Below are 71,533 nucleotides of genomic sequence, written 5' to 3' on the forward strand. Positions count from 1 at the left end.
CCGCAAAGGATAAGTACTCCGTTAGATAAATATATATATATATATATATATTTAACAATACAAGCAATTGTACAGGGTTTAGTACTATCTGGTGAAGGAGAAACATGATTTTAACAATAAATGTTTATGTTGCAAAACTGTAAACTTAAACTGTATATTCAAGTGAAGATCAAACGACTTAGTGGTATTAAGATCAATGTTTTGACATTATAAGTATATGTCATTTTGTTATCAAACAGAATAGTACTATGATAAAATAACATTTTTCTTTAATTGTGTATAGGTAGGTATGATACTTCTGCTAGATTAGGCTCTAGCTTCCTCATTACAAAGTTGGATTGCATCCACACCATGTGTAGCTCTAACTTTTTTCTCGGTGGAGTTCTTACAATTTTGCAGATGGGTGGTACATCCATGCAGGGGTACATTATATATCCTTCATTTTGTTATTAATTTTTAGAGTCTTATAAAAATACCCTCCACTGTCAGAGTATTTTGCAAGGAATCTAATATTATATATAATTCTATATACAGCAGCTGTTTTAAGGGTTAAACAATGGAGATAAGCCTAATTACGTTAGCCAAAAGACAAAGGTGGGATCTATAAACCTAAAATTGAGTCTGGTTTATGGGTAGAATTGTTGAGCTGTATGGAAACGTGAGCTAGAAACTAAAATTGATTCTGGTTTATTTAGCCAAGGGCAGACAAATTGTGTGTTTTGCTACTAATTAAGTTTAAAGACTATAAGTACTTATTTATGAACCCGAAATGCTACGAGCAATCTGAGCCACATGCTAAAAAAAAAAAAAAAAACAAGCAGCAGTGAACAGATAGTTGTTGACATGTGGTGAAGAGTCCAGCGAGCTAGCTACTTAACCTAGTAATTATGCAGCTGGGTGCATGTTATGCACAAACGCGCTAAAGATTAGTTATGATTAATTAAATGAAACACCAGTTCCCTCGATCATAAGAAATTAGGGAAAAAAAAAAGAAGGCAAGTAATTCTCTTTAAAAACATTGTACCGAGATAAAAACATATAAATATTCAGGTGGCAAGAGAAAAGGTTGCATTTGGTTTCTATTGAAGTTTGAGTTTCTATTTGATACTGTTGACTCTTTGCTATTTTCTTAGCATCCTAGCTGCCATTCTAGGTATGAAATGATGAAACATCTAACAAATGATTAAAACTTGTTAGAAACTAAGGGAAAAGGATCATTGTCGTGATCTCACCCATTCATCGTACATCATGCGATCAGAAATTATTTTTAAATTTAAAATTTAAAATTAAATATGAATAATTTTTAATAAAAACTGATTGCACGATATACAATGAACAAATGAGATCACAAGATCCCTAGAAAAAAAATACGGATCCTTTTCCGAAACTAAGAACCATTGCAATGATGGTAAAGTCAATTTGAAATTTAATATACGTTTCGTACTCGAGGCTATTTGTTCGATGTTAATCCTAAGGGTTATATTACTGGATTGAAATCCTCAAAAATAAAATGATGAAATTAGACATAAAAGAAAGATATATAAGGTATACAATTGTTTTTTTTCTTTTTTAATAAAGAAGATATCTCACTACATACATATTGATAGCAAATTAATCGATCATCCTCCCACGCAGTCGCGCTAAACAACATTTTCTTTTTTTAATTGTTGATAAACAGTTTTCAAGCATATACATTAAGATTAATTTGTGTTCCACTTTGGGAATGAGCTCGCTCCACTTTTTGATATAGATCAATCATATATTGACACGTGTGCAATATTTTAAAACGAAAAAAATAGATAGATCCAAATTAGGAGTTTGAGTATGATTAAGAGTTTATTTTTTAAAAAGATAAACATGTGTCAATTTATGATTAGTTTATATCAAATGCACGAACGAGCTCATCCCCAAAAAGGAATTTAAATATTATCGTTACACAATTGCCAAATCACATTGTAATTTACGTGTCAAGTGCACAAATTAGAAAACGTGAGGTAGAATATGTAGAATTATCAAAGAGGCGGGCCAAAGGTCCATTTCCAATACTGTTCCCAACTTTGTAACTACCACATGCCCAATCCATCAGGTCACACGTGGGAGATCCACATATTGGCAACCAAGTGGAGCTAAGGGGACTCACCCTACACGCAAGGTCAAGGGACCCACCATCATTGCGCGAGGCCAAGGGAATCCACCCATACCCATCACGTGGCAATACAGGCTGACTCTCTGGTTCTGATACCATGTAGAATTATCAGAGAGACGGGCCAAATATCCACTTTCAACAACACCGATACGATCCCCGACTTGATAATTACCATCTACCTAATCCGTCAGGTGTAAAGTTTTATTACAAAAGACTTCGGTATTAGTTGGTGTAAAGTTAAGATATGTGGATATTTCAACATAATATACTTTCATAAATCGTGTGCATATCTCAATTACCGCACAAGTTTTTTTTTTTTTTTTTTTTTTTTTTTTGGGCAAACAAAATTTGATGGCTGATTTCGAAACCGTCCCCAATATCAACCCAAAAATAGCTGACTATTCCTATCTACCCAACACATGCATTAGAATTAGTCTTAGCCTAATAATTAGTTAACTATATGTTTTAGTTTCTTGTTTACGATTACTCGTGTACAGTATAACTAAATATATGTATGTATATGTCGGGCCATATATCCTCACTCATCTTGTTAACCGTACTTTCATGCACAACACACCAGTAATATTTTTATTGTTACATGACTAAACCATGCCATTGGGCAAAGAAGATCCTTTTACTTGCATGCTTATATACCACATTATTTGTACTTTTCATTATAATTAAGTCCACTGGTCCATATTGCATATAAGGTTAATTCGTCCAGCTAGATATGTATTATGTAATCCAAAAAAAAATCTAGATTTTTGTTTTGTTGGCTATAATTTTGTCTTGATTATTTATATTTAAATGATATAACTAGATTAGTTTTGTTATCTATATAATATTTCTAAGGCCTGATTGGATAAACGATCCTCTTGGTGATAAAGTAGTCAGAAAATAGCTCATGTGGTAAGAATTCGTATTTAAATCATTATAGTAAAGTCCGTTACGATTTAAACCCAAAAAAGAAACTTCCATTTTTTTCTCCGTTAAATGCATTAGTCATGGCTTCACACTCAACAACCAAACTTCTTCCACTGCCATTGCCAGTTCCGGCCTACGATAGCTTGGAATCAACTTGCTTGTTGCCTCCATGTCTTGCACTTGGGATGCTAATGTCTGAGGACAACACAAGGAAAGAGAATTCATCTCTTTGTACATCTTTACTCTAACACAAGGAAAGAGAATTCATCTCTTTGTACATCTTTACTCTATCTTTGCTATGAAATTCTAACTTTTATTTATAAAAATAAAAAATAAAAAAAGCAAGCAAAAAATCAAATGGATAGAGCAAACATGGAGCCGTGGGATAGGAACTGAGGAGGAACTGAATGGGAAATTCAATGACCCAATAGTGTCTCGATTATATTGAGCAAACAGATTTAGGGCTCGTTTGTTAAGTTATTTTAAATGACTGAAAGTGTTTTTAATGCAAAAGTTTTTAAAACCAGTTCTTAGTAAAAATGCAAATTAATCATGGAAAAGCACTTGAAGTGCTTTCTACAAGTGCTTTTGGAATTCAAAAATATTTTCTCTAAAAACATTTATCATTTAATGCACTTTCCAAAGAGTCCTTATTGTAAATTATTTTAATGTAATATTAGTAGTTGTAGCTGTGAATTTTCCATTCGCAAATTTTTTGAAGTACAACTATCTCCGACTGGAAAATTCACAACTACAACTACAAATATTACATTAAAATAATCTACAAGAATGACTTGTTTGTAAAGACAGTATCTGGATTCAATTCATCTATTTATCAAACAAGGTTTGCTTAATAAAGAAAAATGACAAATTTATCAAAATCAGTGCTCAAAGATTTTGATTCACTGTTGCTCATATAGGATTGTTGAAATTCAAACTTGTTCTTAGTTAGACTGAGCTAGTAACTTTTTACAATATTGATGAGAAACTTGTTGAAAAAGTTGCACTAAATAGTTATCTAAGAAGCTTAACGGAAAATTAACGGAAATTTTGATTTTATGCTTAATTTTCAACAAACTTCACCATAAATATGTTTAAATTCTTTTTTTTTTTTTTTTTACCACAAGGATTATCTTCCAAATAATATATCACCATAAAGACTATTTATATATCCAATTATGCCTATTTCTAATTTCATAGACAGTATTAGTATGCCATCATAGGCTAGGTATGAGCTAAAGCTGAAGATATATGTATTATTTATATATACATACATACAAAAGTATATATGTTATCACCCATCAGTTGATGGATTTTTAGATAAGCTTATTTGAGAGATTACTTATAGGACCCACTTCTTATTGTATTTCGATGATTCAATCGTTTATTTTTTACGTTTTCTCAAAATTATCTGTACTAAAAATCACTCAAAGCCAAAACTATATTATGTTAGATGCAATACATCTGCCAATTTGAAAAATATAATTAACGTGCTACGGAACCTCACTTTGATTTTAGATTTCTAGTATCGTATTGGTCGCTTCGGTGTTAAGTTTTAAGTATCATAATTAAGATTATAACTAGGATAACTTTCGGATCGAAATTCCATTGATATCACAGTTCATCTAGATTTTTTTTTTTTTTTTTTGGTACATCAATATTTTAACACTAGGAGGAAGGGGAGTTCGGCTAAGCCATATGAACAGCCTAATTTGGTATCAAATTCACCATCCACGAGATTCGAACCTTAAGACCTCTCACTTCTAAGCAAAGAGGAAACTATCAGACCGTAGTACTGAGTAGCAGTTCAACTAGAAATATAAGTAGTAGCTGGAAATTACAAGACCAAATACAAAATTGAAGTAATAGTGTCATATAAAAACAGCAAAATTAAACTATCCATAGCTTCTTTGGGCCCAGAAATGATGGATAACCGTGACTTGTCATCAGTTGTCCTCATTAAAAAAAACCAAAAAAAAAAAAAGAGAGAGAGAAAAACTATCCATCGCCATGGTTATGATAATTATGATGAATAGAAACTTGAGGAATTTGAAAAGAAAAAGGAAGGTTATATTTTATTTCTATGTTTAAGGAAAAAAAACAAATTTTATTTATCAATAGGGAGAAGGAGGATGTACAATCAAGATTTAAAGAATATTTTAATTTCCACGGCATTTACACATAAATATGATATTTAAGATATGGTCCTTACATTATTGATTGTACAAAAAAAGTGTACGTAGAACGAAAATTAAGTTTCATTTGATTTGATTTTTATTATTAGTATTTTCTACTCAAGTATACACTAAAAAGGAAAAAGGTTTGAACCAGATTGTAATAAGAATACATTAAACAACAGAGCAATTCACAACTTGTAAATTAAATTAAATTTTTATTTAAAAAAAACTTGTAGTTCAAGTGGCTAAACCATGCATATAAAGTTATAAGTTTTTGTTCAAGTAGTTTATAGTTCAACGGCATCAGCCATAACACATTATCTAGGTGTGCGTTATTCATATTACCATTAGCATCAGCTATAACATATTATCTGGGTGTGCGATATTCATATTACTATTAGCTATCAATAATAAAGATGAGACAAAGAATAACATATTAACATCGTAGTAGTGAACATTTGATAAGGATGGACTTCTTTTGACTTTAATTCACTACATACCGATTGAATGAAGTTGAGATTTTACGTACCATAAAATTAATTAATACGAAGAATAGTCCAACTTTTTATAAATCTTTGCTAAATTTCTTATTTCACTAATTTAGAACTCTTTTACCTTTACATCTTCACACAGTATAGCCATCCTAAAAAAAATAAAATATATATATATTTAATATGGAGCTAATTATGCGGTTGTTAGTGTCATTACATCTGTGGATGCGTATTGAACCAATCAAAAAACATAAAATCAAAGAAATAAGTCATGAGATTTAAGAGATTAATTAACAACAACTGGAGATCAAACTATAATTAAGCTAATCAAACTCTAAATGACAAGACTGGTACGACCACGAGAGGCACAGGGCACCGTTGTTATATGGCTCCTCTGGGTGGTGTGAGAGAAAACCGCGGCTTCATCCCCCTACCACCCCGACACTAAGCGGTTTTCCAAAGCGGTTTCATTTGCATAATGCATGCACGCACGTCACACAGAAAACAATACAACTTTTGACAGCCCACAATATCGGAATGGGGTGGTGAGGTCGTCTCCAAAAACTACTACTGGTTTTCTCTCCCTCTCTCTCTCTCTCTCTAAGTTTTTGTCTTGTTATGGGTTGTTTGTTAGCACCATTCACAGTGGGTAGGGGGTCCAAAGGGGGCGTAGCGGCCAAAGTGCCACAGTGCTAGGTCTGCGTACTCGGCCATTTTCTATAGAATAGTAGTAGGTCGTCATTTTTTCCCTTTTTGGAGACACAAGTTGCTTCCTTGTGTCTATGTGTATAGCCGTATGTGGAAGTGTGTGAGTTGCAAAACTTACCATTATACACATATATAGGTCGCTTCTGTTTCACCTTCTTACATCATCTCTAACTCTTAGGTTATAATATAAAAATTTAGGTTTTAACCAAAAATCAATTTTTCTGCTCCAACCCTTCTAAATTAAATTTTTAGCTCTACATTATTAAAGAATCAATATAGTTTATTTTTTTTTCTAAAAGTAACTTTTAAAAGAAAAAATTATGTAAACTATCCTAATTTAATTCTATGAACATTTTAACCTAATAATATTTAGATTTCGATCAATATTGAAAAATTACTAAACCGACACCATAAAACTCGTGGAACACTATGAAAGAATATGAAACGCATGAAAGATTTTTTCTAAAATTATTTTAGCTTTTGGATTTAAATTTAGACCATTAGATCTTTCTTTTTTTTTTTTTTTTTTTTACCGTTGAATTTGATCATAATATACATAGCCGTTGGAATCAATGAATTTATAAATATAAAACTAAATAAAATACACATATATAGTGGGCTAGCCCACTAACCTGGGGGCAGAGGGTTCTGGCCTAAATTTACCCCAAAAATGAGTTTTGGGTTAAAACTTATATTTTCCCCAAGGGTTGGAGAAAGTTGGTATAAGTGGGATTACTAGTATGAGGTAAGTCTTAGGTGAAAGTCGGCTAGCTAGGATTACTAATTCCGTATTTAGTATGACTAAGAATTAACTTAAATGAAATTAATCCAGACTCACTTGGACTGCTAATCTTAGGCCATCTCCAACCGAAGGGTCCAGATGGCCGAAAATAGCTCGAAAACAGTCTCCAACCGAGGGATAGGCCAGAGAACTCGTGGAATCTGAGAGGGCCCTACGAAATCTGAAAGGGCTAGAGGGTTGGAGGGCTAGCTGCTTGCCCAGGGCTAGCCAGAAAACTGATTAATCCTGTCGGTTATAACTGACAGGAATTCTTAAAAAGAATTTTGAGAATATGAAGGCACCACTCCAGTGACGGTGTTTGGACTCGTTCATCCAAAAAATACTTAGAGTTCTATGAAGGCACCACTCCAGTGACTATTCGAAACCACGAGAGTTGTTCTTCAAGATGGAAGAAACATCTTCAGCCAAGTTTGAACAAATGGCATCAAGCATTGTTAGCAGCCACAAGTAGACATGAAAGCGGCGCTAATTACTACAACGAAGTAGGCGTTTTCACAATTTATTTTAAATATTTAATTATATTACATTTAATTTCATAAATAATTTCCTTTAATTTTTTTCTAGGTACGCCAAGCGGAGGAAGTGTATATGGACAGCAGCTCCAAACCTTTTCAGTTTCTCAGTTGTTGGGAAATTTGTAAAAGGTGGGTGTTATTTGAAGATCCACCACAGAGAGCTCCTACGCCGATGTTCAGAACTACTTCCTCAGCTGCAAATATGGATGAAGATGGATCTCCAAACATTCAACAAACAAGGGCAGAAAATCCGTCTTCAGGTGAAGGGTTCATACCTAAGGCTATGGGATGAAACAAGGCGTGAAGGTTGAAGGAAAAGGGCAAGGCAAATGATGATTACGCTGCTCAACATGAAGTGGCGGCCTCGTTGCGATTATTGGCGGAGTTAAATGCCCTTGAGGCGGAAGAAATGAAGTGTAGGCATGAAGAACGGGCCAAACAAATACAAGAAGAGATGGATGATAAGAATATGGAAAGGAACAATTCAAATTACACTCCAATGAGAAAGGCCTATTTTAATAGGAAACAAAAAAGAAATTATGAGCCGACGGCAGTTGTTTCCTCTAACTATACTCCTACGATGGCGGATGATGAAGATGATGTTGATTATGGATATTAAATTTAAGTTGTTGTAGTTTTTAAATTTAAGTTAATGTTGTTTTCGAATTTAATTTGTAGTTTTTAAATTTAATTTGTCGTTTTTAAATTTTAGTTGTAGTTTTTAAATATAAGTTGTAGTTTTTAAATTTTAGTTGTTGTTGTTTTTAAATTTAAGTTGTTGTAGTTTTTAAATTTAAATAATAAATTATGTTTGGCCCTATGACCCTCGGTCGGAGACGGTTATTTGTGACAGGGCTAAAACGAGCCCTCTGGCCCTTTGGCCCTCGATTGGAGACGGAGGCAAATATGGCCATGTATTGTTCATTAAAATATTAATATCTTTGAGGCTCAGAGGGCTAAAACGAGCCCTCTGGCCAGTCCTCAGTTGGAGATGGCCTTGCTAACGCGTTATCTAATCCCGAGCAACTTATTAGGCGGGAGAGAGGAGGAGGCCGAATCTGTTTCCTTGTGTCTATGTGTATGGCTGTCTGCGATAGTATGTGAGTTACAAAACTTACCATTCCACATAGAAAGGCCCTTTAATGGAAAGGATCCCCTATTTTATTTCAAAATTAGGGATTAGTTGTGGGACACACTCCACATTGAACTTCAATGATCCAAGCTATTTATTTTGTAAGTCTCGATTCATGGATCATCTTTACAAAAATTCAACTCAATCCGAAACCATTTTCCTATTTTATTATCACGATGAAATTTCAATGTTTTCCTAAAACAAAGTGTTCTTCAATTTCTTTGAACTCAATTAGGTGTCTCAAATATTTTCGATTTAGCTAATATTTTGTAAGGATAACCTATGAGGTGCAACTTGAAAAATAGACCGCTTAGATCGTTAAAGTTCGATGTGGCGTTGGCCCTACAACTAATTTCCATTTTTATATATAAAATAAAAAAATAATATATATATATATATATGCCCATGTGAAATTAGAGATTAGTTACTCCTAAGTGTTTGGTGCCCCCAATATCAATATAATCGACACCCTTGCATTATATTTCTTTCTATCACCTAAAAGATATCACTCAAACATGGACCGAACGTCAACAATGTATCATATAAATACAATATTATATAAAAGTGATAATAATCATTGTCCTTATCATTAGTTTTTATGTTTAAGCCTGAATTTATACCCTAAGTTGTGCCCAAAAGAATAGTGAACAATATAATGAGATACGTACTAAAGCTGAGACCACACGGCAAAAAAATAGTGAACAACATAATGAGATTCATAACCACACAGGGTCACTGCTAAAGCTAAGACTACACAAACCGCTAGACGTTACAAACATACACAAAACACAATTAAATCGAAAGAACAAACCCTCGACTTATTTTCACAGCTGACCAATATCATTTATATACAAAGTACTACAAATCGGTACCCGGTTACACGTAACCAATCAGTGCACTTGATATTATCATTATTGCAGTGTAAAAGTTGATGCACTGCAAAAATGAGCTTTTACTTAGATGTTGGGTTGGCCCTATGAAATTTTGTGTACGTTTCCATGGGTGGGAAATCCTTGAGTCCTCCTTCACGAGTCCTTTACGGCCAAGAAAACGAGATGCATGGCAACCCCACCACATATTCATATTTTCAGTCAGATCCTCCGCAGATTCACTGATTCACTCATCATCATCAAAAGGCGTGTCAATTCAAATAATGAAATATCCAGATCTTTCCCTGCCGTCCGGTCACTCGATCTGCTTATGTAATGTTAAATTACATGCATGTACCAATTTGGTTGCTACTTCATTTGATTTTATATATGAAAGTCATACAAAAATCATGAGTGATGCTTCTACGCCTTTCTTTCATATGTCCACACTTCATTCGCTTGTGTGTAAAGTTTGTTTCCTCACAACCCTAGCTAGTCTAATTTATTAATGACATTCTCTTTTGTTTTTTTTTTTTTTTAACTTTCTTTTCTTGGTTAAAAGAACACTATTACATATTAGGTTTTTTTTTTTTTTATCGAAAACTATAGAATTAGATAAAAAGCAGCTTACACAGCCCTTATGACCCACCACAACTGCGACTTAAAAAGTGTCTACATTCTTATTTGTCACCTAGTAAAAATTATTGACGCTGTTGTAAAAAGAGGAAAAATTATTGACCCTGGTACATAATAAAGTTAGTAAATTTCACACCATTCAATAAGAAATTGTTTAAACAGAAAAAAATGATCAAAAAGGAGAAGTAAATTGAACACATCACAATTTTTTACATATAGGAAAGAGAAATTTCGACAGATAAGGAGCTCCTTTATAAATGATGTTAAATGTAACAGTACTGCTAAAGAAAAGTTGTTAGTAAACCATCTCATAACTTTCTGCAAATTTCGTGTTCACGAACTTAATTGTTGGATTTTATATTTTATCATACATGTGCAACACATTTTATATTTTATTCATACTTAACAATTCTTGATATGAAATTTTACATTGATAATTCCAATTATTTTGTAACAAGATGAAATTAAAGTCGTAGATCTTCGCTCATTGTGAACTCATTTATGTGAATTGCATGCTCTTAACTGTTTTAAAAAAATTTGTTTCTCCATCCTACTGAAAAATTTGGATCGTATTAAATTTGGGACGTAGAACCATGTGCATAACCTTTTGTTGAACTCAACAGCTAATCGATGGATTGGTAAATAAAAATTAAACTTTAAAACGTTGAAATTATGAGATGGTGTTACTTTTACAGCACTGGTGCGTCTGATCATTATGCATATTATTCCTGGTTTCTCTTGTTAGGGTTTGGTATGGTTAAATACTAAAATAAAGCATGCAAAGTATACATACTTATTAAATAACATCAATAGAAGTGCACGGAAGCTCATAACAACATGGCAAAGATCGAATGAATTGCAATATTGTCTGGAACAAGCATCTGTTTGTGTAATACTTTAAGAAAATATATGTCAGGACTGTGCTTAATTATTGGAACAAAAACATGAAACCGTGTTGATATCCTCAAAAGAGAATGCTTATAGGAGCAAAAACAATGAAATCTTGTTGAGGGGGACGTTATTGCTAAACATCAAAATATTCACACAGAGTCCATTTTAAAACTTTAATTAATAAGTTTCTTTTTTTTCGCAAATGGTTTGACGTTTAGGCAACTAATCACTACCGTCCTTCACATTTCAAATTGATAAACATCGTCCCCACGCCTATTATTTCGTCGGCAATTTCGTCAAATCCTCGACCCACGACTTGGGTGACCTAATTTGTCAGTCATTTGCCTCTCTTCACCTTCAGTTTGACGTCAAATTGTCCATTTTAAAGGAGAAGAAAAATATTGGGTTGGCGGTTACAACTCTGAAATTTTTCAATCATTGTCAGCCTTTGGTTGAATTCATTGAGGGAAGAGGATGCGATCCAGATCTCTCCCATCAAAAGCTCAGGATTAAGTGATCCAGATCGTTGAAATTTGATTCAACGGTTACAATTATTATAACTTTTAGAGGGTTCCTTGTTTGTAGCCGTTTGATCAAATTTCAACAGTCCGAATCACTTAATCCTGGGCCTCTGATGGGAAGGATCCGGACCAGATCCTTCCTCCTTCATGGAGTTGTTATTACATATGATATTATATTTTGTCAGATTGCGCCGGCCTTTGAGCAAGACTTGAAACAAATTACAGAGCACTCATTTCTCAGGTAGGATATTAAGCGAGCTAGAGTACTAATGTTGAAAGATACATTGTATGGAAGGCGTTTTCAGTCTACGTTTACAAGGGATTAGTTAAACTTAACCCTAGCTATATATATTGGTTATTATAAACATTTAACGGTCAGCTTGAGATGGAAATATATAAGATTGTTTATAAAATAAGCCCACTAGTTAGCAAAAGACACAAACAACATATATATATATTTAAATATGGGCTTGAAACTAGAGTAATATAAATACATAAAACCTGTTCTAGCTAGCTAGGTTAATTAATGGAGTATAAAAGATTGTGTGCAAAGATTTAGTTGTTGAAGTACTTGAACTGAAAATTAAATGCATGGCGACGAATTAAGATATGCTAATCAAATCCCCACTTGTGGCAGCACATCAGATGTCTAGCTATGTTTTTTAAGTTTGAGTTCAACAGATTAGTTGGAAGAGCGAAAATATTTGTCAATGGCGGGGGCAGCTCTAAGGAAAATTAATTGGAAAATTAATTTGTCAATGGCGGGGGCAACTCTAAGCTCTAAGGAAATTTAATTTGTCAATGGCGGGGGCATCTCTGAGGAAAATTTAAAGTCCCGACATATTAATTTGGACGTAAATCCAACTGTCTTCCTTCGACGTATATCAATCTAACATCTATACCCGGTTCCTTCAACATATATCAATCCAACAGCTATACCCGGTTCACAGAAAATAAACCAACACATGTCGACAACAAGATCTCACGCTCACCATTCTTCCCCGAGATACTTTAACGACTCAAATCATTTAGTTAAAGTTTAGGCTCACACTTGTTAGACATATTTTTTAGTGCACATGAATTTTACACATTTTGTTCAAATCTGAAGTAGTGGTTTTGTAGTTTGTGCGCTTGTGCACATGGCAAAGATGCATGAGAAGAAAGCTCATCATAGGATGGTGCGACCTTTTCTTGTGGTGCCAGTTGTGATGGTTTGAGGGGATTCATAACCAGTTTTTTGTCGTTTGTCTTTGTAAGGTCTTCAATTGATGGTATGGTGTTCACTATCATCCTGCTGTTTGGTTGGATGTGGTTATGTGGTGAGATTTTGTATTGACTTTTTATTGTGTCTGTAATTTTGGAACTGTATTCTTTATTGGTTTTTAATAAAAACAATATTCTTACTTTAAACTACACTAAGTGGAGATAGAGAATTTGAACTTAAGACACAATAGATAAAAGAAAAAACCCTAACTACCAAAGCAAATGAGCAATCCACCACTTGCATATTCTTTATTGACGATGTTTCTCGTTTTCTTTCATTAATGGAATGTTCCTTATCTTAAAACCAAAGAAGAAGGAAAAAATAAAAAATAAAAAATAACCACTAATAAAGAAACACAACCCATGCTATATACCAAATTTGAGTGCAGTACAAGGGTTTAACTAGACCTGACATTCGTGTTGTGTAACACCTGTCAAAATAAACGGGTATATTGATCCAATCTGAACTCGAACTATTAATATTAACGGGTAATATGACTCAACCCGTTACTCGTTAAAGAAACTATATTTTAAACCAATACTAATCAAATGAAAAATATGATACTAAATTAGTACGTATATACATGTCACATTGTCACATAAATATTACTTCAAAACATAAAAACACATTTGTCTTCCATTCCATGTATCACATAAATATTAATTAATAAAGAAGTGTGAATGATATAAAATAGGAAAAACTAGGTTCTCATCCCTATTTTTCCTACTCCATTGATTAAAAATCTTATTCCTTTTCAATTTTAGATCAATGCCCCTAGATTTTAATAAACGTCATTAATTATTTCAATAATTAAATATTTTATTTCTAAATATATTCACTTAGTGTTATAAACGTTACATTTGGTATATTTATATTTATGGCTAAAATTTTTTATCATATATTTTTATTTTTAGTTTGTACCTATTTTTAATTTGCGACCCTTTTTTTAATTTGTACCAATTTTCTTTTCAGTTTTAATTTGTACCCATATATTAATTCTTTTTAGTGCCCATATTTTTTGAACTTTTATTTGTATTTGTACCCATATTTTTTAATTTATTTTTGCCCATTTTTAATTTTCCTAAATGTACCCATGCTAATTATATGTATTTATTTTATGTTTAAAATATATCAATAGTTAATTTTTAAAATATGTTAATAATTATGTGATCAATACATTATTATTTTTTTTTTTTTTGCTATAATCTTTGTGAAGAACAATATTACTCTAAATTTGATTTTTAAGTATTTATTATATTTTAAAATATTAATTGAATTTGTTTAAATTTCATAATTTGTGGGACATTAAATGTATAAATTCATGAATTAAATCTCTTAAATGATACTAAGGACCTCAATCAAAATATTTAAACAAACAAGATTTCAGTCTAACAATTAGGTTGATTAGGGACCGGAACCAAAATGACCCTATAAAAAAATTTATATATATAAACGCTCGTATTGACAAGCTTTACAACTTTCACGAAAGGCTCAATTACGAAATTCGTCACTATAATCACATAAACTATAAATCGAAATTTAACCATTGATTATCATTTACATTTACGCTCCATTCTTCTTATCAAATACCAAATTTTGTTTTTCTTCAGATTTTCTTTTTTGAAAGCATGATCTTTTGGAGGATGCAAGAAGATGAACAGTTCAAATTGTTGATATTACATTTAGAGTTTTACCATTAGTGAAATATTGCTCAGAGTTTATAAACTCTCTAAAAACTATATAATATCGACTCATATTTCAATTAATTAACCATAAATATTAGACGTGATATCAACCATTCGAACTGTTTATTTCTTTACATTCACTAAAAGATCATGTATTCAAAAAGCAAAATCTAAAAAATAAAATTCGATGATAAAATAAAGCATAACTGACAATCGACAGTTAATTATAAATAGATAGTTTATAGATTGTGGTGCCGGATTTCAAAGTGATCCTTCATGAACGTTGTAAAACTTGTCATTACGAGTGATTGTATATTTTTTTTTTAATTTTTCACATTTCTACAATAATAATTTTATTAATTTTGTCCTCAAATAAAACACACTATTCATGAGGTTGGAGGTTTTTGAAAATCTAAACAACAACAACAACAATAATAATAATAATAAGAAACTCTCGTAATAAAGGTAAAAAAATATAAAATAAAATAAAAATTTGTCAAACAATAGATTTTGTTAAATTAGATATTAGATTAGTTACCAATAGAGTTTAAACTCACGCCGTCATGCAAGCTTAGTATTAAAAGGCCTGTATGGGTTCTGCAATTCGAGAAGCTCTGGATTTGCAGAAAGGAAGGGTTCAATAACCTGATTGTGGAGTATGATGCACGTGTTATGATTCGCATGGTAAATAAGGAGATTGTCGTCGATGCATCTTTGGAAAGTATCATGCATGATATTTGGTCTATAGTAAACGGTGTGAGGGCTGTTTCGTTCGAGTTTACTCGTCCGTGGGGATGGAAATCGAGTGACATATTCTGTGGCAACGTTCCAAAAAGGTGGGGGGTCGTTTAGCTGGGATTGTATCAGTCTAGAATTTCTTTTTAATATCTTAACTGAAAATGTAAGTATTTCAATTAGAATCTAATTAATAAGCTCTATCTTTAGATTAAAAAAATTAAAAAAATAAAAATAAAATAAAAAAACTAATGAAAATGGCTTGAAAACTTTGAGTTTAATTATGATAAGGACAAAATAAAGAGTTAAGTGAATAGTACCAGAATTGACTTTTTAGTGTGAAAATATGATTTTTCGTTAAAGTGAAAAGTACCGTGGGCCTTTCGTTAAAACTCCCTTAAAAAAAAAAAATGGCCAAACCAAGTTTTCCTAAATATGCCTTGTGTACAGTGCAGAGCATAAAATTAATTAAAACAGTTGGAATGTATTAGAGTTTCTCTAAAAACTTCATACGTTCTTGGTTTTTCTTGACGACTCCTCTCGTACTAACATATAAAATATTTACTAAGCCAGTGAGTCACATCCAGATGGATCATCATCATCGAAGGTGATTAAATATTGATCTGTTAATAAGATCATTCCACATTGACTGTTGACCATAAACTCTGTCCTTGGTGGGTCTCCTTAGCTTAACATGCTTATTGCGTGATTGAGCATTGTCCAGACCAGTATCTTGCTCTAATATTATTGAACACCGTACGTTTTTAATTAATTTTCTTGCTAAGTAAAGTTGGTGTATGCTAATCATACATAATAAGACTAGTTTATGCCCAAACTGCACATATATGAACTAGCTAATAATTATAACGGGATTATTTTCATCCAGTTCTAATTTTCTAAATTAAGCATTAACAATTGCACAACAAAAATTGTCGCGATGATGAAATATTGTGTGGTCCTGGTCCTGGACATGCATGCATATTAAAAATTCGCTAAGGACAATACGATACTGACCAATATCATTATATACATTCATCAATTTACCTATATAATTACCAAATTAAAGGGTCTTCTCTCCATGAACATTACTCCCAAATTGAGCGGTTGTCTGCTGGGTGGTCACACTACACTCAAATCTAATTTGTTTTCTTACAAAGATTGAGAGTGCATTTTATGTTATTAAAGCAGCAAGTGTAAACCCTATTATTTCAAAGTTGTACAGATATATATATATATTTCTTAAAAGAAAATTATAATATATACAGCAACAAAAGGAAACTCTATGCATTATATATAAAGGTATATAAAGTTTTTTTTTTATATATAGTTCTTATAATTTTCTAACTTAGAAACTAATCTACTATAATTAATAACTATAGCAGTCCTCACGTTTTGACAATACCAGCCGGTTGGCTAGCTGCTGTTCACCTGAGGACTGCACTCATCTTCCTTCCTTCTTACAACAAGCGCTTCACACAGCTAAGGTTAGGTTTATGGTTCCTTAAGGGACATGTCGCGGCGCCGACTCTGCATTTTAACTCAATCAAGGATAATTCTTGCAGAAAGTGGGTTAAATGGAAAATCACTGAGCCATTTATGTCAAGTAAATAGATAAATATAGTTTTGTGGCTGGATTTTTATGAAGTTATCATTAAATGGGGACTTGAAAAATAAACGGCTCAAATGATTCAACTATAATTATTGGAAATGAGACTCCACAATGTGCGAATCTCTTGAGTTCTGTATTTTCAACAGAAGAGGGATAACTCAGCTCTATCTTCATTAAGAAATAACAACTGGAGACATGATGAGTTTGAAAATCCATAAGAAATATTAGAAAAACAAAATATTTGAAAACTGGCATTTATGAATTCATTCCCAGTGATATTCTCATTGAACCATATTTTGTCTCTTATATGTATTTCAAGCATCTTAGAGCAGTGTTTAGCAACCTATCATCAGTCAAATTATAAGGTGTGGCCTACCAAAATAAATAAATCCTTAATCAAGATTATTGGTTGATTAAGGATCCACTTTGATATTGATTAAGATTAGAAATTTGACATAATTAAACATATGTAACCCAACTTGGTCATTTTACTGAATACATGAAGAAAAATTGCTACGCGTTGAATTAAACTTGCATTGCCAAAAAATCATTTTGCCTAAGCTAGAAACATACGTAATTAAACTATTAGCTGTCTAAGAATGATATAGAAGTGGTAACCCAATTATTTGGGAAATTTTAATCATAGTAGATGACTTAGTCGTTGAATTTATATATTAGGGTCACGGGCTTTGTTTTGTCGTATTTTTTGCAATCTCTAATTCTCTATAAATGCCTCTACTTTGGAGGAGGGAGGGTTTGAATGCAGTAGGTTGATAATGAATGGTAAGAATCAAGACAATCCATTACTTGCAAAGTAAGAGTTAATTGGTTACAAGCATATAGTCTGTTGTGTTGATAAACATAAACGCATAATTAACTTGGTTTTATTTGAGTTTTAATGGAGATCATCAAATTAAAAATTCATATGTTGTCCACTTCGTTCCATTTCAGAATCAGAATACAAGGTAATAGGTTATTACACAAAATAAGACATTTGGCAAACTAAACCTCTGCTTTTTAAAATATACACACAATTGTCCCAAAATGCTTTAGATTTGAGAGTGGGCTGGGCACCTTACCAAAACCGTTGGGGTTCAAAACTTTCTCTAAAGTCCAATATTCAACGTTGCAGAGCGTCGGACCTCGATTTGAAATAAAGCCCACCTGTTAGCATAATAATTTTTCGGCTCATTTTCCAAACATAAAAATTGTTTTCAAACAAAACTTTCTTCCCTACCGCTCAAACCCCTCGTATAAGCATTCCAGATCAAAATTGAGTAATGATAAGAATACCAACTATTTAAATTAAATTTTATAAACTATATGATTTGACTATTGACGATTGAATTATTACTTAAGTATTGACTAACGTATTTATTTTCTATTTGTGACACTCATATGATTTACTAATTTGATCTAAAAGTTGATCTACCAAGCATTACTCATCAAATTTGCCATGGCTCGTAGCTAGAATGCCAAATGTGATACATAACTATGGCTCGTAGCAACGGTATGCTTATGTTATTCAACTATGGCTCGTAGCAACGGTATGCTTATGTTATTCCTTCCCCTAAATTGTTTTATAAAGCTTTTATTTAGTTTTAAATTTTTAAGAGATTGTGTTGTGTTTGATTCAAGATTTTAGGGATATATATGAATTAAGTAAGGCTTGGATCGGAATTAGCGGCTTGGGGAATTAATGATGAATATTTTAGAGTTTATTTAGTTAGTTCTTACAAGATTTCAGATTGGGTAGTGTGTTCAATGTTGTCAATCACTATTCCTTTCAATTTTTTTTGCACTATGCATGGTTGTGCAATGGAATAGTGAATTTGATGTTAATCTGAAAAAAAGAAGGATACGAGCGCATTGCTATGTATTAATAGATGCACGGTGGAGATTGATTTATAATTGAATGGTGAAGATTGATCTAACTGATGAAAGCTATTAGAAGAGTTTGTTATAAGGTTGTAGAGTGAGTTATTTTGTAGGCTAGGGTAAAATGTAAGCACTTTCTCATTTTTTTGTAATGAGTTCAACTTGGAAGATATCAATACTAGCTTTCAATTTTTTTTTTTTTTTTTAACCTTCATCTTCTTCTCTATTCGTGATTTGGATAGTTCTCATACCTTTTTCAATATGGTTATTACTATGTTCCCTATGTAAGACATGTAAGCAACACGGTACATAGATCACAGATATACCATTGAATCACAAAACTCAAGAACAATATGACAACACAAGAACAAGGAGAAAAATACCTGCATAACTCAATGCAGAAGATGAAGCCATCACAGCTTTGAAACTACTAGCCTTCTCCTCTTTAGCAAAACACAATTGCTCCCCAAATATCAGGTCTTTGGAACGAAATAAGCAGAGAGATCGCAAGAACAGTGGCTACGTTCACATATATACTGAATGTTTTCCTAACTATCCTCCTATTAGAATCAGTATGGGAATCAAACATTCAATCCATATTCGACACTAGAAAGAACTTACAGTCCTAATACAAGTCAAGCCCCTAAACATGAACCAACTTTCAATACTTTCAATCCCACAAGAAAAAGGATTACTTCAAGCTTATTAACAAGACTTTTCCATATCGAACTCATATACTATAACTGGTTCAATATGTCAAAAACATACTCACACTCTAACACCCTATACTTGCAGATGGAGAATCGATACACTGGCTGATTTTCTACTCAATCTTTTTTCCAATTGAAGTGTCTAAATATCTCTTCACCGGTGCATTTCGGAAGAGTAATGATGGGGGAAGGCTGAAATGTCTATGTGAGTCTTCCGGCCGCTGAAAAGGTGGACTACAGTGACGAAGCCAATAGCTAGTCCCCTATTTAAAAGAAGAAGAATATTAAATATAAATATACAGCTGTGTCTGAACACAAAATGTGGACACATTTTTTCCAGATAAAAACAACATAACAAGTATATGTCTATCTACAGAATATACAATTTACAACAGCTCAAAACCTTGTCTGTTTATTCACTTTTAGGCATCAATAAACAACATAGCATGTCTATGTCGAGCTACATGATTTGCTAAATATCAAATGACCAGTAGACCGTCGAATGGAGCTCCTTTAGCTTTTTGTTCCAAAGCGATAGTGATATTTCATTAAAGTTACACCACGATTACATAAAGGGTGCCAAACTGGATGCATTTCTTAAGTGACCAAATCCTTAATCTGCAGTGAGTAAATCACAGAAAACAAACATAGTAAATCCCTTACATGGCCACCACAAACAATAGAATACAAAAGAACTAGTGGCGCAAATCTACCACAATAGGTACCACACAACCCCTAACGGCACAAACAAACACAAATTACAACGAAGCCGAGAAGGAAGCCATTGACGGCTCATCTCCACAGCAAAAAACAAGGCAGATCATTCTCGAACAATTCGTAGTAACACGACCAAAGCAAGAAAACCCGCTGCAAATAAGCCCCCCTGTGGAAGGCTTCTTGGCCGAAGAGCAAGCGTTGGCTCCGTCATAGGTCCACACCACCGCCGAATCAAGATGGATCCGCATCAATTATGGCTCAAACAAGGTGAATTCGGCTCGAATTTGAGCATGCAAGGTGGCTCAGCCACTGAAACTGCCAAGGAGCTCACGACGACCTCGCAGCCAATGACGCAAAGGTAAAAGAACCGCCAATTATGGTTTTGTACGTCTCTCTATGGAGAATTAATTTGTAGCGTCAGACAGGGGTCATGTGTTCATGCAGCTACACACTATAGGAGTCCCTTGTATTTTTTCAACAACCAGGTCTATGTGGTAGTTTCATGCATGTAGAATGTTGATACGACCGGTTGTACAGAAGAAGAATTTGCTCCCCTTGAATGGCCGAATGTCATAATCGGATCTTGAGACAATAATACAAGAGGAAAGTCTTTCCTATTTGCCTTCTCCAATTACATTTTCCACTGTGGTTCACTTGCACAATAACAATAGAGAAATCGACATACAAAGTGACAAAAAATGAGCGAGAAAGGTTAACTAATAAAAGATAAATAAGAAATATAGTTAGAATTCATGATAATACAATATCATGTGCATATCTACACATTGCTACGTAGTATTACAGTTTAGTGGTATTCGTCTTCACTGGTAATTAAGATGTCTTAAGTTCGATTCTCGTCAAAGGAAAATTTAAACCACATTATTACCAGTCTATTGTGAGGCTTAGCTCACTTCTCCATCCCTTTAATGTAGATAATATCGTTTATTAAAATAAAAAATATCATATGCATCACACATATTGCATTTATACGTAAGTTATTCTCGTCTATAGAAAAAAAAATAACAACATTTGTCCAACTTCTAGGTTCTTGGTTAATCTTTGGTATGCCCCCTGAAATTTAAACCTTTCTTCTTTTTTTCTTTTTTTTTTTTTTCTTTTTTTGGCATTTCAGTCTTTTTCGTTGAGAATGGGATATTGGAACCAATTTTTATTTTTCTCTTGCGCACGGCGCCGTCAGATCCACACTCGAAGTGGCTTCAGTGTGGGTAGATGGAAGAAGATCCAAGAGAAGGAACAAGACGATGATGGATTTGACTGAAAGAGATAGAGAGTGGGTTAAGTTTTATAATGAACTAATAACAATACGATTAAAATCGTCTTTAACAAGAATTAAACATAAAATCTCTTAGTTAAAAATAAAAAGGAATATTATTATACCGTAATATAAGTGACACAAAATGATGATATGTTTAAAAAACTAAATAAAATTAAGTTTCACTTAGGTCATACCAAAAAATAAGCATTTATAATCCGGAGAGATTTTTCAAAGTGTCCGAAACACGGCGTATCTCTATACAATTGGTGAGATTCTTGTACTAAAAAAATTAATAACTTAAAAAATAAAAAATTTTACCACTTATATAATAATACGTAATGCATAAAAAATAAAATTAATAGCAGAAAAAATAAAGTTCCCACCACTTATGTCATGTTAAAAGGAGTATTTATCAATAGTAGCCAAAATTCAAGTGATTTGGATTTCATGGGTATTCACGTCTATTTAAATGAGTTTTTTGATATATTTAAAAAAATTTATAAAAAATGACATTTATGAAATTTGATGTTAAATTTTTTTGACTATTATTAATAAATACTCTGTTAAAAGAGAGGCCAATCAAGTTGCCCATAGAATTTTTGTGCGGGGATGGGTTGTTGTTGTTGTGGCATGAAGAACCTTCGGACATAATTGCGGATGTACTAGTTGAAGAAGTTTCCTATTAATCGTTTTCCATTGTAATTTGTTTGTGAAGGTATCTTTTAGTTAATTGTGCGGGATTTTTTTTTTTTTTTTTTTCGATCGGGTTGAAATCTCCGATAAGATTTTTATCAAAACTTATATATGCACAATATCCTCCTATTGTATGGTTTCCAACTTTCTTAACAAATATCGTACTTTCTCAACAAATCAAAAAAATAAAAATAAAAACGTAGTGTAGGCTTCCTTGCTTTCGTACGTGTCACTGTAAGTTAACCAATCATCAATTCAGCCATCGACCACGACCATTTCCATTTCTCCTCTCCCAAGATCGCCCCTTTGTCCCCGCTCCCATTTCTAAGTTCCAAAGGTTATCTCACTACCACTACCACTACCACAACCGCCGCCGCGTTCTTCCGCCGTCTGCTTCTCTTCTCCTCCAGGTACTGCAGTTGTCTTCCTCCCTAACTCTTACCTTCTGTATTTCAATTCTGCGTTTTGATTTCTTAGTTTGATCTTCCATCTCTAGCGTTAATTAGTTAGAATCAAGGATTTTGCTTTACGGTATTGGAACCGCAATTAACCATTTTTCTATGATTTTATTGTTTAGTTTTTAATATTTTTATGTGTTTGTTGATGATTAAGTAGTAATGCGATTGGACATCCATCAGTTTATTCCTTCTTAAGACCCTCTGCTCGTAGAGTCAAGTTGGCCAGAACAGTGTATATGGGCACAAGTTCGCATCTCATTTTCCTTAATTTAGATTAGTTAATTAACAATATTGCACCAATAAAAAAAGGAACTAGTCAAAAAGGTGGAATCTTTTTTTTATTCCTTCTTTTTATTTGTAGAGCTTTAGTGCTAAACACGAATGTTATGCCATGTTCTTTTGAAACTTTTATGTCATTCATTGTCGTCGAATATGCTTCTGAGATATGGTTGTGCTCTATATCGTGGATTTTTTTGTGTGTTAATTTTTGGGGGTTGGGGGTTTGATTGAGGGCAGATATGGATGCCAGTACTGGTCCAAGTCTCTACCCGTTGCACCGGTCTAAAACTCTTCACCTGGTTTGTTACAGGCTTAATTCCTGTTTTCCTTCTTCTTTTTTTGTCCTTTTAAATCGTGGTCTTTGAAGTGCATTCAGGTGTTTTCTGACTAAGTGATCATATATCCAGGTAAGGCATGGACAAGGGATTCACAACGTGGAAGGCGAGAAGGATCAATCGGCATACTTGTCTTATGATCTTTTTGATGCACATCTTACCCCTCTTGGCTGGAGTCAGGTAATTACTAATGAAACTGATTAGTTGAGTTTATGTTTGGTATAAAAAATGCTATTACTGTAAATCTTTTCAAACTCTTCAAACCGATAAGAGTTTTAGGGTTCATTCAGTATATGCTGGCTATACTAGAAATACTGTATTTTTTTTATTTTTTTTAATATTTCTGTAAGTTTAATGTTGTACTGAACCAATATTTCTATAAGTTTTTAAGTTCCTTGTGTCTGCTGCTAAGTTGTCTTTTTATTTATCCCACAATAAATCAACAAATGCCATGTAATAAAGTTTTTCTGTCATAACAGGTTGATAATCTGCACAAGCATGTTCAAGCATGTGGACTTTTCAAGAAAATTGATTTGGTCATAACATCCCCTTTGTTAAGGTATCTCCTGTTCAAATTTTATTTTTTCCTAAAACTTCTATGATCAGGTTCTGCATGGATATCGTTAGAGCAGTCCCACTTTTTCTAGTGTTTTTTTTTTTTTTTTTTTTTTTTCTGTGAACTTTCATGACACTTACTTTTATGATAGAATTTTGAGGAAGAAATGCATACACTCGTTCTCTAATACATAAGCTTGTAAAAACCCATTTACTTTGTGGAAAGAAAATAACCAAAAGCATTATATGACAGATTCCATGAGACAGGTGAAATTATGCACCACTTTAATCTTTAAGATCATCTTTGCTTCCATCTTTGAATGAAGAAGGATACTACCTTTTCAATTAGGTTGGTTGGGCTCCTTTCATGTGTCAAAAAAGAGCTTTGTATCTTGCACTGTATAATTATAACATTTGTTTCTTGTTTTTTTGTAAAGGAAACAAAAAGAACAGCTGCAGGTACTCTTGCATCAATGGATTAGTTAAGAATCTACATTTGTTGAAGCGAGTTGGATTCAAATAGACATTAAGATGACGAGGTGCTGTTGAAATGATTTAGAAACTTGACACTGCTAACCATACAGTCCTTTAGATATCTCTCTTTTGAAAACTGATAATGGCTATGATAACTAATTGCCAGCTAGAGATTTTTTTTTTTTTTTTTTTTTTGGTGGTTTGATGTAATAGAGTGAACATTTAGTTTTGCTTTTAGAATTATAATTTCAGTTTTGCAATTGACTAATTATTGAATGATTGGATAAGTATATGTTCCTTGAAACCTTAAGCTGCTGTTAAGGCACTTTGGTTTTTAACCAATAGTTGCCTTGTAGGACCATGCAGACAGCAGTGGGTGTTTTTGGGGGTGAAGCATACACAGATGGGATAGATGTACCTCCTCTAATGGTTGCAAATGCTGGGAACAGTAACCATCCTGCAATTTCAAGTCTAAACTCCCCACCATTTATAGCAGTGGAGCTTTGCCGCGAACTTTTGGTACGCCATGTTAAAAGTTAAAATTAGTAACAGCTATGTAGGCTATGCATAGAAGATACAAAGAAACACACAGAGAGATGGGGTCTGGTTTGGGTAATTTGGACTCCACTCATGCAATAACAATAAGAAAATGAAAGTGGTTCATTTCAAAATTTCCTTCTCTCACCCTTCACCCAACCACTGGGTTTTAACTGGACATTGTACTTAAATGTGTGTTTTTCTCTTCTCCTGCAGGGTGTTCATCCATGTGACAAGAGGAGAAGCATTAGCGAGTATCGGCCTCTTTTTCCTGCAATTGATTTTTCACTGGCAAGTGACTTTTTGCAATTAAATTGACAAAAGCTATGGCCGTCGGTTTACTAGCTTTGGTTTTAGTTGCTTGTCTAACCATCAACTTTGATTGATTGTTTAGATAGAAAATGAGGACGACATTTTGTGGTTGCCTGACATTAAAGAGAAAACTGAACAAGTGGCAGCTAGGGGAGTGGAGTTTTTGAACTGGTGATCTCTTAATTACTCTTAAGTTCCATTGCATTTTGGTAACTGCTTTCTTTATTATTCATGACCACAAAAAGAATCACTGAGGAAAAGAAAAGGTGAAAAGAAAGAGAATGATATCTAAACTTAACTTAAAATTGTGGCGAGCAACGGGAAAATTGTTATGCTGCGGGTATGCTGCGCCAAATCATGTTTTTAAGGCGTTGGCATGCTGTCTCGTAATCCAAGTTTTCTCCAGAGTTGAGTTATAACTTAAAAATATTCCTGTCATGCTGTGTTCTCACCTCAAGATTTAATTTATTGGAGAAATTTGTGTATAGTTTTCGGGTGTGTCCCATGAGTTCATTGCATAGGTTTTGACCGAAGTACCATTACAACAATTTTCTTAACATCCTCCTGTTTCCGACATGTTCATTTTCATAACCACTTTTGTTTCATGTTCATTTTCATAACTACTTTATTCTCCTAAGTAGAATCTAGCATAATTCTCAACATTAGCTTACATTTGTTTCATGTTCATTTTCATAACCACTTTTTGGAATTGATTGGAGTGATAATGTAATTGTTCGCTTTACAATAAATCTTGTAGATCACACAAGTTCGTCAAGTTACATGTTAATGATTTAAGTTATGGATTTCAGCTATTTTGACAATTGTTCTTGCATTGGCAATGTGGAAAGGTGGTAACTGTTAATTCTTTCTTTTTCTCTTCTCTCAATTGGTCTAGGTTGTGGACGCGTAAAGAGAAGGAGATTGCAATTGTTAGTCACAGTGATTTCTTGTTTTATACCTTGAGTGCTTTTGGAAATGATTGCCACCCGTCTATCAAGAGCGAAATATGCACTCCGTAAGTGTTATGGTGGTTGTTTTATCCCAACTTTTAAGTCAAGAGCATGCACATTACATTCTGCAGCACAGGGTAATGTTTATTCTTTAAACTAGGGAGAACCGGTCCCTTTCTTTTTCTCTTTTTAATTTCGGAACTGCTAAGCTTAAGAGTGGAATTCGGTTTGTGCAGCTTTGCTAATTGTGAGCTTCGTTCAGTGGTGTTTGTTGATAGGAGGTGAGTTTCTTGTTCGCTAAATTTAGACGCGCGCGCGCACAGAGTCACACGCACACGCATTCTAGCTTATGCAGAAGTTTAATATTCTGTCTTCTATGTGCAGTTTAATGGGGTCTGATTCTTCAATAACTAATTATCCTGGAAAGATCCCTCGTGGGCCTGATCTTCCTAGTGACGTTGCTGATGAGAAGAAGTCAGAGAAGGGCGCTTCCGTGTAATTATATGCACGCCACGATGATGGATGGACAGTCTTACATAAATAATACCAGATATCCTATTGGCAATAAACTTATGTAGCTTGAAGTTTTGTGATCAACCGCTTTAATGGAGTGCCTTTACTATTGAGGTGCGACCTATGTAAGATCCCATATTGTTCAGAGGAGTGATCCTTATACGTATATTCTCATCTCTACTTAGCACGAAGTTTTTCGGGAGCTCACTGGCTTCGGGTTCCATGAAAACTCCGAAGTTAAGCGAGTAACGCGCGAGAGCACTTCCATGATGGGTTACCCACTGGGAAGTTCTCGTGTGAGTTTCCAGAACCGTGAGGGCGTGGTCGGGGCCCGAAGCGAACAATATCATGCTACGATGATGGAGCCGGCTCGGGATGTGACAATTTGGTATCAGAGCCTAACCCTAACTGTGATATGCCAACGAGGATGTCGGGCTCTTAAGGGGGGGTGGATTGTAAGATCCCACATCCCTCAGAGGAGGGATCCTTATATGTATATTCTCATTTCTACCTAGCACGAGGCTTTTTGGGAGCTCATTGGCTTCGCGTTCTATGGGAACTCCGAAGTTAAGTGAGTAGCGCACGAGAGCACTCCCATCGCTTTGGGTTTCATGTGAACTCCTAAGCGAATAGCGCACGAGAGCACTCCCAAAATGGGTGATTCATTGGGAAGTTCTCATCTGAATTTCCGAAAACAAAACCATGAGGACGTGGTCGGAACCCAAAGCGGACAATATCGTGCTACGGTGGTGGAGAGGGCCCGGGATGTGATGGACCCCGGGCCAGGACGTGACAACCTACCTCTCCTGGTCTTCATCTTTCTCATACCAAGTATGTTGATCTACTAAAGCGCACCAATATGCTTGTAAACTTTGCACTACTCCTATTGCTTCGCGAGCGCAGCTTTCAAATCACGATGGTACTCTCCTCTCTGATTTCGACACCTATTTTGGTTCCTTACAGTATCTTACCTTAACTAGTCCCGACATTGCATTTGATGTTAATCACATCGCTCAGTTTATGTCTCGGCCAACCAATACACATCTTATCAAGGCCAAACGCATTTTGCATTGTGTTAAGGGCACTGTTGATCAAGATATTGTATTTTTCGCTGGTTTACTACACCACCCTTGTTTCGTGGGTATTCTGATGCTGACTGGTTGGGTGTCCTTATATGCGACGCTCCACCTCTAGGTATCTTATTTTTCATGGTCCTAATCTCACCTCATGGAATTCTACAAAGCACCTTTACTGTGTGTCGAATTTGAGAACCATATTATACGTGGAATCAGAGACTAAAGCAAAAGGAATTCCAAGAATTTATCATATTAATGTTCAATAATACGTAATCATTGGTATCAAAAATGCTCATCACGTCTTATGCAACGGCATATTTTTACCGTAAAAGTAGTAGGAAATTCAATGGAAGTAAATTGATTTTATAGGACCACAAAACATTAACTAGTGTGAACAAGTGAGGCTTGCTTTAACTATGATCTCCTTACGAATATGAGAATGTATCCTATAACGATAGAGAGAAGAAGGAATATACCAGCAGCCATGATGTTGACATTAGAGAACTCTGTAGATTTTCGGCTACTTTCTCCCCTTAATTTTTCGATTCCACTCTTCTCCAAACAGGAGTTAGATGCCGAGGGAAGCGGCACCACCACATCCCAGAAAGATTTGGTCACTGCAGATGGGGCGTCTATTTCTGGTTCCAAGATTGTTGAGTCATCTGCTGGAGCTTCCATAGACAACAACTCGACACATCGATCTTTCAGAACCTAAGCAACCATGGAAGGCAAAAGGTCAGAACTGCTTAGACATTGAACTAAAGAGAGTAACTGAAAAACTCGTGCTTGATTGAGTCCGAATAGAGTTCTTCAGAACCAAAGAAGGAAAGGGAGCGTCATCTTTTTTCCAATTTCCTTAATATATCCTTAGTTTATAAGTACAAACCTCAAACGTCTCAGATGGCTGTAGGTAGTCACACACAAATGTACCCGCTAACCAAGGAACAAAGACTCTTCGGGGAAGTGAAAGATTGCATGATTGTCTGTTTTAAAATGCATAACAAATGTGGTCAGTACGGTGACCTACGTTCAGCAATGTGAGCGGCAGATAACAGGACTAGGGAAAATCAGAGTGGCATATGATCAGGTGTAATTCGAATTCGTAGTGAAAATCTTGGTTTATTAAAACATAACAGCCCTAACAGACCTGAATGATTGAAGAACAATTTGAGAAACAGGTGTTTCACTGGATCTCCCATCTCCTGGTTCCTGAGTATCAGCACCATCTCTTGATTGCTGGCCACTGGTTTCAGTTGGACCCGCCTCGCCATCTGCCTCATCACAGATGATATCTAGTCTACTCTGCAGACTCGTGATTATGTCATCCTACAAACATACAAGCAATCCATGACTTTAAAGGATATGAGCACTAAGAGGAATTAAAACTAGCAAAAACTATATCGTGGAAATATCAAAACAAGGCCTTTGTGCGATAATTGCAAGCAACACCACATTTAACACAAGACACTGCAAAAGTTTTATTTCTACCACATCAGAAAACACTTGGGCCTCGTTTGATAGAGAGGATTGGCTTGATAGGACTACTCACTATATTAAAGGTATTTTAACGGGAGAAATGGATGACAAATTCCTTATTTTGTCCAAGTTGAAGGTTACTCATGAAGAATAGTTGTCCCTGTTAATAGTATCATTTTTGTGGGGATTAGTAGGGACAAATATTCTTCATGAGTAACCTTCAACTTGGACAAAATAAGGAATTTATCATTCATTTCTTCTTTTAAAATGCCTTCAATTATAGTGAATAGTCCTACCTAAACCAATCCTCATTATCAAACGAGGCCTCAAAGTTTAAAAATTTTACATCATATCATGGAAAACAAAAAATTCCTTAAATACATAGACCCTTGGATTTCCACAATGTGCACAAGATACTGCCAATTGATTCAAATGACGTATGTCGATAAGGATTCAAATCTAGTAGAATGAAGCTTCTCAACGTCTTTACTGCAATTCTGAAACCAAAATGCAATGGATATTTATTAAGTACGTGTCACTGTAAGTTAACCAATCATCAATTCAGCCATCGACCACGACCATTTCCATTTCTCCTCTCCCAAGATCGCCCCTTTGTCCCCGCTCCCATTTCTAAGTTCCAAAGGTTATCTCACTACCACTACCACTACCACTACCACAACCGCCGCCGCGTTCTTCCGCCGTCTGCTTCTCTTCTCCTCCAGGTACTGCAGTTGTCTTCCTCCTTAACTCTTACCTTCTGTATTTCAATTCTGCGTTTTGATTTCTTAGTTTGATCTTCCATCTCTAGCGTTAATTAGTTAGAATCAAGGATTTTGCTTTACGGTATTGGAACCGCAATTAACCATTTTTCTATGATTTTATTGTTTAGTTTTTAATTTTTTATGTGTTTGTTGATGATTAAGTAGTAATGCGATTCGACATCCATCAGTTTATTCCTTCTTAAGACCCTCTGCTCGTAGAGCCAAGTTGGCCAGAACAGTGTATATGAGCACAAGTTCGCATCTCATTTTCCTTAATTTAGATTAGTTAATTAACAATATTGCACCAATAAAAAAAGGAACTAGTCAAAAAGGTGGAATCTTTTTTTTATTCCTTCTTTTTATTTGTAGAGCTTTAGTGCTAAACACGAATGTTATGCCATGTTCTTTTGAAACTTTTATGTCATTCATTGTCGTCGAATATGCTTCTGAGATATGGTTGTGCTCTATATTGTGGATTTTTTTGTGTGTTAATTTTTGGGGGTTGGGGGTTTGATTGAGGCAGATATGGATGCCAGTACTGGTCCAAGTCTCTACCCGTTGCACCGGTCTAAAACTCTTCACCTGGTTTGTTACAGGCTTAATTCCTGTTTTCCTTCTTCTTCTTTTTTCCTTTTAAATCGTGGTCTTTGAAGTGTATTCAGGTGTTTTCTGACTAAGTGATCATATATCCAGGTAAGGCATGGACAAGGGATTCACAACGTGGAAGGCGAGAAGGATCAATCGGCATACTTGTCTTATGATCTTTTTGATGCACATCTTACCCCTCTTGGCTGGAGTCAGGTAATTACTAATGAAACTGATTAGTTGAGTTTATGTTTGGTATAAAAAATGCTATTACTGTAAATCTTTTCAAACTCTTTAAACCGATAAGAGTTTTAGGGTTTGTTCAGTATATGCTGGCTGTACTAGAAATACTGTATTTTTTTTATTTTTTTTAATATTTCTGTAAGTTTAATGTTGTACTGAACCAATATTTCTATAAGTTTTTAAGTTCCTTGTGTCTGCTGCTAAGTGGTCTTTTTATTTATCCCACAATAAATCAACAAATGCCATGTAATAAATTTTTTCTGTCATAACAGGTTGATAATCTGCACAAGCATGTTCAAGCATGTGGACTTTTCAAGAAAATTGATTTGGTCATAACATCTCCTTTGTTAAGGTATCTCCTGTTCAAATTTTATTTTTTCCTAAAACTTCTATGATCAGGTTCTGCATGGATATCGTTAGAGCAGTCCCACTTTTTCTAGTGTTTTTTTTTTTTTTTTTTTTTTCTGTGAACTTTCATGACACTTACTTTTATGATAGAATTTTGAGGAAGAAATGCATACACTGTTCTCTAATACATAAGCTTGTAAAAACCCATTTACTTTGTGGAAAGAAAATAACCAAAAGCATTATATGACAGATTCCATGAGACAGGTGAAATTATGCACCACTTTAATCTTTAAGATCATCTTTGCTTCCATCTTTGAATGAAGAAGGATACTACCTTTTCAATTAGGTTGGTTGGGCTCCTTTCATGTGTCAAAAAAGAGCTTTGTATCTTGCACTGTATAATTATAACATTTGTTTCTTGTTTTTTTGTAAAGGAAACAAAAAGAACAGCTGCAGGTACTCTTGCATCAATGGATTAGTTAAGAATCTACATTTGTTGAAGCGAGTTGGATTCAAATAGACATTAAGATGACGAGGTGCTGTTGAAATGATTTAGAAACTTGACACTGCTAACCATACAGTCCTTTAGATATCTCTCTTTTGAAAACTGATAATGGCTATGATAACTAATTGCCAGCTAGAGATTTTTTTTTTTTTTTTTTTTTTGGTGGTTTGATGTAATAGAGTGAACATTTAGTTTTGCTTTTAGAATTATAATTTCAGTTTTGCAATTGACTAATTATTGAATGATTGGATAAGTATATGTTCCTTGAAACCTTAAGCTGCTGTTAAGGCACTTTGGTTTTTAACCAATAGTTGCCTTGTAGGACCATGCAGACAGCAGTGGGTGTTTTTGGGGGTGAAGCATACACAGATGGGATAGATGTACCTCCTCTAATGGTTGCAAATGCTGGGAACAGTAACCATCCTGCAATTTCAAGTCTAAACTCCCCACCATTTATAGCAGTGGAGCTTTGCCGCGAACTTTTGGTACGCCATGTTAAAAGTTAAAATTAGTAACAGCTATGTAGGCTATGCATAGAAGATACAAAGAAACACACAGAGAGATGGGGTCTGGTTTGGGTAATTTGGACTCCACTCATGCAATAACAATAAGAAAATGAAAGTGGTTCATTTCAAAATTTCCTTCTCTCACCCTTCACCCAACCACTGGGTTTTAACTGGACATTGTACTTAAATGTGTGTTTTTCTCTTCTCCTGCAGGGTGTTCATCCATGTGACAAGAGGAGAAGCATTAGCGAGTATCGGCCTCTTTTTCCTGCAATTGATTTTTCACTGGCAAGTGACTTTTTGCAATTAAATTGACAAAAGCTATGGCCGTCGGTTTACTAGCTTTGGTTTTAGTTGCTTGTCTAACCATCAACTTTGATTGATTGTTTAGATAGAAAATGAGGACGACATTTTGTGGTTGCCTGACATTAAAGAGAAAACTGAACAAGTGGCAGCTAGGGGAGTGGAGTTTTTGAACTGGTGATCTCTTAATTACTCTTAAGTTCCATTGCATTTTGGTAACTGCTTTCTTTATTATTCATGACCACAAAAAGAATCACTGAGGAAAAGAAAAGGTGAAAAGAAAGAGAATGATATCTAAACTTAACTTAAAATTGTGGCGAGCAACGGGAAAATTGTTATGCTGCGGGTATGCTGCGCCAAATCATGTTTTTAAGGCGTTGGCATGCTGTCTCGTAATCCAAGTTTTCTCCAGAGTTGAGTTATAACTTAAAAATATTCCTGTCATGCTGTGTTCTCACCTCAAGATTTAATTTATTGGAGAAATTTGTGTATAGTTTTCGGGTGTGTCCCATGAGTTCATTGCATAGGTTTTGACCGAAGTACCATTACAACAATTTTCTTAACATCCTCCTGTTTCCGACATGTTCATTTTCATAACCACTTTTGTTTCATGTTCATTTTCATAACTACTTTATTCTCCTAAGTAGAATCTAGCATAATTCTCAACATTAGCTTACATTTGTTTCATGTTCATTTTCATAACCACTTTTTGGAATTGATTGGAGTGATAATGTAATTGTTCGCTTTACAATAAATCTTGTAGATCACACAAGTTCGTCAAGTTACATGTTAATGATTTAAGTTATGGATTTCAGCTATTTTGACAATTGTTCTTGCATTGGCAATGTGGAAAGGTGGTAACTGTTAATTCTTTCTTTTTCTCTTCTCTCAATTGGTCTAGGTTGTGGACGCGTAAAGAGAAGGAGATTGCAATTGTTAGTCACAGTGATTTCTTGTTTTATACCTTGAGTGCTTTTGGAAATGATTGCCACCCGTCTATCAAGAGCGAAATATGCACTCCGTAAGTGTTATGGTGGTTGTTTTATCCCAACTTTTAAGTCAAGAGCATGCACATTACATTCTGCAGCACAGGGTAATGTTTATTCTTTAAACTAGGGAGAACCAGTCCCTTTCTTTTTCTCTTTTTAATTTCGGAACTGCTAAGCTTAAGAGTGGAATTCGGTTTGTGCAGCTTTGCTAATTGTGAGCTTCGTTCAGTGGTGTTTGTTGATAGGAGGTGAGTTTCTTGTTCGCTAAATTTAGACGCGCGCGCGCACAGAGTCACACGCACACGCATTCTAGCTTATGCAGAAGTTTAATATTTTGTCTTCTATGTGCAGTTTAATGGGGTCTGATTCTTCAATAACTAATTATCCTGGAAAGATCCCTCGTGGGCCTGATCTTCCTAGTGACGTTGCTGATGAGAAGAAGTCAGAGAAGGGCGCTTCCGTGTAATTATATGCACGCCACGATGATGGATGGATAGTCTTACATAAATAATACCAGATATCCTATTGGCAATAAACTTATGTAGCTTGAAGTTTTGTGATCAACCGCTTTAATGGAGTGCCTTTACTATTGAGGTGCGACCTATGTAAGATCCCATATTGTTCAGAGGAGTGATCCTTATACGTATATTCTCATCTCTACTTAGCACGAAGTTTTTCGGGAGCTCCCTGGCTTCGGGTTCCATGGGAACTCCGAAGTTAAGCGAGTAACGCGCGAGAACACTTCCATGATGGGTGACCCACTGGGAAGTTCTCGTGTGAGTTTCCAGAAATAAAACCGTGAGGGCGTGGTCGGGGCCCAAAACGGACAATATCATGCTACGATGATGGAGCGGGCCCGGGATGTGATGGATCACGGGTCGGGATGTGACAATTTGGTATCAAAGCCTAACCCTAGTTGTGATGTGTCGACGAGAATGTCGGGCTCTTAAGGGGGGTGGATTGTAAGATCCCACATCCCCCAAAGGAGGGATCCTTATATGTATATTCTCATCTCTACCTAGCACGAGGCCTTTTGAGAGCTCATTGGCTTCGCGTTCCATGGGAACTCCGAAGTTAAGCGAGTAGCGCACGAGAGCACTTCCATCGCTTCGGGTTTCATGGGAACTCTTAAGCGAATAGCGCACGAGAGCACTCCCAAAATGGGTGATCCATTGGAAAGTTCTCGTCTGAATTTCCGAAAACAAAACCATGAGGATGTGGTCGAAACCCAAAGCGGACAATATCGTGCTACGGTGATGGAGAGGGCCGGGACGTGACAACCTACCTCTCCTGGTCTTCATCTTTCTCATACCAAGTATGTTGATCTACTAAAGCGCACCAATATGCTTGTAAACTTTGCACTACTCCTATTGCTTCGCGAGCGCAGCTTTCTAATCACGATGGTACTCTCCTCTCTGATTTCGACACCTATTTGGTTCCTTACAGTATCTTACCTTAACTAGTCCCGACATTGCATTTGATGTTAATCATCGCTCAGTTTGTCTCGACCAACCAATACACATCTTATCAAGGCCAAACGCATTTTGCATTGTGTTAAGGGCACTGTTGATCAAGATATTGTATTTTTTGCTGGTTTACTACGCCACCCTTGCTTCGTGGGTATTCTGATGCTGACTGGTTGGGTGTCCTTATATGCGACACTCCACCTCTGGGTATCTTATTTTTCATGGTCCTAATCTCACCTCATGGAATTCTACAAAGCACCTTTACTGTGTGTCGAATTTGAGAACCATATTATACATGGAATCAGAGACTAAAGCAAAAGGAATTCCAAGAATTTACCATATTAATGTTCAATAATACGTAATCATCGGTATCAAAAATGCTCATCACATCTTATGCAACGGCATATTTTTACCATAAAAGTAGTAGGAAATTCAATGGAAGTAAATTGATTTTATAGGACCACAAAAAATTAACTAGTGTGAACAAGTGAGGCTTGCTTTAACTATGATCTCCTTACGAATATGAGAATGTATCCTATAATGATAGAGAGAAGAAGGAATATACCAGCAGCCATGATGTTGACATTAGAGAACTCTGTAGATTTTCGGCTACTTTCTCCCCTTAATTTTTCGATTCCACTCTTCTCCAAACAGGAGTTAGATGCCGAGGGAAGCGGCACCACCACATCCCAGAAGGATTTGGTCACTGCAGATGGGGCGTCTATTTCTGGTTCCAAGATTGTTGAGTCATCTGCTGGAGCTTCCATAGACAACAACTCGACACATCGATCTTTCAGAACCTAAGCAACCATGGAAAGCAAAAGGTCAGAACTGCTTAGACATTGAACTAAAGAGAGTAACTGAAAAACTCGTGCTTGATTGAGTCCGAATAGAGTTCTTCAGAACCAAAGAAGGAAAGGGAGCGTCATCTTTTTTCCAATTTCCTTAATATATCTTTAGTTTATAAGTACAAACCTCAAACGTCTCAGATGGCTGTAGGTAGTCACACACAAATGTACCCGCTAACCAAGGAACAAAGACTCTTCGGGGAAGTGAAAGATTGCATGATTGTCTGTTTTAAAATGCATAACAAATGTGGTCAGTACGGTGACCTACGTTCAGCAAAGTGAGCGGCAGATAACAGGACTAGGGAAAATCAGAGTGGCATATGATCAGGTGTAATTCGAATTCGTAGTGAAAATCTCGGTTTATTAAAACATAACAGCCCTAACAGACCTGAATGATTGAAGAACAATTTGAGAAACAGGTGTTTCACTGGATATCCCATCTCTTGGTTCCTGAGTATCAGCACCATCTCTTGATTGCTGGCCACTGGTTTCAGTTGGACCCGCCTCGCCATCTGCCTCATCACAGATGATATCTAGTCTACTCTGCAGACTCGTGATTATGTCATCCTACAAACATACAAGCAATCCATGACTTTACAGGATATGAGCACTAAGAGGAATTAAAACTAGCAAAAACTATATCGTGGAAATATCAAAACAAGGCCTTTGTGCGATAATTGCAAGCAACACCACATTTAACACAAGACACTGCAAAAGTTTTATTTCTACCACATCAGAAAACACTTGGGCCTCGTTTGATAGAGAGGATTGGCTTGATAGGACTACTCACTATATTAAAGGTATTTTAACGGGAGAAATGAATGACAAATTCCTTATTTTGTCCAAGTTGAAGGTTACTCATGAAGAATAGTTGTCCCTGTTACTCGTATCATTTTTGTGGGGATTAGTAGGGACAAATATTCTTCATGAGTAACCTTCAACTTGGACAACATAAGGAATTTGTCATTCATTTCTTCTTTTAAAATGCCTTCAATTATAGTGAATAGTCCTACCTAAACCAATCCTCATTATCAAACGAGGCCTCAAAGTTTAAAAATTTTACATCATATCATGGAAAACAAAAAATTCCTTAAATACATAGACCCTTGGATTTCCACAATGTGCACAAGATACTGCCAATTGATTCAAATGACGTATGTAGATAAGGATTCAAATCTAGTAGAATGAAGCTTCTCAATGTCTTTACTGCAATTCTGAAACCAAAATGCAATAGATATTTTGCTACCTGACTCTGCTTAGGAAATCCTAGTAACATGGACTTTGAAAAATGAAACTGGACACCTTCCACAGAGACAATGGACCCCAACTCCTTATTTACCAGAACTAAATTAAATATCAAAATTAAAATTAAAATTAAACCTTTACATTTGGATAAAAGAAAACATTTACCCGAATTTCTAAAAAGGCAATGCAACAGCCAATGATCAATGGGATGCAGTACAGTCAACTAATGATAAAATGTGGATTTCAAATGTTGTGTGTTAGCAGACTAAAACCGATATTAATTTTCAGTGTAACATCAGGAATGGCTAAATAACAGTGACTATCTCTTGTGTACCTTAATATCAGCAACAGCTTGTGAAATTGGTTCTTTGGGATTTAAAAATGCAAAGGAACACACACAACCGCTAAAATCAACAACACCAACAGTATCTTTCTGGCTGCAAGCTTTACACAATATAGATGCATATTAGGATAGAAACTCAAAATGGAAGAAGCAATTCATGGAAAGAAGAAAAAAAAAGAACTGAACAGGAAAATTAATAATGCATAAACAAACCTTCAGTATCTTTCATAAATGGTAGAAGCAACTCGACTTCATGCAGACCATCCGATGTGCATAGATCATCGTTAACAACCTAAAGTTGTATGCAAAACAGAGAAATCTGGATGAGAACTTGAGGCTAAAAGACTCAACAAGGGGATAGCACAATTCAAACACTCTGCTTTAAGCTGTAAATATGATTAATGGTTTAGTCTGCATCAGTTAAAAAATGTAAAATTAACCACAAGGTTCAATCAAAATTGAATTTTTGCAGTAAAGGCAATTTGAGAGGGACTTGATTACATATGTGATGTTGGTGTTGAAATTGGTTATTATCGCATGCAAAAATGAAAAGGCAGAAACTCAGGGAAAATTGCAGCAAGCAAGCTTAACTCAAGGACGATAATAATTTACTCAAAGGCAAGGTCATATTTTGTTTAAAAGAAGTTGAATCTATGACTTAAAGTGCACCACCTTATGACACAGATCAAGGTTTTATTTATTATTTTTTTCTGCTGACTGCCTTTTGATGAATTTTTGTTTTATTTTTTGCCACAGCTAGAATATGGTTAAATTCCTCATATTTAGATCTGTAATCATAGAGGTAGCAATAAAATTAAAAGAAAAAAGTTACTTCACAAACAAGAACGTGGGTTTCTAATATCACCTATAAAGGTTTAAATGATAACGAAAACTTTTAAGAGTCCGGATGATTGCTTTAAATATAGTCCCTACGCCCTAGAGTAGCAAGAGAACACTAGTACACCTTGAATTTGTCTTGGAGCCAAATTAGGTTCACCTGAATAGTAAAAAAAAATATATAGGCTCGAACCTAGTGGTAACCAAGATTCCGTCAGCCTACTAGAGATATATTGAACCTCTGTGGCAATTGCATATATGTCAAAGCCAGGTCCAATAAAGCACACGGGAATTTTTTATCCGCAAAATGATGAATGTTTATTCATCACTTTGTGGATAAATTTGTGCTTATGAGTAAGTCTATTTGCTAATAGATGAAAATCGTTGTTAAAATCTAGCTTAAACCTAATTTTGAGAAGCACAAAACAAAATTCTAATATGACAAGCTATATCAACTTTCTCACCTACAACAACTTGAAATAAACAAAACAGACCTTAACAGTCTAGAGATATTATAGGTAACTTTCTACAGCACACTCCTACAGGCATCACACCAGATTTAGTATAATTTAATCAACTTGCAACGAAAACATCAAAGTTGAAAAGAAGAAGTTGCGCATGCACTGCAGACTGAGAAAACTTTTACTTTGGACTTTAAGACATATTATGTTATACTATTACATCACAGATATCATCAACATACGAATCAATAGAACCAACCCATGGTCATCCAAAGCATTAACAAAGACTCCATCCAGTGCACTAGCTTACACACAAGAATCCAGCAAATTAACAGGCATTCGAGGTACCACACTTTTGCATATTAAAAAAATGTGCACGGTAATTTTCACTTTCAGAGGAACAATTCAATGAGCTACTTACCAAATTTCCATCAAACATGGCTTTTGCACTTCTTAAATCTTTTGCATGAACTGAAATACCATGACGAAGGGCTTCACTAAAAGTTCGGAGATTTGATGAATTCTTGTGAAATATGGGCAATCTGGGAAAGAATAACTACCATGAGAAAACCCAAACACCACTATAGCACTAGTGTTGTAACAAAGCATCAATAACCAAAAATACTATTATTAAATTGGATAGACCCCCAGTACTATGAGAATGCAATCTATCAAGTGGGAGAGGTAGAAGCTCAGTACAAGTTACATTCAATTTAGGATTACGCGTAACTGGACCTGCTTTTACATATCTCTCGTTATTTGATGCCAGAAGGTCAAGGAAGTGGGTGACCTAATGACAGGGGAGACGGCGACCGAAGCCCCAGTGAACAGCGGAGCAAAATGAAGGTTGCATTAATGATAAAGATCTCTGGGGAAACCGCTAAAAAAAGATTGAACATGTGGGAGGATCGTAGCTTAGATCTGTGCCAAGGTTTTAAGACGAAAAGAAAATAGAATCGTGATCTGAATGTCGTCTGTTAACCAGTTTTTTGGAAATTCTTTATTATGTGGATTCTGTCCAATCCATCTGAATGTCGTCTGTTAACCAGTTTTTTTGGAAAGTCTTTATATGTGGATTCACTCCAATCCAGGATCACTGTCAAAGTGCTTAAAAGAAGGGTTATACTGACATAGGTCTGCTTCTGGCCGGTTTAGCAATCTAAAGTCTTGAAAGCTCCTATGAATATTCGAGCGCTGCAAAAGGCAAAGGGTTTAGATTTAAGGTTCAACATCAGTGTTGGCTTTGGATATGACTTAATAGTGGATAAGAAATCAACTGAGATGATAAATAAGGTATGCCACTAAGATTTAAGATTCAAAATGGCCTCCAGTAGCATCTTGGTTAGATATTGATAGTTTAATATACTTGACAGTTGGATAATCAGCTCACCGTTTGCTTTTGCTTGAACTGAGCTCATTGTTTACTTTATGTTTGAAGGAATCTGTATCCTTTCATGTTCTTTCAATCAACAAAATTGGGTGTTTTCAAAATCAAAACAAATGGCATCGGGTGTTTTAAAATTTCAATCCATGATGAAAAGGGGACTTCAAAATTATCCTCAATTGGGCTACTGAAAGGAAAAGTAGATTAAAAAAGGGTCCTAAATTTTAGGTGTGTGTGAAAATCACAGGAAAATTTTATTTTTAAGTTTTAAGAAAATATAAATATAGCACAAGAGCACTCTGGTAGGCAGGACTTTCAACAACCTGAACTATTGAGAGGAAAAACAAATTCCTACATTTTCAGAAGCCATAAATAAAAGAAATCCTCCACTTTCAGTTAAATAAAGATCATTAAATAAGAAAAGCTGACGGTACCTGATATCAAAGTTGTACATGCACCTAAAATGTTGAAGGGAATTTAGGACCCTTCCCATTTTGAAGTCACAAGGTCTTAGGCTGCTTGACGTAATATTTGAAGCTACTGGACAATTTCGACATGTCCACCTACAGAAATAACCTCTTTAGTCAGCCTGATATAAAATTTAACAATTTAAGAGGGAATAATTGGGACAATTCAGGTTGGGAAGATACCTCCTTGGACTATAACAAATGTGAATAAGCAGTCTCTCATCCCAATCAATCTCTGAGAGGGGCGCTGCTTTGGCAACTCCCATTACAGTCTGCAAGGGCCTTTTCCATTAATAAATAAAAAATCATTGTTTTCCACAGATTTGCATATGTTAGCTACAAGTTTAAAATGAATATAGGCAGTCCCGAATTGATCATAGCTGACCCATTATAACCAGCCAAGATTTCTTTACTACTTGATTTATGGTAACTGTAAAATTTCCACATGTTGTATAAGACCTAATTTCATGAATTCCAGCTTTACTTGATACGCCTAACAGATCGCTTCAACATCCAACAGCCAAAAGCTGACTATGGAAACCAAGCCTTCACCAATCAATCTCATATTTATCCTTCCTACATATTTCACCATGACTAGGCAGGGATTTATGCACAGTTAAACCCACCATCCTTTTGATGCGGAACCAAAGTGGAGTCTGGCCTAAATCAAAGGGTGTTTTAATCTTTTAATCTCTAGGCTTTTAGTATCCTAATATTTAGGGTTTTTAGTCTTTTGATTTCCTAAAGTGTCGAAATCAGATATCTTTTATTTTTGTTTTAATTTCAGTTTTTTGCATTTTCTCTTCCGCTACACTACCTAAATTCGCTGCCCAACTGTACCCTACATCATCTTCTAGACACAACCAAGCTCAGAGAGCACAGTCCACAGAGTAATGCTTGAACAACATTTTAGCAACCAGAATCAAGCTCTACAAAGAAACATCCACATATCAAACAAGACCAATCCAATTCAGGACAAAAGAATACCTGGTAAAGCATGATGTTCGAATTCTTAAAAGCACTATCACTAGCCCAAATGTATATGCCAACTACTTTCATGCCACCCACTAACATTCTAGACACCTGAAACATCAAACAAATTGTGCCGTCACAACCCTTACAAATACACAAACACAATGAGCAAAACCCAGAAACCAGATCAAATATTGTAAATTACACACACACACACAAATAGGAATATAAATATGCAAGCATAGATATACACAGGAACATTTTTTTTATATATGTTATTGCTTACCTGACGGGCATGTTCAGCGACCCAGTCCTTGTCAATGGAGAGAGAGAAGGAATCGGAGAGCTGAGATTTGGGTTTAGGCCCCTTTCTCTTGTCGTCCTTGGCAGGCTCGAGGACGGAGCAAGCAGGCGCTCCGGCGTCGTTCGGCGGCGTTGGGATCAAATCGAAGACGAAGCCTCGGTCTAGAGAGGAGCTGAGCTTGCCTATGAGGAGCCCCACCTGAATTTTCATAACCAACAAGTCAAAAACCGTAAAACTCAGAAGCAACAATCTTTAGAGAGAGAAAGAGAGAGAGGGAGAACCTGCACGGGGGTGGAGGATTTCTCGAGGCGATCCTCGGCTAGTTTGAGCTGGGTTTCCTCGCCGACGACGGCTTTCACCATTGTTGCACGGACGCTGTGATTTTGTGGCCGGATCAATGAGCTTCTTCGCAGTCGGTACAGGAGTCGTTTGTTTTGAGTTAATGGCCGGGCCGGGCTTGCGAGTCGCGCAAATTAGAGCATGATCACGGGTCGGCCCATTAAATCAAAATCAGGTGGTGACATAAGATTTTTCAAAAGTTGAACTGTATAGCATCAAGACCATTTTTAGTGTCAACCAAGCAAAGTTGAATTAACTTACAAAATTATAATTTATATGCCAACAAAAAAGCTTCAACCGAAAGAAGAGTAAAGTCAACGCTATAACTCATTTTTACAAATGAAAAACACCACCAAATTTCAAGGATTGTTATTTAAAATTTTATACGTAGCTTAGATAATATGAAGTGTAGTACGTAATATGTGGATAAGCGAATATGGACTATAAATCATGTTAAGTATGGGCTGATGTGGAAGGCAAGGTACAACCAGCCCCGACAAACAAAAGATCTAGTTGAGATCGCGTTGCGTGCATATGAGTTTTTACTTCGTTTTAACCAACCCAATTGAATTTAAAATAAAATTTGACATGGCCAGTTAAGTCGATCCAACCTAAACTGCAACCCTAAGCGTAAAAGACTTGCTCAAGCCTAAAAACTATTATGGGTGTGTGTATTTATCAAAAAGGTTTTTTTTGGAGCTTCTACCTATACCCAAATTCTATTTCTTCCTACTAAGCAAACTTTTGATGCTCAACAAAAGTTTAATGTTTTAAAATTTTACACTTTTTATCTAACCCCTCCTCTAAAACTACTCATAACATATCGCAAACCAAACTAAGGGGTGAAGTGTTTTGAGATTTAGATGAACTTTAGTTGAGTTTTTTAGTGATAGACTTTCACAGATTTGATAGATTTTTACTGACCAGTAAAAGCTCTATAAAATTTCATACTTTTAATGATATACTTTTGTGAAAAAGAAAGAGTTAAATGATAGACTTTTGCAATATTTTTAAAGAGTTGCTTCTGTTGTGTTAAATTGATTAGTAATGTGGCTTTGCATTGGGATCAAATCAAAGATGGCAATTGAAATGAACAAAGTTTTGGTGATTGGAATTGGGGTTTTGGAGTTTACTACTCCATTGTGAAGAAGTTGATGCGGTAGAATATATAGTGGGGGTGAGAAAGGATGGAGCCCTCGTGCTGACTTATCTCATTGGACTCAGGGCAAGAAGTTCAAGGCTGGAGATGTTCTGGGTAACAAGACTTGTTTTCAATTTGTGTTCATGCATCCTCAAGTTTATTAGTTGGTTTTACTCAATTTCTTATGTTTGTTGTTTTTGGAACAGTTTTCAAATATACCGATCCTAATCTCTACGTAGTTGCTATATCGAACAAAGACAGCTTTTGATGCTCAAAAAAAATCTCTACGTAGTTTTCAAGCTAAAATCTCTACGTAGTTTTCAAATATTCTGATCCTAATCTCTACATAGTTGCTAAATCAAACGAAGACAACTTTTGATGCTCAAAAAAAATCTCTACGTAGTTTTCAAGCTAAAATCTCTATGTCGTTTTCAAATATTCCGATCCTAATCTCTACGTAGTTGATAAAAAAAGTTTTTTTTTTTAGCTTGTATCTATACCCAAATTTTATTCCTTCCTACTGAACAATCTTTTGATGCTCAAGAAAAGTTAGTGCTTTAATATTTCTGTTTTTATCTAACCACTCTTCTAGAACTACTCATCACATATCAAATTAAGTTTTTACCTTCTATTATTCCTTGCCCAACAAATCCCAACCAAACTAGGGGCGTAGTGTATTGAGATTTGTATTGACTTTTGTTTGAGTTTTATATGGACTTTTGTTTTCAATTTTTAAAGTGATTGACTTTCACGAATATGATAGATTTTTACATACTATTATAAGGGAGACTATGGTTCCATTACTTGGTTGATCAAAATCTTAGATTGAATCATATTATTTTGAATACTTTACTTGAGGAACAAAATATTAAATTTCAGTATTAGTTAAAAAAATTAATAACAAAAATTAATAATTCCTCTCTAAAAGCATGCAAAGATTAATACCAAAGGGACTTTTAATTTTTCGATCAATTTTAAGTTGTGTGAAATCTGATTAGATTTTTTTAGGAAAAATTGCACATAGAATATACTTTTAATACTTAATTTTATATTGAGATAACACTTTTTTAACATTTCAAGGAGAAACAAAAAATAATAAATGTGAAAGATGACATCATTTGCTTTTTTTTCTCTGGAGTTTAACTTACGAAAATACTTTTTATTTTTGGTATCTTTTCACACTTCTCTCTCTAGCGTTGAAGTTGTTCGTGCCACCTAGGCGCCTTGTTTCTCGAGGTTCAAACTTCAAAGAGATGATGCAGTATGTAAAGGTTGGGCATCTACACCTTTTTGCCGCAAGAGAGAGCGTCCCATCATTAGGTGAGGTTGACTAGTACAAAAGCTAAAACAATTATATTTACACTTAGGAATGAGACTTTAGAAAACCCAATTCAAATTTATTTGTTTCAGGTACATCAAATATGCCCTCTAGCTTTTTAAAAGGATAAGGAAAATTGATCCAAGTGAACAAAAGACCAAATTACAAAACAAGCATCAATCTTATATCCTTATACATTTAGACATAGCTCAATCAACTTTCAAAGGATAGAACACATGATCGAGCCTGCACAAGAGAAATTAAATTAATACACAATGACTAATTTAATTTGAAGGAGGATGTTACTAAACTTTGAAATTAATTTGATTGATAAAAAAGTAAATTCTTTGGAACTTACAAGTACCGAGTAAGGATCAATCTAACCCAACTCAACACAAATTAAGCTTCCCCATTTACTAATTCTTCTAAAACTATACAAGTTGATTCTATTAAAAATATATATATAACTTATTCAATTTCGTGCTCTATGATGCTCTTGATTCTTCCGCAACCTTCACCTCCCTTGCATGAGTAAGAAAGTTGCATATTTTTTTTTAAAGTATTAAAGTCAATTAAGTTGCATATTTTTTTTTTAAAGTAAAAAAGTATACAGAACTGGTTTTACATGTATTTGAAATTGATTCTACAAAAATGATCAAAGACAGTTTGAACTGATTTTGCAACAATGGTCAAAGACGGGTTGAACTGATTTTGCAAAAATGGTCGAGGACGGGTTGAACTGATTTTGCAAAAATGGTCGAGGACGGGTTGAACTGATTCTACAAAAATGGTCGAAGATGGGTTGAACTGATTTTGCAAATGATCGATGATGCGTTGAACTAATTTTGCAAAAATGGTTAAAGATAGATTGAATTGATTCTGCAAAAATGGTCGAGGATGAGTTGAACTGATTCTGCAAAAATGGTTCAAGACTAATTGAACTGATTATAGTAATAAATGAACTAAACTTATACTGCATAAAGTTTCAAAACTTGTTCTGCATCAATAGTCGAGGATTGGTTAAGTTTATTGCACATATTAATTTTGTTGGAGTTCTGAAGGCAAGGTTCTATTAAAAGCCTAAAATCTTAGGGGTATGGTTAGTATTTTAAAACATTGTTTTCATGTTTTTAGGCAAGACTTTAATTATTTTTATACTATTGTCTCTCCTTGACATGTTTAAAAACTAGTGGAGTTCCTTGAAATATAATAAAAATTATTCTATATATAAAGCTTCCATTTTTTGTGACAACCCATCCGTAGTTCTATGATTTTATAAATTTGAAAAGTGTGAATTGACAAAAATGCCCTAAAGACAAGGATTTTGACTTCCGTTGACTATTGTTGAGAGAGAGATGTATGACTCATTCTTCTACTGTATTCTCGAAGTACTCGATAGTACGAATGCGTAGACGCAAGCAGAATCTAATTTGGAGTTAGGATGACGAATTTACGAAATTACGAAGTCAAATGACATTTTAGTCATTTCATAATCCTAAATAATTGGCCTAAGTTATTTTATTATTTTTCCTTTCAGATTTTTATGAGTGGGACCCACATCCACCACTCACCCTCTTCCACATGTTCCTTTTCTCCCTCGGAAGACTCTCTCGAACACTCTCTCGTTACCATCTTTCTCTCGGCTGTCTTTTCCGCCCATTTCTTTTTGTCACTTTCATTTTGTCCCCCCCATCCGAGCATCCACCACCACAACTACCATCACCCTCACCAGCTCCGACGACGGCGACGTGTTCTTCACTCCTCCTCATGTCGGCTTCAACTTCCTCTATGTACTCACAGCGAATAGAACTGAGCTGAGACCATCCGTCGACTTCTCCGACAAGTTTGGCCTCGACAATGACGGGGTGAGCTTCCAGTGAATAGGGTTGTTTTAATTGCTAGTAATATTTTATGTTTGAATTAGGTTGTTTTCGAGTAAAAAACCAAGAGTTTTAAGCCTACTTGGGTTTGTTCTTTGTTTTCCCAGATTCCAGCGAGAGATCCGGCGGCTTCGAGCCGTTTTTCGGCCCGTTCTAGCCACGTCAGGACCGTATGTTGGTATATTTCTCTTCCTCTCCTTTAGAGCTTCAAATTGGTATATTAGATTGCTAGTTTTAATTAAGTTTCGAGCTCGAACAGAGCTCGGGAAGTTTCCCGGCCAAAGACCGGTGTCCTTCTTCGCTCAGTCTGGCGGGTCAACCCGATCCGGTTCAAAAGAAAAAAAAGGGGAGGGTGGCCTAAGCCGAAACCCAGCCCAAACCTTTGCGCCACTAATCCGGCCTAGCCTAATTCCAAATTGGGCCTGAAATATTGAACAATATTCTTGGAATATTCTAGGGAATATTTCCTGTGTTGACTTTTTCGAAATTTTCTCGGAAACTCTCCTAGGCTAGTTTCGACGTCCCGAGTCCGTTTTTGACATCTATTTAGTGAGATTATAAAGTTTTAACGCAGTTGACCACCGAAGCGTCTTAATTGACTGTTGACTTTTTATAAAATTTGTTAAGGACCCTTCTTAGTGTATTTCAACACTCTGGTTCCGAATCCGCACTCTGTTTTCTCAATTTTAATTGTCTTAGTAGAGTTTTACTAATGGATCCTAATATTATGCTTAGGTGCGATTATTATCTGTGACTCCAGATTTCTTAGTTCGAAGGTGTCACATCCCGGCCCGGGGGGACCATTTCCTGGGCCCGCTCTACCACCGTAGCACGATAGTGTCCGCTTTGGGCCCCGACCACGTCCTCACGGTTTTGTTTCTGGGAACTCACATAAGAACTTCCCAATGGGTCACCCATCTTGGGAGTGTTCTCGTGCGCTACTCGCTTAACTTCGGAGTTCCCATGGAACCCGAAGCCAGTGAGCTCTCAAAAGGCCTCGTGCTAGGTAGGGATGGGAATATACATTTAAGGATCACTCCCCTGGGCGATGTGGGATGTCACAGAAGGGCTGCGACCTCACAAATATCTGTGAGTGGGTATTTTCTTTAATATAGTATATATATTTGACTGTTAGTTTCCAATTATACATTTGAAAAAGAATTTTCTACGTATGCCTAGATTAGACTAACATTTATAAAAATTAGTGAAATAACGGAAAATTACGAAATTATCATAAATCCTACAGGATGCACATGTATGCGTACTTTTATAGGGTTTTGATTATGACCATGATTAATATTTCATTTATTACTAGTACGACAATGTGAATTATCAAATCACTAAGGCATGACTATATTTAAGTTATCTGCTCATCGTTTGCTACATTGGTGTTGGTACTCGCCCGGGCCAGGGCCAATCTTTCACGTGTATGTGCACATCACACCGTATGCTCACTTTGGATCCATTGCAGGTGTCGATCCTGTCCTAGATTGCTATAGGCAATTAGGACTCGTACGTGTTGCGCATAGCACCAATCTTTATGTGATTGTAGTACTAGAACATATATCATTGTTACAACCAGTCTTATTCATGTCAGAATACCTCTGTATGAACTCGTATGTCAGCATGTGTCGATGAGCACTCGATATGATATGTTTGCTTATGCGAGATTATACGATTACTAACGTCATGCTCTTATTTACAAATTATTGTGCCATATTGAATTCTTGAGATTTTGCAAGTTACGGTAAGTATTTTCTTATTATACATAGTATGTATATTTTGAAAACTATACTTGTTTTACGGCGATGAGTTATAATGTTTTTAGAAAGGTTTTATTAAAACTTTATTTTCAGGCTCACTCACCCTTGTTTTTTGCCCCTCCAGGTTCTAGTGGCTAAGCTTTTGTGTCGATGAGGATTCTTGGCAATTCTTGGTATTGGAGATTACCTTCGATGATATAATTCTCATCCTACTCTATTGTACATTACTTATGCTCTGACATCACGTGTAAAATGAGTTCATTCCCTCTCCCTAGCACACTCTTATATTTAGGTACTTTTAGGTTTAAATTTATTCACATTTTCCACATTACTACGCTTTATGACTTCGTCACTTTTCAGGTATCAGCCAACACAGCTCGATTCAAAGTTCAAGTGAACATTCTGGATCAGGGTGTGTCATTTTTTTATAGTTTAAAATAAAATATATATTTTTATTTTTAAATATGGTACGTTTTAAATTAAAAAGGGTACGCTTTAAATTAAAAAAAGGGTAAATTTTTATTACAAAATATACGTATTTAATCAATAAAATAAGTGAACAGATTTTACATTAAAAAAATGATATATTTTACATAAAAAAGTGATTCATTATTTTATGAAAGATGGGTACAATATAGATATATGAATGGGACCAATGGATACATTATATGTGACATCCCATATCGCCCATGGGAGTGATCCTTATATGTATATTCCCATCCCTACCTAGCACGAGGCCTTTTGGGAGCTCACTGGCTTCGGGTTCCGTAGGAACTCCGAAGTTAAGCGAGAAGGGGGCTAGAGCAATCCCATGATGGGTGACCCACTGGGAAGTTGCTCGTGAGTTCCCAAAAACAAAACCGTGAGGGAATGGTAAGCCCAAAGCGGACAATATCGTGCTACGGTGGTGGAGCGGGCCCGGGAAGTGATCCGCCCCGGATCGGGATGTGACAATTTGGTATCAGAGCCTTACCCTGGTCACATGTGTGCCGACGAAGACGTCGGGCCCCTAAGGGGGGTGGATTGTGACATCTCACATCGCCTATGGGAGTGATACTTATATGTATATTCTCATCCCTACCTAGCACGAGGCCTTTTGGGAGCTCACTGGCTTTGGATTCCGCAGGAACTCCGAAGTTAAGCGAGAAGGGGGCTAGAGCAATCCCATGATGGATGACCCACTGGGAAGTTGCTCGTGAGTTCCCAAAAACAAAACCATGAGGGAATGGTAAGCCCAAAGCGGACAATATCGTGCTACGGTGGTGAAGCGGGCCCCGGAAGTGATCCGTCCCGGGTCGAGATGTGACATTATAAATTATTGGTACAAAAAAAAATTATGTATGAGTACAAATAAAAGTTTAAAATATGGGCACAAAAGAAATTAAATATGTGGGTACAAGTTAAAATTAAAAACGAAATTGGTATAGATTAAAAAATTGTTACAAATTAAAATGGGTACAATTAAAAACAAAAATATATGTGTCACATCCCAGCCCGGGAGGGACCACTTCCCGGGCCCGCTCCACCACCGTAGCACGATATTGTCCGCTTTGGGCTTACCATTCCCTCACGGTTTTGTTTTTGGGAACTCACGAGCAACTTCCCAGTGGATCACCCATCATGGGATTGCTCTAGCCCCCTTCTCGCTTAACTTAGGAGTTCCTACGGAACCCGAAGCCAGTGAGCTCCCAAAAAGCCTCGTGCTAGGTAGGGATCCCTGGCTTCGGGTTCCATGGGAACTCCGAAGTTAAGCGAGAAGGGGGCTAGAGCAATCCCATGATGGGTGACCTACTGGAAAGTTGCTTGTGAGTTCCCAAAAACAAAACCATGAGGGAATGTTAAGCCCAAAGCGGACAATATCGTGCTACGGTGGTGGAGCGGGTCCGGGAAGTGATCCGCCCCAGGCCGGGATGTGACAATTTGGTATCAGAGCCTAACCTTGGTCGTGAGTGTGCCCGACGAATTATCACATCCCGACCCGGGGCGGATCACTTCCCGGGCCCGCTCCACCACCATAGCACGATATTGTCCGTTTTGGGCTTACCATTCCCTCACGGTTTTGTTTTTGGGAACTCACGAGCAACTTCCCAGTGGGTCACCCATCATGGGATTGCTCTCGAGCGCTACTCACTTAACTTCGGAGTTCTCATGGAACCCGAAGACAGTGAGCTCCCAAAAAACCTCGTGCTAGGTAAGGATGAGAATATACATATAAGGATCACTCCCCTGGGCGATGTGGGATGTTACAATTCACCCCCCCCTTAGGGGCCCGACGTCCTCGTTGGCACACCACGGCCAGGGTTAGGCTCTGATACCAATTGTTACATCCCGGCCCAGATGAGACCACTTCCCGGGTCCAACTCCACCGTAGCACGATATTGTCCACTTTGGGCCCCCAGCACACCCTCACGGTTTTGTTTCTAGGAACTCACACAAGAACTTCCCATGGAACCCGAAGCCAGTGAGCTCCCAAAAGGCCTCGTGCTAGGTAGATATGGGAATATACATATAAGGATCACTCCCCTAGGCGATGTGGGATGTCACAATATGTACACAATTTAGCCATAAATACAAATATATCAAATGTTCTAACAATAAATGGATATACATGAAATGTAAAATATAAAATATCCTGACATGTAAATCTTTTATTATTGGAATAATTGTGTGGATAAAAGTCAATGCACCTTAATAAAAAATGGAAAATGAATAAGGTTCCAATCAATAAAATAGAAAACTGAGGGATGAAAACCTAATTTTTCCCTACTAAACTCTATAAAATACCATAAACTTTAATGATAAACTTTTGTGGAAAACAAAAGAGTTTTTTTTTCTTTTTTGAACAAACAATATTATCTACACTAAAGGATGGGTAAGTGGATTGAGCTTCATAATGGGCTAAAAATAATTTGGTTCAAATTTGCTTGTGGCAAGAATCAAACATAAGACCTCTTACTTACAAGTGAATATGAATATTATTATACCGTAGTACTAAGTGGCGTGGAAAAGAAAAGAGTTGAACTTATAATGATATACTTTTATGGAAAAGAAACGAGTTAAATGATAGCCTTTTTGTAGAATTCTAGAGAGTTCAATGCTAGAATTTTTTTGTTTCCTCCACACATTTTTTTGTGCTCACAAATTTTAGCAGTGTGACTTTTTCCTCAAGTCACCTATGAATCTTGAAATTAAAAGAATGCCCCGATGATGGAGCACACGTGGTACACACTACGTTCGACAAAAATTCTCCATTTTAGGAATTTGAACCTTATTATTACTGGCCCATTGTGAGGCTTAGCCCACTCTCCCATCACTTAGCGTAGATAATATCGTTTGTTAAGAAAAAAAAAAAGCCTCATTTTGGGCGGTTAATTGTCAAAAGAAATTGATTTCAATAATCCCTTCTCTTCTTGAGCTTTGTTAATATTGGAAACTTTTAGGCCCACAAAATGGTGCAGGGCGGGTAAGAAGCCATGAAAAGCCCAAGGTAAAGTCAAAGTCCAAGGTCCAAGAGATTTAGAAGATAATACTTTCGTGCGCTAAAAAGCGACCATTGACTAGCTCAGCCCAACTAGATTATGTAAAGTGCTTTTCAACCAGCAAAGGAAAGTGGCAAACCTAATAACTTTATAGCACAATGCTTCAAGAGTAAGTCTACTCAGATGTCAATCAGGCCTGTGGGCAACTCCCAATCAAAATCAGAGGCCTATGATGGGACACAAAAGTGGTTGGGTGTTGCTCAGAGAGGCAGGGTTGGATAAATAAGACCAAGCAAGCTGCTCGACCGCATCACTCTGAAAAAGGGTGCCAACTCGACTGAGCATCTGTCATTCACTGCTGAATATCCTTTCAATAGGTGAAAAGGTGTCAGTATGCTAGTCTACATAGGTGGCACATTAAATGTCAAATTGGGGAAACCCAAGGCTTGGAGGTCCACTAAGAGCCTATATAAAGGGGATAAGAACCTCTTGCAAGGGGGTCGAACGGCTGAGAAAAGAGAGAGCCCATGTAATTTGCCGAGCGCTATTTGTAGTCTTAAAATCCATACAATTCGAGCAACATAATGTTTATTGGATATGGATAATTAGATAAGATGATTCAAATACAATCCGAATAATTCAATCATAAATGAATTTGAATACGAATTAAGACTAATTTGTTTCGAACTCAATATATATTTTTTTTAACAAACGATATTATTTATGCTTACAAATGAAAAAATCTTAAGTTCGCTTATCCTCAAATACAAATTCAAACTCAATTATGTTTACAAGTTTATTTGTACACACCTCCAAAATGGATCTTGCAATTTTTACAAATTAAAAAAATATCAGTGTCTTAATCAAGAATTGTATTGTGAAAATTAAAATACAAATTCTCATCTCTACTACGTAAACCAACCAAATCAAGCCCGAAAAGAAAATTCTTTCCATTTTTTCTCATCACCGCCCACCGAATCCAAAAACCCTGACCCTTTCCATTTCCAATGGCTCCCAAATCCCCAACCCTAATTTGATTTCCTCGCTCCTCCGTGTTCTCCCTCCTTTCTCACTTTCCGATGGAGAACTACTCCAACCACTCCTACCCGGACTCCCGCGACTCCTCCCCTCGCTCCCGCGAAATCGACTGCGACACCCCCTCATGGGACGACCAACCCCTCTCCGCCACCTCCACCTACAAAGTCAAGTTCATGTGCAGCTACGGCGGCAAAATCCAGCCCCGCCCCCACGACCACCAGCTCACCTACGTCGGCGGTGACACCAAAATCCTCACAGTCGATCGCAATATCAAGCTCTCCGCTTTCATCTCCAAGCTCTCCTCCCTCTGCGACACCTCTAACGATGCCGTTTGTTTCAAGTACCAGCTCCCCGGCGAAGATCTCGACGCTCTCATCTCCGTCACCAACGACGAGGATCTCGACCACATGATGGTCGAGTACGACCGGCTGTACCGCGCTTCAGCTAAGCCCGCCAGGCTCCGACTCTTTCTCTTCCCTCTTGACAGCAACACTTCCGCTAGCTTCGGCTCCAGCGAGACCAAGTCCGAGCGCCAGTGGTTCGTCGACGCTTTGAATTCGGTTCAGATCGGGTCGCCCGATGGATCCTCTCCGACGGCTCCGGTCACGGCCTCGCCGACAAACCCCGATTTCCTGTTCGGATTCGATAAGGGATACACGGCTGTACCGGTTGCGAAATTTCCCGACTCGGTCACTCCGCCGACGGTTCCCGATTTGATTGTGAAAAGCACTCTGGTTGGATCTGGGGATCGCCACACCGGAGAAGCGGTGATGTCTCAGGCGGAGATTCAGAGGCAGATCCAGGAGTTGGAGAGGATGCAAATCGTTGCTGGTCACGAGCCGACCACCATCTATCACCGGAAAAGCGACGAAATGGGAAACCCTAGGGGTTACACCGCCGATTATTACACACAGAAACTTCCAGAGAACATTCAACCGGCGCAAGGGTCGTCTCCGGTGGGAGTGCCACAACCTGTGCCATTTCCAACTGCGTATATGCCAGAGAGGCACATGAACACTGGGGGTTATCCGGTGACGACTGCCCCATCTGGACCGGAGCAGCCCGTTTATTTCATTTCTACTCCGACCGGTGTATACCAGGCTCCCGCCCCTAGACCGGCGACCGGTCCAGTTGGTCAGGCATACTATGGAGTACCGCAGAGGATGGCACCAGAGGTGTACCGGGACGCTCAGGTGTACAATACTGCCGTGGCAGCACAGCAAGCACAACAAGCTCAGCAGGCACAACAAATTCAGCAGGCTGCAGCTTATAGTGAAGGGTTTGCACAGGTTGGGTATGATGCCGTCGGGAGGCAGGTATACTACACTGCAGCAGGAGGTGTCGTTTCTTCATATCAGACGGTTGCTCCGGTGCCCGTAGATGGGAGACAAGCTGCTGCTGGTGTATTGAATCAAATTCAAGATGGTAAGGTTGTTGTTTCCATGGCACCCCAAGCGTCTGCTATGTGACAAATATAAATAATAAAATTCATATATAATGTGTTTGTTCTTTTGTTTTCTAATGGTTCTATAGTTTAAATAAGAAGAAATAAGAATTTAATTGTATGGGTTTGTGGTGGATGCTTCTCTGGTTTTGAAATCCGAAACCTTTATTGTTGTTCGGATGGTATGACAATTAACATTGTTTCTTGTGTATATGAGGAATTGTTTTAGCACAAAGTTTTGGGTTTCTTTGGATTTTAGTTGTTCTTGAATCGAAAGTAGTGAAACACTGAAAATACTTGATACAGAGATTGGGATTGAGCCTTTTGCATGAAATTTAGCTGCTTTAGTTACCCAGAAACATGACAAGAGCCTCGATAAAGATTGTAGCAGCGTTTTCTCCTGATATGTTAGCCGCTTACGTTACCTGAAAAGTTGATTGGTATATCGATATAACTGTCATTCAGAATGTAGCGAGTTTTGCATCTGTTCATAATTAATCTACAGTTTTGGTGTAACTTCTGTGCTTGCTCTCTTTTCTATATTGCTCTTAAATTGCTAGTAGAAGAATACAAACACATGAATGTTGTTATTGAGCTTTTTGAGCACCATGCTGCTACTTTGGGTACAAAGAATGGTGACAAGAACAAGGAAAAGATGGTGGAAATATTTTAGATGTTAAAGTGAGTAGTCGTAGTTCGAATTATGATGCATATATACGTAGACCATGTGGCGGGATCTGCATCAAAATATTTTTTGACCTCAAACGAGATATCGCTTGATAGTTTGTTCATATTAACTTAATGTAAGGTCAAGTCTACTTTATATTGTAATAAAATGCAGCAATGTGTGCTATGATGTATGAACTTAATACAAATGAAGTAATTGTTGATTCTTCTTGTCCAGCCTGGTTATCATGTGTATCCGAGGAATTTTTTTAGTGTATTTATTTCGTCTGTTTTCGGTTTTTTGGTCTTGAGTTGAGGATTGAGATCCAATCTCTGTGTCCGGAGCACGTGGAGGAGGAGATCCGAACTGTTCAAGAGAGAAAGATATATAAGTCTGAAGTTTTTAGATTTTTGTGAAGTGGGTCAGTGGAATAGGCTAACAAGGTGCGTATGGTTGAAATTGAGTTGTCCAAATTTCTTGATCCGCTTGCTCCGGACACAGATTGAGAGTGGATCTCGATCCTTCATTTGAATGCTGACTTCATGGATTAACTACAATAATGTGTGGATCATGGCAAGTTGGATAAGAGTGCGGCGTGGGTTTGGTGGAATCTGTCTGCATTGTATTTTATATGCAGTCTTAGTGTTAACTATTGGTGTTTGGTTTTTTTAATGTTGGTCTTTGAATTGGAAGTAGTGTAGTAAAAGCTTAAAAACACATGAATGGTGTGATTTAGCCTTTCGAGTGAAACAAGTTGCTGATTTGGTTACTAAGGGCTGGTTTGGTATTGCTGTGCTTTGAAAAAAAGCTACTTTTGCTGTGCTGTGAGAATAAGCAGCTGTGAAATAAAGCAGCAGAGTGTTTGGTAAATTTTTTTGTAAAAGTGCTTTTGAAAAGAAAAAAAAAAAGCAGTATTAGAGTGTTTGGTAAACTTTTATGTAAAACAGATAAGAAAAAAAACCGGTTTTTCAAAGTTGGGTTTTGCATCTTCTTGTTTTTGGCATTTTTTCATCCAAAACTATGAAAAAAAGCTGAAGCTGAGTGTTTACCAAACACAAAAACAGCTTCCAGCTTTTTTTTAAAGCAGCTTTTTTCAGAATCATCTCAGTACCAAACCAGGTCTAAGAATGGTGACAAAATACAAGGATTAAGGATAATAACATTGTTAAGTTTAATATTTGTAGCTCGATTATAATTTGCATTGCACGGTGGCGGTTTTGGGGATATTCTTCCAAGCACATGAGTATATCTCGTGTGAGTATAGCACTCACGTGACCAGCCAAGTTGTTGCCACTGTGGTGGATGTAAATAATTTATTTTGGGCCTTTACGTTGCAAATTGCAATCAAAAGGAACTGCAACTTAACGTTATTATAAAGGGTTTAAATAATTGCTGTTGGGTTGCTCTTTTCCAGCCTGGTTTTTGCACTATTGATTTTGTCTGCCATTGTTTTGTTATCCAAGTGGACAATTATTATATTCATCGTCATTATTATTATTCTAGAGGTGAGACTAGATTCTTTAATATGAGAATGAATGATTTATATGATATAGGTATATTGATAGTGTATTACGTTTTAATAAAATAAAGACATGTGTAAGTTTTTTATCTACATATTCTTATTTCATTGAGTAAGACAAGCGCGGAGATATGTGGAGCTTTGATTTGTCTATAGCACAGCCCAAAATTTGATAAAAATGATATAACATAAGGTCATTTGATTGTTTTGACTACATAAATTTATTAATTTGAAAATTTAACCCACCAAACTAAGAGCATCTCTAATCACTAATGCTCGTCTTAGTGGTGGAAATGAATTATGTCTTTGCATTATGTTGGATTTGAATTCTGTCAACTTCCTAATCTAATATCTAATCTAACCACTAATGCTATCACCTTATAAAAAAAAAGGAGCATCTCTAACATCCTAGTTAAATGAGATCTTTTGGCTACTTTAACAAAAAAATGCAGAAAAATCAAGCTCCAAAGCTAAATGACTAGCTATCTTAACTTTGGGGAACACTAACTAGCTAAATTTAGTTAGGAGGAAAGAGTTAAATTTTTTATCAACATCAAAAATTAGAAAATTATATTGTTTGTGGGCTTCAAGAGAAGAAAAAAAGGCTTGGATTTTTTTTTTTTTTTAACAAACGGTATTATCTACACTAAAAGAGATGGACTAGGCTTACCCTCACAATAGGTTAGCAACAAGGTGGTTCAACTTTGCCTCTAGCCAGAATCTAACATAAAACCTCTCATTTACAAGTGAAAAAATATCACTAAACTATAATACTAAGTGTTAAAAAGGCATGGGTTGTTAAGTTTAGGAAAAAATAACTGTCAATATTTTAGCTTAAGCTAAAATTAACATTTGACGGGCCACATGGCTAGCCCACCCTTTTAGTGTAGATAATATAACTTGTTCTAACAAAAAAATTAACATTGATTGGACATTACTAAGTGTGATGTAAGTTGGTCTCCTCTAATCCTCAGTGAGCGTCTGCATCCAAAAGTTGGTCAACAAAGATGGGACGGAAGAATATAAGAAAGGGAAATGAAATGATGAAGAATTTGGCTTTGATTTTAATTTTTTCCCTTTATTCTCCCTTTTGTTTTGGCTAGTGATTTCTGAGTATCCCTTTTCAATTTTTGCACACCATTCTAAGTTTTGGTTCGGGAAAGAAGTTTGTGGATGCGCTGCTTAGTTAACAAACATCGAGTTAGGAGTTGGGACAGCATGGATACAAGACTATTGAAGTTAATTTGGAAAAGTTTTGGTTTTCTATCTTCATATTACAAAATTGGAGACTCCACCAAGGCCTTTCAGCGATTCGACGCGCCCCATAAGCTTGACTTTCTTTTGATTTGTTGAATTCAATTGCTAAAAATAAGAGGGGTGCATGCCACGTGGGATGAGAAAATTGGTGTCCACAAATTATTACACTTTGTTTGCTTAGCATTAGGATCAAATAATCAAAGAAGAATTAAGGGACATAAACAAAGAGACGATAGACACTGATGGTGGGAGGAATCAAATCTACGACTTCACGTGCATGAGTAAATACCTTTAACCACTTGAGTTACAACGTTTTAATTCCAATACTCAGATGCTAGAAAAGGAAGTTTTAAACTGTGGAAATGCATTCGGTTCGGTTACAGGAAGCGCAGTCTTGATCATCAAAGTTGAAAAAGCCCGACTGCAACCTGACATAGAGAGCAAGAAACTGGAATTAACAATGTGCCTTCCGGTAGGGGGCTAATGGTTCCGATTCGACGGAAGCTATGTGAAAATGGCGGAAGCTTGGAGTACAAGAAACAGAACACAAAGAGTAAAAGTCTTGGAGAAAAATCGTTTATTGAAAGCTTGTTATTTTCTGGTACATTGCATTACAGAAACTAGATTCAAGAGTGAAAATACAAACAACATTATTTTTGCTAAAGACTGACGCAAGTGTAGGAGGTTTCCGTATCTTCACCACCACGCATGCTACCACATCTACCACTGCATCCACAACTGCCACTATCTGCCTATCTTCACTACCATAGCTGCCGTCACACCCACCAATTGAGCTGTATTTTTCCAGGGCCTCATGTCCATTGGCTTTTCCATCCACCTCCTCCAGTAGCACACCATGACCCGATTTCTCCGAGTCACTGAATTGGTTGGCTATTTTCCTTTCTCATTGAACTGAACTAGATCTTCCTTCAAATCATTCTCCATCGATTCTTTTTGCCTCTCTACATTGGTACCGAAACTGCCATACCCTCCTTTGTCAACTTATCAGCAAGTATAAAAGCCAAGGTGATCCCTGGCAGTAACAGCCACCCTTCCTTGATCTGTTCATCAAACAACCTTAGCTAGAATCATGTGTTTCTAATGAATTGTGTATGTGTATGTGTGTGTGTGTGTGTGTATATATAATTAAAAATAAAAAGATTCATTATCTCGAGGAATCTGGATTTCAAATCGAGCATAGCTACCGCGTTCCCTTAGGGATGTTTTGCAGAGAATTCGATAGCTGTTATAAAGTTCTGTTCATATTTCTACTTCGAGCAGTTCTTAGTTTCATACTCTAGTTTTTTGCCTGGAAGTGAAAGTATATGAATTTCATCAAACCTATCCCGGAGCTGAAAGACCAGTCGTTGTTCATCAAGGACCATCCAGTTCCAACAAACTCAGCTAGCACATGGGTTGCACCTGAGGGAGTAATGCCAATTACTTCCCTTCCGGGGAGATGATTCGTTCTTGTTTCTGCTACCATTGGCTCCCCGTAATGCACAATTTCAGGATCCTGATTAAGGATCATAAAGATCGAAGTTCCATGAATCATTCATATTTGTAAGATAAAGGGGAGCATCCTCATTTGCATGCTCATCCACAAAACATGTCCAGCTTTTAAAATTTTGTATCCTTCCTGGGAGTGAAAAAAGCAAGACTTTGAGAACGGACCGTCTGAACCATGTGCAGTGCATATGGCAGTGGAATCGGAGTAGTTGAAGTGAGAGCAATGCGTATGGTGACAGGCTTTGAACCAGGAACTGCAGATGTGGGAGTCAACTCAAACCATTTCCCCACTTGGAGTTTAGAAGCTGGCTTGAGGAGGTGCTCTAAACTGAATGTTGAAGTTCCCAACATATAGGAGTCTTTGACATTGACAGAATCGAAGGGGAATATGACATAAGGAAGCACACAGCCAAGGTGTTTAAATTACAACCAACCAATCTCCAGAGGCACTTGAATACGGACTTTGCCACCCTCCAGGATCGACATGCTCGAACTACTTGGGAATATCACTTCCAGCGAAAAAAGGCTCACCAAATAAACAAATACGATGTATTAAATACACAAATTCATTTAGCTACCAAAGAATACAGAACCCCTTTCCTAAGAAAATACCAATGCAATTCATCTGAATTAATGCAGATTTAAAGAGAATATTAATTTGAATAATTATTGTGCATATATATATAGACACACACACACCATGTATGAAGATCATATACATCACACAACAACAAAATCAAAAGAAAATGGTTGGAGCTTCTTGGCCTCATTACCCACCTTGCGTCAGCGAAGGCTGTACAAATGCTGCATGTTGTGGTCAAGGTTTCTTATTTCTCTATCTCCACTACTTCTATATTTTATATAATTTTTTTTTTTATATATATGAAATACACACCTACAAATTAGAATGTCGATAATTTTTACTATTTTCAGAATTCAAATATGTTTGGCCGGAACTAGTTGGAAAGCCTGCGTCGGAGGCTGCAGCCATAATCGAGAAGAGCAACCCATCAGTTACAGTTCTCATCTTAAAGCCTGGATTGATTAGATTGGACAATTTTTGTTGCAACCGTGTGTATGTTTTCAGTGATCAAAAGGGCAGAGTCTCGGCGGTACCTACAGTCGGGTAGATACTAGAGAATGATCCAGTGATGCAGCCTTCACCAATAATATGTCAATCATCTCAATGTATTCATAATAATTGTGGAAAATTCTACTGCATCCACTTACGTTTACTTATTTTCAAGCTTTCTTTCAAGATGGGACTTATGATGTACTTTATCTCATGTTCTTCGTTATTTTGAATAAAAGGATTAGAATTCCAAAAGATTATGGATATGATTTCTTAGCTTTCCTAACTGAGGCAGGGCCATAAACATTTGAAGGGCAATCCAGGTGAGAGTGTTTCCCCAGGCAAGGGGGTGAGGGACTAGTCGCACGCTATGCATGGAAATACAACCTTAAGCGTTGTTTAAATAGTCTTAAATTGGGAATGCTTTGGATCGGATGGACTCAACTACAATGTAGGTCATGATGATGACGGGATTGTTCTGCATTGTTTGATTAACAATCGGACGTTCAGACTAGGATGAGTTAGGTAAATTTGAAACTTCAAATAGGAACATTTGCAATTTTTCGTTTCCAACATGGTACAAGTTTCTGGATGTCTTTGAATGCTGCAGGAACAGATGTGCCTCTTAGTGCAACGACATCGATGTCTCAAGCGACAATATGGTGGTCCTGTTACTGGGACGTCTTTGAATGCTGTAGGGAATACAATGATTTCAATTTGCTCTTCATAATTATGCAAGCTCTTATTTTTCCTTTGGATCTGAACTGGTTCTATACTTGAGTGATTAAACTTTTCCGAACAAACATGTGATCGATCTTTTCTTGGCTACGACTGAATATTTACAGCCACGGATTCTTTCATTGTACTGCCAATGAGTTTCTGTGCTTTTTCATACTTTCAATTCATGTTAAAAACCAACTTGTCAGTCTATACATTTATCATTATAACGAATTTGCTCAAGAATTAACTCAATAACAAGAAGAAATCAAAGAAATATCTTATATATAAACTAAGAAAGAAATTACAATCTCTCGTGATCAAAACTGCGCTTCTCCTCTCCTGATCATTGAACACAATTGCCCAACCACAAAGAATCGTTCCAACAATTCATCCCATCCAACGGCAAAGGCACTTGAGTTTCGTCAATTCGAGGGCAGCTCCTCTTGCAACCATGCAGATTCACAAGTCTAATGGTGCAAATAAATCGTCGAGGTCAAAAAACATTTCTTCGCCGTTCTCAAAAAGAAAGTCTTCATCTTTCAAAAGTTGCTCACCACCTTCGCTGACCAAGCTTATCGGCACATAATCATGATCAGAAAAATTTGCGGGCATCGTACTACCGTCAATGTTGCTTATGCACTGCTGATCATCATTAGTAGCGTAACTAATCATCTTATAATTGCTTTCATCGATGGTATGGGCGATCACACTAGTAGTATTTTGTGATCCCACTTCGTTTCTTGCCTTTGTTTTCGCCGGCTTCTCGTTCGCTTCTTTTCTTTCTCTCTTTTTCACCGGCTTCTCCTTGACTTCTTTTCTTGCTCTCTTTTTTGCACGCTCCTCGTTCACATTATATTGGGTTGCATTCGAACAACTCTTCTTGTTTCTACTCCTAGAATTCTTTTTAAGTCGGCAGAGAACCACCTTTCCAATTTCGTGATCGGAGTCATCAGTGCCACCAACTACACTAGGAAGCATACTGTACTCTTCCAGGAGCCAGTCACCGTCGTGCTCACACCCTTCCTTCTCATACCGCAAATTCCTCTTTTTCCCAATAGGTTTTTCATTCTGAAAATCCCTAACCGGCTTTGAATTGGATTCGCTCCACGTTCCTCCGGCGTCAATTTCGCGTTTGATGCGCGCCTCGCTTCTATTCTTGAGTTGGCAGAAGAAGAACAAATCTTGAGCGTCAAGGGACGGTCCGCCAAAGTTCTCCCAAACCACCCAGGGTGGAGTCTTGCCGAAGAGGTCGAACTCATAGATAAGCTTAAAATTGCTGCAGTACGCCATTAACGACTCTCTGTGGAGGACTCTGTGATAAAGGAAGAAACTGATCAAATCCTGATCGGTCGGATGAAACCGAAAACCCAACGGCATACCGTTAGAACCCAGTAGCGGATTTTCATAGAAACCCAGCGGCACAATACCACCATAACCCTCCTCCTCCATTGTTAAGACGTCGTTAGGTCTTCTGTTCATGATCGAGTTAGGGTTTCTCGAATTAAAGTGGAAGAAATTAGGGTTTGATGAGGACAAGGACCTTCTTTGTTTTGGTGCGAAATCGTCTGTGAGATCTTTCCTTGCAGCAGTGGGTGATTATATACTTTTTCTTCCCAAGCCTCTGCCGTTGGATCTAATGTCATCCAACGGCTGGGCGCGTTTCACATAAGTAGCCGTTGGGTGTGCAAAATAGTCACGTTGTTAGGGATTCAAAAGAATTTGATATATCCTACGGTGCATAGGAAAAGTATATCTATATTTCTCCCGCGTTGTAGCTCGCAAGCGCCGCCTCTCTCCCGCCACTGGAAGTCGGAAACCGGGTCGGATAATAAAATCACGCGGGGTATTACACAAACTCACTCTCTCTCTCTCTCTCTCTCTCTCTCTCTCAGGAATGCTAGTGCACTGCAGTCTGCCGAAATGGTAATAATTATCAGTTTTTGCTACCGAAGAATTTATGAAATTAACAAATTCATTTATCTACCGAAGAAAACAGTACCCCTTTTCCAAGAAAATGCCAATGCAATTCATCTGAATTAATGCAAATTTAAAGAGAATATTTGAATGATTATTCTGCATATATATATACACACACACACACTCAGCATGTATGAAGGTCATATGCATCAAACCAGAACAAAATCAAAAGAAAATGCTTGGAGCTTCTTGGCCTCATTACCCGCCTTGCGCCAGCGAAAAAAAAAGTAGACAAAAATTGTTCAAAATACCTTAATGGCCATGATTTTCGTTTGGGTAAAGTACAAAAAACTACCTCAACTATTGGTGTCACGACACTTTCATACCTTATTTTTTAAAATTGACAATGTCATACCTCATCTTTAGAATTTGGTCCAATGTTATACTTTCCGTTACTTGGCCGTTTACTTTTCAGTTAAATGCTGACGTAACTCGATTCGGGATCCACTTTCTATTAAAAAATCATTAAAATATTATTAAAAACTAAAAAAAAAATATTTAATATTATTTAAATATTAAAATAATAATAAAAAGTAAAAAAAAAAAAAAAAAAAACATCAGTTCGTCCTTCCCCTCCCCTCTCTTCTCCCCATCTTCATTTTCTTCCCCCCCACCTACAAACCCAAAAAAAAAAAAATTTGAAAACCCAACAACCCCCCCTGCGGAAGAACAAGAAGGAGAAGGAGGAGGAGGAACAAGAAGAAGAAGAAAAAGAAAATTGCCCCCCCACCCCCGGTCGGTGTGGAAGAAGAAGAAGAAGGGAGAAGGAGAAGGAGGAAGAAGAAGAAGAGGAAGAAAAGGAGGAGGAGGAGGAAGAAGAAGAGGAAGAAAAAAAAAAAAATTTGAAAACCCATCAACACCCCCTGCGGAAGAAGAAGGATAAGGAGAAGGAGGAAGAAGAAGGAGAAGAGGAAAAAAAGGAGGAAGGAAAAAAAAAAAAAAATTTTGAAAACCATCAACTCCCCTGCGGAAGAAGAACAAGGAGAAAGAGGAAGAAAAAGAAGAGGAGAAAAAAAAGGAGGAAGGAAAAAAAAAAAAAATTTTTGAAAACCTATCAAACCCCAAATCCACCACTCTCATCCATTCTCCACATCCTCTTCCGCACCCATCTTCCCGCTGATGGGATCTGGGTTTTTTTTTTTTTTTTTTTTTTTTGTTTGTTGGGATTTGCAGGTGGGGGAAGAAGATGAAGATGGGGGAGAGGAGAGAGGAGGGAGGAGGGGGGAGGGGAGGGACGAAATGAGGGTTTTTTTTTTCTACTTTTTATTATTATTTTAATATTTAAAAAATATTAAATAATTGTTTTTTAGTTTTTAATAATATTTTAATAATGTTTTAATAGAAAGTAGGTCCCGAATCAAGCAACATCAGCACTTAACAGAAAAACTAACAGAAAATTTGACGGAGGTATGACATTGTCACAAATTCGTAAGATGCGGTATGACATTGTTAGTTTTAAAAGATGAGGTATGAAACTGTCGTGACCCCAATAGTTTAAGTAGTTTTTTGTACTTTACCCTTTTCTTTTTAATCTTTTCATTTCCATCACTGTGGTAAAGAGTCGCTTGTACAAATAATGTTTTGTTAATAGAGCATTTTGATCTAGATGCTTTATTTTTTTTTTTAATTTCTTGGACCAAACAACTTAGACATTTAAAGATTTGAACAAACCACTTTCAACAATTTAAATTAATTTTGGCAAAAAAAAAAATTTATTTACTAATTAAATAAATAAATAAAAGACAACACACTCCTAAAATCTTGTAAAAGAAAATTTTGTTAATTTATGTCCCATTAATTCAATATATTTCAAAAAAACAAAAAAACCAATAAAATTTCTGTAAAACAAAAAAGCATTTTAATGTGATATTTTAAACGTACAAATGTATTGCATTATTCCAAATGATATTACATACATGGTGTGAGTATATATATGCATGCACATATTATTAAACGTAACGTAAGAAGAAATGTACCACAAATAATTTGCTATATTTTTGGTATGTTATGTAATCAAAATTTTGGTACGTTATGTAATTTTAGTTTAGATACGTACCAAACTACTCGTATGTTGTATTATCATATAATTTGGTATGTAAAAAGCTAACGACACGTTATGTGTAACCCTAAAAGAAATTTATGTTAAAACTTTATACAATTTATATATTACGTAAATTCTTAATAGGAAGCTTTACCTCTAGAGATAAAAACACAAAATACATTTCATAGAACTTCACTAGTTTTAAATCATATCAAGGAGACGGAAAAACTCAAACCCCAATTATTTATTGACATGATGACTCATATTTGTTTTAAGAAGGAAAAAAAGGAAAAGGAGATTATTTTCCATGAAATGGATGTAGGTCATGTTTCCGAAGAAAAATTAAACTCTTCGATTCTCGTCAAATGCAAAGTTAAATTACATTATTAAGGCAAACCATTGTAAGGATTAACTCATTCCCCCACCTCCTTATTGTGGATACTATCATTGTTAAAAAATAAAAAATAAAAACTCATAATTTTTTAAAATGCACATAAAATATTTAATTGGAAATTAAGAAAAACACATAAATAAAGGTTAAGTAGTTTGATCAAAACATAATGAAAGTATTACTACATTATCATATATTCAAACGCCCACGTATGACTTTTATCTAGTGTTTAATTTATAAAATGTTGAATCTGAGCAATTGAATTTAATTATTTTTCAATTTAAAGGTAATATCGATAAGAAAATGTAAATGCAACAAGAAAAATTTACATCATGTAATTACTAATTTACCCTGGATTTGAACCGTTTGGGTAGATTGTTGCTTGTCCGTATTCAATTAAAGGACCGCCTTCGAGCGCGTTATTTCTCCCGTCAGCGCCCGCTTTGCATTTCAAAATCCCATCTCCCTCTCGCTCTAAAAGTCCCAACGGTCGAAAAAACGTGATCCGACTCTCTCAACGATCAGTACATCAATTAAGTCATCTGAAATCCGATCGGTGTTTGCATTTCGGATCTCTCTCTCTCTCTCTCTCCAATTGCTTGAAGATACCCAGTTTTCAATCGTTCGAAGGTATTTTCTGTATCGCTCTGGTTAATTGGCAATTTTAATCGCTATGTGTTGTGCAGGAAAGGGACGACCCCAAACGCAGTGGCGATTGGGTTTCTGAATTTTGTGATTTCTAGGGTTTGTGGTTTATAAATTTGCAGTCTTTCTTATTACATCCAATTTTCTTCGTTTGTTTGTTGGGTTTCTTGAGTTGGATCGTACACACTGATTAGTCATTAACAAAAATGACCCACTTTAAGTCTTTAAGTGTGATCATGACGCAGGGTTCCTGTACTTACAGTTTCAGTTCAGTTGTCCTTACTCTCTGTTCTCCCAATGCCCCTCCTCTAAAGCCTATGCGCATCACCGTCCCCAAAACACAAACTGCCAGCCTCCGCGGGCAAAAGAGGAAACAAGAAGCAGCCCCACAAGAACAAGGACGTCAAAAGAAGCACAGATCGAAGAAGGTGGTTCCTGAAAAGGAGGAGGATCCTTACAAGGAGCTGGGTCCAATAGGTACGATAATTGGAGAACAAAAGCCTGATCATCTTAATGATGCTGATATATCAGGTAAAGAATGCATACTTCAACCCTAGAACACATGCAATTTGAAAACAAGAACATACCAACTGAGAAGAAACCGAGATAAAAGTATCAACTCATATCTTACAATGTACATGTATGCATTTCAAAACTTAAAAAGAAAATAGTTTCAAGAGTATGTATTTGATCTCAAAAATGTATTTCTCTGCGGATAAATTATGATCCTCGGTTCCAGTAAGTTGCCACTTATGGCTCAACCTTTATTTTCTGTCATCGAGGTCTTACTCTTACAGCGCCAATATTACACTGAACTAAGATTCAGTTGATGATGCAGCATCATCTTTGTGCTTAACCATCCCAGAATCCACAAGAACGGGAATCTCTGCCGCAAGCCATGGTGCAAGACCCAAACAAAGTGCATGTGCTATACCAAATTTTGGACTGCACAACATGAGAAAGATCATAAGTACTACTAGCCGATAACTCCAAACATGTTTATTTAAACAAATGAGCACGTTGTTTGTTTGCATTAATGCTTTCCAGAAGAGATTAGAGTAAGTTCCTTGTTGGAGATTAAAGGAAGACTAACCCTTTCATGGTAATCAATTACTATGTGAATGCCATGAAAAGCAAAAGTTCCACAGACGGATGTTTCTCACTACAATTCAAATTAAGGAAAAAGAAAATGCGTTGCGCAAGTTTTACAAAAATTAATTTCCATCCACAGAAAAGAATACAAACATAATTCTTTCACAAAGAAAATGCAAGGTAAGTCATGTTATGCGAAAAGAAATTCCTCTCACAGAGGCAAAGATACTTAATCTAAATGCATAAATTGGTTTCAGTAACAGAAGACTAACATATTGAAATATACAAACCATGGATCCTAATTTTCTGCTCGAAGCAAATAATCAAAAAGCCAAACAAATTTCGAGTTTTCTTTATCAGTTGCAACAACATTCGAGTTTTTATTGTTCTGTTATGTCATATCTTTTAAAGCGAATTAAGAGCTGAGTTCACAGCTGATTTCGAAATCTCAAGTAAACCCAAATATTACAAATTTCCCAACAAATAAAAAAAATAAAAAATAAAAAATAAAAACTTTCCTTTCATTTCTTATAATTTCTCTGTGACCGAACAGATAAAAAAAATTCACAATAATTCAACACATACAACAAATTAAAGACAGCAAGATAGAAAAATCACCAGTTCTTGGCCCAAAGCGGCTTGAAATGCACGGTCAAGCAGATCTTCCCCCCTCTATACATCTGAACCAATCCAAAATTACCCAGAAATTAATGGACTTAAATTACAATCAGAAAACAAAAATGGGGGAAGAGGGGAAATCGTAAAATCAAAATAAGGCCGACCTTTTGGGTCTTGCCGTCTAGCTGAGGGAGCTCGAGTTCCGGTGCGGTGGCGGGGTAGGTGATGGGGATATCGAATTGGAGATCGAACTCGTACTTGAGGAGGTTGTAGACGTACCAGCACTTGCCAGTCCACCGTGTACCCTCGGGATTGGAGGCGGAGATTCGGAACCAATCGTTGTCGTTGGACTTGTTCATCTGGGTGTATGCGATCAGCGCCTTGTACTCCTCCTTCAGCCGCTGCGTCCACGCCGCCCCATCTCTGGGACCGGCCTTCGTCGTCAAAAGTGGTATCTGGGTCAGCGTCGACTTGGTGTTCGGGTCCCAACCCTCCATTTTTGATCTTCCACTGAGCAAAACCCTAACCCCCAATTTAATTCGACTCGCTCCGTCTCTGTCCCCGATGATAAAATTGTGGGCTTCCTTATTATTCCGGAAAAAAGGCTTTCAGTTATTCGCCAATGAACTTTTTTTTTTTTTTTTTTTTTTTGAGTCTATTGATATTTCATTGATATTTGTACATTAAAGAGATATCAAGTTCGGCTAAGTTACATAATGAGAAATCTAATTTGGTATTGAATTCGTCGTCTAAGAGATTTGAACCTAAAACATCTCTTCCAAGCGAAGAGACCAAAAACGAAAAGAAAAAAAATCTTTAACGAAATGAAGAATAATTGAAAAAAAAAAAAAAAACAAGTGGTTTAAAAATGGGAGAAGGGTTCTCTCCCCTCCTAATCTCTCTCCCCTTCCCTTCCCTCCTATTTGAACGGTTACTGTTTAAACACGCCAACATCTTATATTACTTTTTTTTATAGAGACAATATGACAAAAAATAATATGTGAGAGGAGGGGAGGTGGGAAGTGGATGGGAATAAGAAGGGAAAAAATCCTCCTCTTTCAAAATGACCAAACATTTAATTAAATGAATACCCAATAATCCAATAATTGCCCCTTTTTGTGGGGTTAGAGGACAAGGAAGGTAACATATTTTTCAAACTTTTCACCTCAATCATTTAATTGGAAGAATTCTTTGTTGGGTCAACTTAACGGACTTCAGAATCTCCTTTACAAGCATCAAGAGTCAACTAAACAGTTGACAACTTCTTTTGAGAGGACATAACAAGTTGACGTGAAGAATAGTAACCAAGGCAAAGTTTTCTTCCCTTCCAATAGGTTCTCAAGGCACATAAACGCCACCCACATAAGCGTTACTATTATCGACCTTTCCAACGACAGACCTTCTCCCACAGCTCACTCTAGGCTAATGCAATCTCGTTCATCTTAACCAAAGTGGAGTCCAAGTTGATACCGCCCAACTCGAAAGGTATCCATCACATTCTAGCTTCACATATATCACTTTTTGTAGGTTATGAAATCTTTGAAGTGTAATTCCCATTTGTTGACTTTGTAATTGCCCACCATGACTTTCTCTTTAGCTTTCTTTAGAGCAACAGCCCGGGATTTTGACTTTCTCTTTAAGGCGCGAACTAATCGAAGATTTTGGCTTGGCGAAGTCAAACTTTCACAACACCGGCAGATGATGGATCATCACTTAGGAGATCAAGCAAATACAATGCCTTTTTTATGAATGACAACTCTCTATTTGGGAGCCAAGGGTTGCAAACGTGAAAAAAAACAACAAAGGAAAATTCATCTCTTTGTAGAAGCAGATTGATAGTTGAAACAGCTTTTTCATCGCGACTTGAAGATATAATAACTGGCACAAAACCCTCTTTTCTGCTTAATGCATGGAGTAGTGGCGATCCTTTTCTTACTCGTTTAATGCTAACACTGGCAACTGTTTCCTTAACCCCTCCCCAAGATGTGGAAGATTTTGATGACACAAATATAGACCTCTCTGCTATCATCCAAGTCATCCTCATTACCAAAATCATGCTTACCATAGGGATCGCAACTTGTTGACGTGAAGATTCAATAACTCGTGCATGATTGTCATCCCTGATTGTCCGTCACCGTCAAGATTGTTTGCTTGACTCTTCTCTAGCCTTACACTTCACAAGGCTAAGTCGCAAACCAATAAAAAGTCCAACATTGCATCCTCGTTCATCTCACATCGAAACAAAGAAAAGACGATCAACAATCAACATCATTATGCCAACACAAGGTGCATAACTTAGGATGCAAAGCACAAAGATTAACAAGTGCAGACTCAACACGAACTTGTAGACCCGAAGATTCATTGTTTTCCCAATTCTCGGTAATCTTTGGGATGCCGTAGCAGCAGACCTTCCCTGTTTGCATAGAAGAGGGGCAACCATCAGACTCCATACGCACAAAACCCAATAACCATCCACATCCATGAAGATACTCCAACGAAGTCATTGCTCTTAATAGCTTAACATCATCTTTCGAGTTTCGTGCTCACTTTAGCAAGCTAGTAACTACGCCTACGCGCCTTGCAGACAGCATGTCGACATTCTGCCTATACATGCCATGATAGCAGAGCTGCTCACTTAGCTGGTTCATAAGAAGAAGGTGGTCATATGCTCATAATGTTCGTTGAGCATAAAGACATCCCACTGCACAAAACACATCCTCGATTAACCGAGCAATTGGAAGCTTGAAATGAAAAGAGATGAAAAGAATTAGATAGTCATCTACTAGCCTCACGCCTGTTGAGAGTTGTCCCACATCGATGAAGGACAAGGTTTGCTATGTGCTTATATGATATTGGGCTACTCCCCCATATAGTCAATTAGTTTTATGGTGGAACCTCAATTTCATCATGGTATCAGAGCAAGGTTGTCCACTTGTGAAGCCTAACGGCCACACGCGCTCCACATCACCCAGTTGTTGTCCACATGTAGGTTTGAAAATCTGCCACACGTGCGGATGGGTGTGGAGAGTTGTCCTACATTGGTGAGGGACAAAGTTTGCTATGTGCTTATATGATCGTGGCCATTCCCCATGTAGCCAATTGGTTTTATGGTGGAACCTTATTTTCATCAATGCCAACTTCCGAAGGGAAAACCACATCATTGCCTCACATGTTAGCCTTAAAACATTTTTTTTCGTATCTAGCCACAGCAACCTCAGAACAAATTTTCTTACTTCAATTAATGTTTGCATCATTGTTGTATTTTGGAACCTCGATGCAGCTTGCAACCTTTTTTGGAGACGACATCGCACTCTAACTCTATCGCGAACACCTGTTAAAGTAACGAATAAGTCGTAAGAATATAGTCACAAGTTTTTAATTTAATTTATTGCCACTTCTATTGATAGCAAAGTTAGAGACGAATTGACTTATTGAATTAGGAAGAACGGTGAGACATAAGAAATTTTGTAGCTAAATGAGCCATGTCCTCAACTTGTGTCACATTCTGCATCGCAACCTTCTCTAAGTCACGCCCACTTCGCTCACCATGCCAGTCGACCCCATCAAAACACTTTGCCTAATTCTTTTGAATCCCGACCCAGTTCTAAAACATAAAGACTCTCGAAATCTAAAGGACTCGATGTATATGTACAAATGAATACATAAATAAGTAAGAAGAATATAATAAGGATCAGTTTTGACATGAAATGGA

The 71,533-nt window shown here is 36.6% G+C and overlaps 6 protein-coding genes and 1 long non-coding RNA gene across 7 annotated transcripts; 3 read left to right on the forward strand and 4 right to left on the reverse strand.

The window, feature by feature from the left end:
- The first annotated feature begins 22,648 nt into the window (after nt 1–22,648).
- On the forward strand, nt 22,649–26,934 carry LOC137738218 (phosphoglycerate mutase-like protein 1). Its single transcript, XM_068477855.1, has 10 exons — nt 22,649–22,789; nt 23,354–23,415; nt 23,524–23,631; nt 23,931–24,010; nt 24,837–24,999; nt 25,234–25,308; nt 25,412–25,500; nt 26,225–26,344; nt 26,516–26,560; nt 26,664–26,934. The coding sequence occupies exons 2-10, from the start codon at nt 23,356–23,358 to the stop codon at nt 26,776–26,778; spliced, it is 855 nt and encodes a 284-aa protein (XP_068333956.1). The 5' UTR covers nt 22,649–22,789; nt 23,354–23,355; the 3' UTR covers nt 26,779–26,934.
- Nucleotides 26,935–28,107: 1,173 nt separating this feature from the next.
- Nucleotides 28,108–29,365, reverse strand: LOC137721368 (uncharacterized). The gene is made up of 3 exons (XR_011066637.1): nt 29,016–29,365; nt 28,755–28,851; nt 28,108–28,579 (listed from the first exon to the last, which is right to left on the reverse strand). It is a non-coding gene; the product is annotated as an uncharacterized lncRNA (long non-coding RNA).
- A 627-nt stretch (nt 29,366–29,992) lies between these two features.
- Nucleotides 29,993–34,098, forward strand: LOC137741950 (phosphoglycerate mutase-like protein 1). Its single transcript, XM_068481658.1, has 10 exons — nt 29,993–30,066; nt 30,629–30,690; nt 30,799–30,906; nt 31,206–31,285; nt 32,109–32,271; nt 32,506–32,580; nt 32,684–32,772; nt 33,497–33,616; nt 33,788–33,832; nt 33,936–34,098. Exons 2-10 carry the CDS (start codon nt 30,631–30,633, stop codon nt 34,048–34,050), a joined length of 855 nt encoding a protein of 284 aa, XP_068337759.1. The 5' UTR covers nt 29,993–30,066; nt 30,629–30,630; the 3' UTR covers nt 34,051–34,098.
- A 1,261-nt stretch (nt 34,099–35,359) lies between these two features.
- On the reverse strand, nt 35,360–42,355 carry LOC137740582 (uncharacterized). The gene is made up of 11 exons (XM_068480423.1): nt 42,193–42,355; nt 41,894–42,109; nt 41,623–41,718; nt 40,819–40,907; nt 40,603–40,731; nt 39,206–39,326; nt 37,700–37,778; nt 37,478–37,587; nt 36,287–36,465; nt 36,026–36,122; nt 35,360–35,850 (listed from the first exon to the last, which is right to left on the reverse strand). Exons 1-11 carry the CDS (start codon nt 42,271–42,273, stop codon nt 35,554–35,556), a joined length of 1,494 nt encoding a protein of 497 aa, XP_068336524.1. The 5' UTR covers nt 42,274–42,355; the 3' UTR covers nt 35,360–35,553.
- A 10,555-nt stretch (nt 42,356–52,910) lies between these two features.
- Nucleotides 52,911–54,338, forward strand: LOC137727573 (uncharacterized). The gene has a single exon (XM_068466416.1). It carries the CDS (start codon nt 52,911–52,913, stop codon nt 54,336–54,338), a length of 1,428 nt encoding a protein of 475 aa, XP_068322517.1.
- A 7,178-nt stretch (nt 54,339–61,516) lies between these two features.
- LOC137727583 (NAC domain-containing protein 71-like) lies at nt 61,517–62,506 on the reverse strand. The gene has a single exon (XM_068466425.1). It carries the CDS (start codon nt 62,504–62,506, stop codon nt 61,517–61,519), a length of 990 nt encoding a protein of 329 aa, XP_068322526.1.
- A 4,208-nt stretch (nt 62,507–66,714) lies between these two features.
- LOC137746456 (ubiquitin-fold modifier-conjugating enzyme 1-like) lies at nt 66,715–68,430 on the reverse strand. The gene is made up of 3 exons (XM_068486473.1): nt 67,986–68,430; nt 67,822–67,883; nt 66,715–67,056 (listed from the first exon to the last, which is right to left on the reverse strand). Exons 1-3 carry the CDS (start codon nt 68,316–68,318, stop codon nt 66,927–66,929), a joined length of 525 nt encoding a protein of 174 aa, XP_068342574.1. The 5' UTR covers nt 68,319–68,430; the 3' UTR covers nt 66,715–66,926.
- Between the last annotated feature and the right edge of the window lie 3,103 nt (nt 68,431–71,533).

This window comes from Pyrus communis, chromosome 1 (genome assembly GCF_963583255.1).
Source record: "Pyrus communis chromosome 1, drPyrComm1.1, whole genome shotgun sequence".
NCBI classification, from domain to species: domain Eukaryota; kingdom Viridiplantae; phylum Streptophyta; class Magnoliopsida; order Rosales; family Rosaceae; genus Pyrus; species Pyrus communis.

Bases quoted from the DNA above. Each gene is read 5' to 3' on its own strand.
- LOC137738218 (XM_068477855.1), top strand. From the start codon at position 23,356: ATGGATGCCAGTACTGGTCCAAGTCTCTACCCGTTGCACCGGTCTAAA. The intron at 23,416-23,523 runs GTTTGTTACAGG...TCATATATCCAG, and splicing joins GGTCTAAAACTCTTCACCTG to GTAAGGCATGGACAAGGGAT. The intron at 26,561-26,663 runs GTGAGTTTCTTG...TTCTATGTGCAG, and splicing joins GTGGTGTTTGTTGATAGGAG to TTTAATGGGGTCTGATTCTT.
- LOC137741950 (XM_068481658.1), top strand. From the start codon at position 30,631: ATGGATGCCAGTACTGGTCCAAGTCTCTACCCGTTGCACCGGTCTAAA. The intron at 30,907-31,205 runs GTAATTACTAAT...CTGTCATAACAG, and splicing joins CCCCTCTTGGCTGGAGTCAG to GTTGATAATCTGCACAAGCA. The intron at 33,617-33,787 runs GTAAGTGTTATG...CGGTTTGTGCAG, and splicing joins AAGAGCGAAATATGCACTCC to CTTTGCTAATTGTGAGCTTC.
- LOC137740582 (XM_068480423.1), bottom strand. From the start codon at position 42,273: ATGGTGAAAGCCGTCGTCGGCGAGGAAACCCAGCTCAAACTAGCCGAG. The intron at 39,327-40,602 runs GTACCGTCAGCT...ATTCTTTCCCAG, and splicing joins ATGTACAACTTTGATATCAG to ATTGCCCATATTTCACAAGA. The intron at 35,851-36,025 runs GTTTGTACTTAT...ATGGTTGCTTAG, and splicing joins AGCCATCTGAGACGTTTGAG to GTTCTGAAAGATCGATGTGT.
- LOC137727573 (XM_068466416.1), top strand. From the start codon at position 52,911: ATGGAGAACTACTCCAACCACTCCTACCCGGACTCCCGCGACTCCTCC.
- LOC137727583 (XM_068466425.1), bottom strand. From the start codon at position 62,506: ATGGAGGAGGAGGGTTATGGTGGTATTGTGCCGCTGGGTTTCTATGAA.
- LOC137746456 (XM_068486473.1), bottom strand. From the start codon at position 68,318: ATGGAGGGTTGGGACCCGAACACCAAGTCGACGCTGACCCAGATACCA. The intron at 67,884-67,985 runs GTCGGCCTTATT...GGATTGGTTCAG, and splicing joins TAGACGGCAAGACCCAAAAG to ATGTATAGAGGGGGGAAGAT. The intron at 67,057-67,821 runs GTGATTTTTCTA...CATGTTGTGCAG, and splicing joins CCGCTTTGGGCCAAGAACTG to TCCAAAATTTGGTATAGCAC.